Genomic DNA, 71,185 nt, shown 5'->3' on the forward strand with positions numbered 1-71,185 from the left:
CAAAGAATAGTAAGACTAAGCAAGGTGGCGTGTCTAAGGACAGCTGTACAAATTTGAGCTCAAAAGCCCTCAACCTTATGGAGTATGTTTTAAATGTATATGCCTGTCATTTGAATATCAGCTATGAAAATAATACTACATTACTCATTTACCTGCAATTCTACGTTTCAGAGGGATCCTATCATCCACAAAGTCCTTCTTATATCCATCCACAGGAGAGCTGCACTCCGAGGTGGGGTACAGCGAAGCATGCCACTTCTCAGGGTCCCACACACCATCACTGGACACCCCCCACCCCAAAAAAACACAACAGTTAAACCAGAGGGAACAACTCAAGAGTTGGCATAGAACTACAAGTGTTTGTCACACTTTGGACTAACTTGACCCAATCTAAAAAAACTCACCTGTCAAATTTTTCCAAAAGACAGTCTGGCCTTTCATTAGAGATTGGGAAATATTTTATCTCCAAAAGCTCCTCCTGTAAGAAGACAAATTTTGTTAACCCACAAAGTTGTGCTGCTAGGTGCGCAGCCATCTATTTATATTAGCCATGCATCGCCAAAATACCTTGGTATATCTGTAAGGGGATGGTCCAGTTGATTCCTTGACCACCTCGATGTCACCATTCTCCTGCACCTCTACACAAACATCCCTTTCCATGACTCCGTCAGGGGGCCAAACCAATATATAACTTCTGTTTTAAGATCTTAGTAGTATACCTGTTAAAGAATGACATATTGTTATGAAATAACCCATACAGGCCTACTATATCTACCAAAAGTAAAAAATTCATAACCCTGAAAGTGAATTCTATATTGGTGAGAAAGACACAAATGTCTGAATAAATACTGGATATGCAAACATCCTTCTGGCATTATTTTAAAAGTAGGTTGCGTAGTAATTACAAGAAAATAGTAAATATCAACACGCAAAGATCAAGCCTATATCACTACTAGCTACATTCGAGAAATACATCGCCTTTCTTAGCACATTAACGCGAGGTCTGCGACGTGGCCTGGAGTTAAAAGCAGACAAGACGAAATTGAAAAACTAAACTGGTCTGGCAACAAGTCAGCCATCCATACCTGAGCGGCATAGCGAAGTGGCGATTAACGTTATCAAGTTAGCTAATGATGGCAATTAGGTAGCCAACTAACGTTCGCATGCAAGGAAATTGGCGATCATTAGTTAGCAAGCTAAATAATTTAAAGCTGACACGCAGTCAATCAACTGGAAGTATCCATCTAAATTACTAAGGGTCAAGCTGACTCACTAAAATGTGTAACTACCGTTAGTTAACTAATTGAAAGAAGGTGTACTGGCAGATGACATGAATACGCTGATACTAAGACAACCGGCGTCAAATATTCAATGAATGGCTAACAATTAGCTAGCTACCTATCTAGTTTGAAGTTATGACCATTGGCGTCGTGTTTGGTTTACTTGGTAGCTAACTAACGTTATGTAGTTGGCCAACTAGTTAGCATACTTAGAGGCCAAAACAAAAGCAAAAAAGCGAGCCTGAATGCCGACTTGTTGTGGGATAATTTGATAGCCAAGTTACCCAACTAACGCGTTAGCCACAAATTCAATTAATAAATGCCTCGCAGTCAAGTAACGTTAACAAACCCACCAACATAATTCACTCTTAAAGTTGCAGATACTTATATGTAAAAAGGTACCCATTCACTTACAATTAAGTTCAGAAAACGTATGAAGCCAAAATGTTAGCTAGCTAACCTAGCTCTACGGCTAGTTAGCCAGCTAGCTAGCTGGGGATAAAGCCTTCCAATAAGTGCACGTTTTTCTTACAATTAACTAGGGTCGTTTTTTCAACAAAGAGCCAACGCCCGTTATATTTCTACGAACACAAATCCAAAAGTATACTGGCGTGTTATATTGTCGAAGGAGACTTGTCTTCGGTATATGTTTCGTCGCAGCAGCGAATTTGCGTTCATCACCACTTAGTTCGGAACGAGTTATTCGTAGGCTTGATTATATAGTGCCCATCACTAATGCCTTGCTGAACTATTTCGAAATATAATCAATAATTTCTTAAAACCATTACTGTATTTGACAATGTCTCTTTTGGCTATGAAAATAATGTATATGTATTTAGATAAAATATAAACGGCTGCTTGTCTTTTATGAGTGAGTCATTTCATATCAGGCATTCTGTATGGTCAGCTAATTGTTATCATTCCATAGCAGAGCGATAAATGCTGATAATTTTCATACTTTCAATGCTTTTAAAAAAAACAACTAGCCCTTTCCTTGATTGCTAATTTGACATGTAGGCCTGGCCAACCAAAGGGTACTCAACACATCCACATTTGTATTTCTTAGTAAATTATACAAATGTCCTGTCATGTTAGGGCAAGATTATCTGTGCTTTAAAGCACCCTTAACTGAATGTAAGTGTTTTGTGTATGTGGTCTGTTGGTTTGCACAGAGTAAGTTTGTAAAACAGCACGCGGTCACTTAATAACAAGGGTGCCACCATAAAGATCAGCATCTTTATTTATTTTAAAGGGTATGACAGAAGCACCAAACGTTTTGTTAAAAATAAATTAACTTGATTGCACAAAGCTGGCCTACTTCAACATGATGTCTGTAAAACTCGCTCAACCCGCTGGTTTCAACTTCACCTCTAAGGAAGAAGAAACTTCATGATTGGACGGACAATGAGCCTCTCAACTGATCAAATAGTGTGCGTGGTGCAATTGCAAGATATACACCTTTGAGAAAACCGTAAGAATAAGCAAGAACAAAGGCCCTGACCTCGGCGAGTTCCCTTCAAAACAAAAGTCTCGCAATGAATATGGTAAAAAATGATAATAGAAATGGTCAAATGTTATTAGGAAATGTTAGCAGACTTTGAATTTTAACAAAATCAAAAAAGGGTAAATTAGCTTGAATGCAGTATGTTCTTTCAATTGGACAGACATAATTGCCTGAACGTCGTGTCGCAGTAAAGGGGGGCGGGGCGTCCATTCCACTCAGGAGCATTTCGAGTTTCCAAATCCACAGTTTACACCCCAATGAGTGTCGCTTCTCATTTTGCGGCACTTAAATTCAATAGTGTTTTTCATATTGGTTATACAGTGCATTCAGAGTTCTTCACTTTTTCCACAATTTGTTACGTTACAGCCTTACTCTAAATTGATTAAATTGTTTCCCCCCATCAATCTACACACAATAACCCATAATGACAAAGCAAAAACGCATGTAAAAAAAACATTTTTGCAAATGCATAAAAAAATGTAAAACTGAAATATCACATTTACATAAGTATGTCGACCCTTTATTCAGTACTTTGTTGAAGCACATTTGACAGTGATTACAGCCTCTAGTATTCTTGGGTATGACGCTACAAGCTTGGCACCCCTGTATTTGGGGATTTTCTTCCATTCTTCTCTGCAGATCCTCTCAAACTCTGTCAGGTTGGATGGGGAGCGTCGCTGTACATTTTTTCAAGTCTCTCCAGAGATGTTTGATAGGGTTCAAGTCCGGGCTCTGGCTGGGCCACTGCGGGACATTCAGAGACTTGTCCCGAAGCCACTCTTGCCTTGTCTTGGCTATGTGCGTAGGGTCATTGTCCTGTTGGAAGGTGAACCTTCACCCCAGTCTGAGGTCCTGGGTGCTCTGGAGCAGGTCTTCATCAAGGATCTCTCTGTACTTTGATCCGTTCATCTTTCCCTCAACCCTAACTAGTCTCTCAGTCCCTGAGAAAACATCCCCAAAGCATGATGTGCACGATTCACCATCGGGTTCTTGGTCCCCTCCCTGACCAAGGCCCTTCTCCCTCGAGAAGGGCCTTGGTTCCAAACCTCTTCAATATAAGAATTATGGAGACTACTGTGTTCTTGGGGACCTTCAATGCTGCAGACAATTTTTGGTACCCTTTCCCAGATATGCGCTTTGACACAATCCTGTCTCGGAGCTCTAAGGACAATTCCTTGGACCTCATGACATGGTTTTTGCTCTGACATGCACTGTCAACTGTAGGACCATATATAGACAGGTGTGTGTGGTTCAAAATCATGTCGTATTAATTTAATTTACCACAGGTGGACTTTAATCAAGTTGTAGAAACATCTCAAGGACGATTATTGGAAACAAGATGCACCTGAGCTCAATTTCGAGTCTCGTAGCAAAGGGTCTGAATACTTATATAAATAAGGTATATCTGTTTATATTTTTAATACATTTGCAAAAAATTATAAAAACACAAATACAAAAAGTTTGCATGGTGACCCCGGGTCCTATATCCCTGGAGACTATATGGTACAATATAGCACTGTGCAGGAAAAATATTGATTGTGTCCATAAAACTAGAGTCCAGTCTGAACTTTTGTATTGTAACTTTAACTCTCTGCTGACTGACTAATTCAGGACTATATCTTAATTACAAAGGAATAAATGAACTATTTTGAGCCTACTCTGTTAATTTCCAGTGTAAAATAAAACACCATTCCATACCATACTTGCACTCTTGGCTTGCCTTAGAATGGAATGCCACATTTCTACTATTAGCAGGTGATTAGGTGAGAAGCTAACTTCTATGGGGTGTAACATGGGCAGTGACGCAAAAAGCTGTTAGAATAATGAGTGTATGTATGTCAGGTTAAGGTCATTGTGTAATGTGATATTGTACCCACTATCCCAATTGTCCATTTTATATTATTTATATATACTTGTGTTCCCACATGTACTTCCTGTATTGATTTGTTGTTAATAAAAAAAATAATAATAAAAAGTGCTCCTAAGTAGAATAGGCCTGCCTTTCACCGCGATACAACATACAGAAAATTGTGTACGGTGCAATAAATGATAGGACTACGCACACAATAAACATAGTTTACCATTAAAAAACAACATCATGTCTTATAGAAATACTTTTCATTATTCTTTGTATGATAACTATAATTTTGCAAAAGTTCAATAATTTTCGACCTAATTATTAATTTACTAAGTATAGAAGACGCGACTGCAATTCTGCACGATTTCAACAGATCCGTTACCCGGAAGTACTTAGTTATTTTCTTCCTCTTCACAGCGGTAAAATGTATGCGCGACAGTTGGATTTAACAAACAAAACTGTTCATATACCTCACTGAACAAAACACTGTTTGCGTTTTCTATGGCGGTTGTAACGGTTCAATTTACGTTGTCGACTTGAAACTGTTTAGGGAATGAAGAAAATGTCATGCATGGTACGTTATTCATAATGAAGAGAATGCTAGGAGGATTTTTGTTTGGCAATGCCAGTGTGTTCAGCTAACGAAGTTGAAGAAGTTTCCAATCTTCTGATTGGCGGTCAGTGGTAGTGGCTAGCTTTCTTAGGTGGTTAACTCAACAACTGTTGTGGCAATGACTTCTAGAGGTAGAGGAACTCAGAAGTCAAATATAACTGGTACAAAAATTACTTCACGCAATGTTATATCTTGTTATAAAGTCGGATACACCTGGAACCGAGGTGGAAGACTCAAGGAGTTGAGAATAAGGTGAGAAGTAGCCCCTCAAATAAACCAACTGGCCAGATTCAATCGACCATGACTTGAACTTGAAGGCTGTAACGTTAGTCTGTGTTGACTTTTGTTTAATCCCAGCACTAACACACCTGATTATACTATACTGAACAAAAATATAAACGCAAAATGTAAAGGGTTGGCCCCATGTTTCATGAGCTGAAATAAAAGTTTCCAGAAATTTTTCATACACACAAAAAGCTTATTTCTCAAAAATGTTGTGCACAAGTTTGTTTACATCCCTGTTAGTGAATATTTTTCCTTATAATAATAATATAATAATAATAATCCATCCACCTCACAGGAAGCTGTTAAAATGGCATGGTCATTACACACCTTGTGTTGAAGACAATAAAAGGCCACTCCAAAATGTGCTGTTTTGTTACACAACACAATGCCACAGATGTTTTGAGGGAGCGTGCAATTGGCATGTTGACTGCAGGAACAACCGGCCTCACAATCGCAGACCATGTGTAACCACACCAGCTCAGGACCTCCACATCCTGTGTCTTCACCTGCAGGATTGTCTGAGACCAGTTACCTGGGCAGCTGATAAAACTGAGGAGTATTTCTGTCTGACTGGGCCTGGCCTTCCAGTGGATGGGCCTAGCGCCCAAGTGTGTGGGCCTATGCCCGCCCAGGCCCATCAATGGTTGCGCCCCTGCCCGTAAATGTGAAATCCATAAATTAGGGCCTAATGAATTAATTTAAATTGACTGATTTTCTTATATGAACTGTAACTCACTAAAATCGTTGGGATTTTTGCACCGTAAGTTTATATTTTTGTAAAGTATATTTAAGGTATGTTTAGTGCTGGGCTGGAATAAAAGCCTGCACACACAACGTCCTTCCATGACTCGAGTTGTCCATCCCTGAGATTAAACTCTTGTCTTCTAGGCACCTTGCACGGAAGTTTCTCAAACTATGGATGCAGAAGACCTTTGGACGTGTTCATCCTTACAAAGCCAGGTGCACTTTCTCAGTCCTGTGTAGGAATAGCCAGATTACATCACTGCTTGAATTTAATGGATTACAATGTCAGATAGTGGGAAAATAACATTGGTAAAGCTCTTGATGCTATTCAGTACTTGACTTGGACTGAAATAGTTGTTGTTACTCATTTTGGGTGGATGTACTGTTTACAATTAGGTGCAGGAGCGCCAAAATACTTTTAAGCTAATATTCTATAAGAGGAAGAGGATCTTAAGCAGTAGAACATTTAAGGTGTTGGTACTCCGCTCTGGTGAGCCCCTGCCCAAGTCAAGCACTGATGCTGTGAATATATCCACTGTGTGTAGCCTGAGTTCTCTAACTGGAAGATTATTACCTTCTCCAATCTCTAGGTCTCACCATCGCAGAGTGGTGCTACAGCGGGCTCAGGGGGGCTGGAAGGATGAGTGGTGGACAGCCAGGAGGGAGTGGAGCCTCACAGTGAGGGCAGAGTGCCATTACAGGTCAGTGTCTGTTTCTAACCGCTGCTGCTCAGTTGTGTGGGGTGACGATACATGCCCATCAGTACTTATGGACTTAATGACGTCATTGCAACCAGCTTTGCCTGCTGGGATGTACCGTGTGTTCGGAAAGTATTCATACCCCTTGAGTTATTCCACATTTTGTTGTGCTAGACAGAATTCAAAATAGATATGCTTTTTGATTTTTTTTTTAAATTAAATACTGAACTCATTTACATAAATATTCACACCACGAGTCAATACTGTGTAGAAGCACCTTTGGCAGTGATTACAGCTTTGAGTCGTCTTGGGTATGTGTCAGCTTTGCACATCTGGATTTGGGGATTTTATCCCAGTCTTCCTTGCATATTCTCAAGTTCTGTTAAGTTAGATGGAGTGCGGCGGTGAACAGCAATCGTCATGACTTTCCACAGATTTTCAATGCAATTCAATTCTGGGCCACTCAAGGACTTTTAACATTCTGGTTGTGAAGCCATTCCAGCGTTGCTTTGGATGCATGCTTGGGGTCATTGTCCTGTTGAAATGTAAATCTTTACCCCAGTCTAAGGTCATTTATACTCTTCAGCAGTTTCTCATCAAGGATGTGCCTGTATTTGGAATTCATTGTTTCCTCTATCTTTAGTCTCACAGTCCCTGCCACTGAAAAGTATCCCAATAGTATGATGCTGCCACCACCATGCTTAACAGTAGGAATGATGTTAGACAGGTGATGGGCTGTGCCTGGTTTTCTCCAGACATAGCACTTTGCATTCAGGCCAAATAGTTCAATTTCATCTCATCAGACCACAGAATATTTTGCCTTATGATCTGAGTCTTTCACATGCCTTTTTGCAAACTACAGGCGTGCAAGCCCTTTTCCTCAGGAGTGGCTCCCGTCTGGCCACGCTCCCATAAAGCCCAGATTGGTGAACTGCTGTAGAGGCTGTTGTCCTTCTAGCAGGTTCTCCCATCTCAGCCAAGGAACTCTGAAGTTATGTCATTGGGTTCTTAGTCACCTCCCTGTCCAAGGTCCTTCTTGCCCAGTTGCTCAGTTTGGTTTTACAGCAAGCTCTAGGCAGAGTCTAGGTAGTTCCATATTTTTAAAATTCCCTAACGATGGAAACCACTGTGCGATTGTAAACTTTCAACACTCAAAATGTTTTATACCCGTCACCAAATATGCCTCATCACAATTCTTTCTCGGAGATCTGTGGACAGTTCCTTGGACTAAGTTTCTGTTCTGACAACTGTGGTACCTTATATAGTACATGTGTGTTTCTTTCTAAATCATGTCCAAACAATTGAATTGGCCACAGGTTGACTCCTTCACCCGTATATCTCAAGGATGATCAAAGGAAATTGGATGCACTGAGCTCAATTTGGCATGTCATAGAAAAGGGTTGTGAATACTTATGTAAATGAGACATTTCTGTATTTAATTTTCAATAAATTAGCAAACATTTCTATAAACATGTTTTCACTTGGTCATTATGGGGAATTGTGTGTGTATGGGTGAGTTTTTTTTATCCATTTGAATTCAGGCTGTAACATGACTCAATGTGGAAAAGGGTAGGGCTGTGGCAGTCATGAAATTTGTTCTGATTTAGAATTGCCCATTATCAAAGGGGCAGGGGAAAAAAATACATATAATTTGAATGCACTCGAATAGCGAATGGAAGCCGCGCGCTTTCCCACCTGTCCGTTTTGTAGGCTACTTCGGTTTAATAGCGGGAGCATGTGCTTAATATGAGCAGCTGAGAAATATAAGAACACTTATTTCACTCCATGTATCAACCACTGTTTGAGAAGCATGCTCTCGCTGCCTGACAGGTGATACTCCGCCCAAACTCTGTTTGCCATGGGCTCTTCAACCTTGTTCCTGCAGCTACTCAGTGCTTAATTTGGGAAACCAAGTGAAATCTGTTTGGGAACATCATTAGTAACATGTTTTTGCAACTAAACATATTTCACTAAACTGTTGACATCCTGTCTGTACGCTCGAGAAAGGAATAAAGGAGAGAGGATTCTATATTCTGTATAGCTAAAGGTAATGTGTCACCCAATGAATTATGAAAATATAATAAAATCCCTGTTACTAGGCTACTCAAAATACAAATTCACTAATTATAGGCTAACTGTAAGTCGCCCTGCACAATCAATGACCCAACAGCATCGCCTAGGGCTATACGTTCTCTCCCAGACTCATGGATAGAAATGTTGGAGCGTAGCATAAGGTAACCAGTCCATCCAGTATGCATAATTATATAGTCCACACTCAAAGGCGAGACCAATTATGTACCAACGACATCTTAAATCAGTTTTGTTTTATGTTTTTCTGACATGTGTAATATGTGGTAGGCTATGTATTGTATAATGGAACAATCATAATTTTTATTCCGTTTTTTTTCGGGCACATAAGCCTATGCATGTGCAAAAGCTCTGATATGCCTATGGGTGTTTTGAATTAATCATTACCTTAGAAAGCGCTGTCAATTTCTTTTTGTTAGGCTTAAACGATTAAAACATTCCCAAACCAGAAACCGTGGATTGATGGCAGCATTCGCGTGAAACTGAAAGCGCAAACCACTGCTTTTAATCAGGGCAAGGTGACTGGAAACATGACCGAATACAAACAGTGCAGCTATTCCCTCCGCAAGGCTATCAAACAAGCTAAGCGTCAGTATAGAGACAAAGTAGAATCTCAATTCAACGGCTCAGACACAAGAGGTATGTGGCAGGGTCTACAGTCAATCACGGACTACAAAAAGAAAACCAGCCCAGTCATGGACCAGGATGTCTTGCTCCCAGGCAGACTAAATAACTTTTTTGCCCGCTTTGAGGACAATACAGTGCCACTGACACGGCCTGCAACGAAAACATGCGGACTCTCCTTCACTGCAGCCGAGGTGAGTAAAATATTTAAACGTGTTAACCCTCGCAAGGCTGCAGGCCCAGACGGCATCCCCAGCCGCGCCCTCAGAGCATGCGCAGACCAGCTGGCTGGTGTGTTTATAGGACATATTCAATCAATCCCTATCTCAGTCTGCTGTTCCCACATGCTTCAAGAGGGCCACCATTGTTCCTGTTCCCAAGAAAGCTAAGGTAACTGAGCTAAACGACTACCGCCCCATAGCACTCACTTCCGTCATCATGAAGTGCTTTGAGAGACTAGTCAAGGACCATATCACCTCCACCCTACCTGACACCCTAGACCCACTCCAATTTGCTTACCGCCCAAATAGGTCCACAGACGATGCAATCTCAACCACACTGCAAACTGCCCTAACCCATCTGGACAAGAGGAATACCTATGTGAGAATGCTGTTCATCGACTACAGCTCGGCATTTAACACCATAGTACCCTCCAAGCTCGTCATCAAGCTCGAGACCCTGGGTCTCGACCCCGCCCTGTGCAACTGGGTACTGGACTTCTTGACGGGCCGCCCCCAGGTGGTGGGCGTCTACAGGGAGGAGGTGAGGGCCCTCGGAGTGTGGTGTCAGGAAAATAACCTCACACTCAACGTCAACAAAACTAAGGAGATGATTGTGGATTTCAGGAAACAGCAGAGGGAACACCCCCCTATCCACATTGATGGAACAGTAGTGGAGAGGGTAGTAAGTTTTAAGTTCCTCGGCATACACATCAGAGACAAACTGAATTGGTCCACCCACACAGACAGCATAGTGAAGAAGGCGCAGCAGTGCCTCTTCAACCTCAGGAGGCTGAAGAAATTCGGCTTGTCACCAAAAGCACTCACAAACTTCTACAGATGCACAATCGAGAGCATCCTGGCGGGCTGTATCACCGCCTGGTACGGCAACTGCTCCGCCCTCAACCGTAAGGCTCTCCAGAGGGTCTGCACAACGCATCCCCGGGGGCAAACTACCTGCCCTCCAGGACACCTACACCACCCGATGTTACAGGAAGGCCATAAAGATCATCAAGGACAACAACCACCCGAGCAACTGCCTGTTCAACCCGCTATCATCCAGAAGGCGAGGTCAGTACAGGTGCATCAAACCTGGGACCGAGAGACTGAAAAACAGCTTCTATCTCAAGTCCATCAGACTGTTAAACAGCAACCACTAACATTGAGTGGCTGCTGCCAACACACTGACTCAACTCCAGCCACTTTAATAATGGGAATTGATGGGAAATGATGTAAAATATATCACTAGCCACTTTAAACAATGCTACCTAATATAATGTTTACATACCCTACATTATTCATCTCATATGTATACGTATATACTGTACTCTATATCATCCACTGCATCTTTATGTAATACATGTATCACTAGCCACTTTAACTATGCCACTTTGTTTACATACTCATCTCATATGTATATACTGTACTCGATACCATCTACTGTATCTTGCCTATGCTGCTCTGTACCATCACTCATTCATATATCTTTATGTACATATTCTTTATCCCCTTACACTTGTGTATAAGACAGTAGTTTTGGAATTGTTAGTTAGATTACTTGTTGGTTATTACTGCATTGTCGGAACTAGAAGCACAAGCATTTCGCTACACTCACATTAACATCTGCTAACCATGTGTATGTGACAAATAAAATTTGAGATTTGAAACAACATCCAAAACAACCATGTTTTACACTGTTTCAACCTGTTGAATTTCTTTCTTCAAATTTATCATCATAGTGAGGTGAGTTTTAAAAGTATGATAGGTTTACTGTTTTGATGAGAAGTGTTTGATGTGATTTTTGATTTCATTTGCATCAATGTTAAGAGGGACAATAGAGCCCTGAGTACCAGGCCAATAGTACCTGATGGTCGTTAGCAAGTTGGGTAGTACCTTGACTCAATAGTCACATGGAATTTTACTGAGGTCATGACTGCCTGTGTGGGACTGCAACCTCCCTAGTCAAGGGGTATGACTACTTTCCAAAGGCGCTGTATGGCAGCCAACAATAGTTTGGCCAATGTGGAAACTGATGATGCTGTCTTTCCTGTGTTGTAGGTATTATCTGTATAACCAGGTGTTCCATGGCTGGCAGAGGTTTGTGTCTTTACAGAAGGAGGAGAGGAGGATATTCCAAAAAGCAACATGTTTTGGTATGAACTGGCTTGTGTGGTTTCGGTATTAATCTAGGTGTATGTCTCCCTCTGGAAAATGATGGACCCCAGCAGTAGTGGCTGGCAGGGCATGTTAGGAGTCACAGCAGTAATTAGAGTTTCTCCTGTATGCCAGCTGAGAGGTGGTGTCAACGTGTGGCCTGGGACAGCTGGGAAGTGTACATCGAGATGAGGAGGATGAAACACAGGATGCAAGAATCTGCTCTTCAGTTCCGGAAACTCACAGCTCTACGGTGAGGCATTATGACTGATAAATGCTGTTTTGTTTATTTATTTTGGATTACTTTGAATCAGGAACAATACACTGACTAAGTCACTCGGAGGTTAGTGAACTTCCGGCATACACAGTCATTGCGTGACTGATTTATATATGATTGACCATTTCATTAAATGTAAGTGAAAGGGGAGAGGGCAACCTGTGTTAATGCTTATGTGTATTTCCCCCAATACAGTTGGATGTGGACTGTGTGGCAGACTGGGCTGCAGAGGAGATATGATGCCTGTGTTATGGAGGACCAAGCACTGCAGCACTGGGCTCTGACGCTACAGGGCAGAGTGAGTAGAGCACATCTTGTACATCCCACACATATCCGTACCATTCCCTAGGTGTTGGTGAATTAAAATGTTACATTTTATTGGACTAACATCTCAGCCGGGGGTGGGGGGGGATTGTTTTAAGATGGTCATACCATAGATCATTTAGCTATTTAATTTGGAATTTTAGGACCCCTTTAGGTGTCAAAAGAACATGTTAAATTATTTGATAAAATATCAAATTTGGCCTTTAGAACTATAGCCCATAGAAACGCATTGAATAACACATTCATAAATGGCAAAGACAGTCAAAAATTAAATAATAAGAAACAAGGTTTTGAAGTGTCCATCCTATATCTAGGTGATATAAGAAAGCTAAAGCAATATTTTTTTTTTGACACATATTTAACCCTTTATTTTTGTTGGCATAAAACTCAAATCTCCATACTTCCATTCATTTGTTTGGGTTACCTTTAGACAAGTCACGTGGAGGTCGTAGAGGAAAATGGAGAACGCCATCGTTAGTCTCTGCTTTCCATAGAGTGGTCCAATTAGTTTCTTGGCCAAACTATTTTCGTGAGAAGACAGATTTTCAGGATGTCTCATGGTCTGACAAACACCGCTGTAGATCGGCCACCTTCCAACACAGATGCGGAAGGCCGACAGAGGCCTTGAGGATTGAGATGCAGCCCATGCAAAAAAACGTACATCTCTAGTTTAAAATGACGTATTTTGACGGGGATTTTTTCAATTAAATTACTTAGATTGACGCATGAGTGCGTCAACAGACTTAAGGATTTGAACATGTACGTTTGTTGTGTCTTAGGCATGGCTTCAGTGGAGAGAAGTGTACATGCTCGCCTGTAGTTGGAGAGAGGGGGAGTCCAAGGCTTCACTGCACTACATACATGGGATGCAAAGAAAGGCGCTCTGTGGCTGGATCAGCTATGTTCACCTCCGCCAAACTAAGAGGAAACCACAAGGTCCCATCTTCTGTTAATCTGTTTATCATATGTACTGTTGGTCTTCTGTCACAATCATTGGACATTTTGGTCTAGGATTAAACTCACATTTTTTCAGAAACATACTGTATATTGACAAATTTTGATCATTTTAGATGGTCTCAAAAACAAACACCAAACTCTCAAATCCTCTAGAACTTCCAGTGAAAAACACTACTTCTGTTGTCATTATCCTTCTTATATAATTGTTGACCTCCTGTGTTTCAGATGTTGCGGTGCGAGCCTGGCAACTCCAGTTGGTCAGGAGGTATTGGTTTGTGTGGAAAAGTGGACTACAGGGCAGACAGAGAGAGGTGGACAGAGGGCAAGCTTCTTATAGACTGGCACAACGCAGCACACAGCGCAGGGCACTGGAGCACTGGAGACACTGTATCCTACTACACACACACTCATTGTAAAACACTAGGGCCTGGTGTGGAGTCACACACTACTGCAAGAACAGCATAAGGCAATTCTCGACTTTTCTCATCTACTGCAACATCATACTTCTCTGAATTTACTTGAACATTTCCTGAGCTCCTGTGCAGACAGGAGGATGTGCATGCAGGAGTCTGAAAGAGACCAGGCTGCAAGTCAACACCAACACCGCCATCTACTGGTAAGATGGAGGAGCACTGATCTGATGAATGTTTATGGACATCCATAGAGACTGGTTACTGTACCATAAAGCAGTGTTTCCCAACCCTGGTCCTCCAGTACTCTCAACAGTACAGTTTCATTGAAGCCCTGAACAAACACACCTCATTCAACTCATTGAGGGCTTGATGATTAGTTGACAAGTTGAATCAGATGTGCATGTCCAGGGCTACAATAAAAATATGTACTGTTGGGGGTACTTGAGAACTGGAGTTGGGAACCACTGCCATAGAGTATTCCTTAATTCTCTCACTTCAACTTGTTCTGTCTACTACAGGACACTGGATTGAGAAGTCTGACCCTCAATGTCACTCGGAGCAAAACTTATCGTCTCAACAAGAACATCGCTGTCCAACATCATCATCACACTGTAACTGTTATTATACTGTAGCTAATATCCATGAAGCCACCCAGCATTAGTATCATTACAATTGTTCTAACAGTACAGAGTAAGTATGACACGCAATTCATGTTTTTCAAACAACATTTCTGCGTGTGTTTTCTGTAGGTAACATGCAGATATTGGAGACTCTGGCAGCAACGTCTTGAGGAAGCTGAAGATCAGGGACTTCAGATGCAGATGCAGATGGCACTGACCCACCACAGGTACACACACACACACACACACACACACACACAGACATGCATATACACACATTTATGAATTGATGATACACTTTCTCATATTAGTAATGCTATTTCTATGATACATGTTTTTCTGATCTCATTAATACCATCTTTTGACAGCACTTCACTGCAGAGCAATTGCTTGTGCCACTGGAGAGAGCAGCTTGTTGAACACAGACACATGCAGGTACACCCACCCGTACACATGTGCACACACACACACTCTTACATTCCACTCATTGGCATTGTGTGGACTGTGTGTGGTTTTAGGGGCTGGAGCGTCGTGCTGAGGCCTGGTTTGCTGACCACATCATTCCACAGTGTCTTGACTCATGGGTTGAGTTTACCTGCCAGAGGAGACAGCATAGGGAGAGGACAGAGATTGCACAACTCCATAATAAGTGAGTTCCATCCTGTTTCTGACCTAGTGGTGATCTAGGATAAGGTGTCACTTGTCTGATCCTAGATCAGCACTACTACTATAAGATGCTTTGTGGACAATTTAGACTTAGGAAATGTATGCCTTTTTACGCATTTTGGTATTCATACTTATGCACATGTGTAACAAGGTTTGTGGGTGTTGCTCTCTTGCATGCATTGAATACATTTAAATCAACCCTAGAAAACTCACACTGGGTGGCATACCAATTGATTAGGGAGTGTTTCTTCAATTGTTTTTTCTGTTCATTTCTCTAAAGCAATCCCTTTTTATACTGGTAACTTTCATTTGAATTTGATTGGCACAACATTAGGATGCGTTTAGATTGGAGATCAATGAAAGATAGTTATAAGAACATGTGCATATTTATCTCAGTTTTAGAACACAATATGTATGATTAAGGAGGTTTTTATGGACCCTAGGCTACTTAATGGAGAAATAGGGTTTGGAGAGCCTTCAGGCACGAAAGAAAAAAATGCCACATTCAGTTCTTCAACCCATGGTAATGTTGGAAGATGAATGTACATAGAATTATAATAGGGAGAACAGTGTACAGTAGTAGTATACCCTGGTCTGTTGCCCGCGCTGACCATGGAACTGTGTGATGACACGGCCAAGCATTGCACAATGCGTCAGGTTAAAACTGTTATGGCTTGGTCTGTGCTCCATAATGATTTAATTAGCCAACATTTTTTTTACTTTAAATATGATCAACTATTATTAGTGTTCGTCAGCAACAACCACACGGACGTGGCAGTGTTTACAGAGGAAGCAAATAAGGTAAATGAAACAATGTAATGAAATGTAATGATACCAACTGTACCAACTGAAGGGAAGTAACAGTAAATCGGCAGTTGAATATGTGTGGCCAACTGACGGTCGATACTGATAGTGGCTAATATTTAACATGATAGAACAGTAGGAAATAGAAAGTTGGGGCATATAATTAAAACATTAGAGAGTGCGACTGTCATTGTGCAATGCTTAGGCCATACTATTGAAATTGTGCATAAAGTCACAGCATTTTATACTTCACTGTGGGAAAGGGGCGGAAATGCCTGTCATGTTATTATACTTCTCAGTTTGCTTCCATGATTGGTTTCACATTAGTCTCCAGCTATCAGAAGGGAAAATCCTCAAACAATTGCTATTTGTATGTACAATCCCCTTCCCAAACATATTACTCATTTACCTAGCTCTTATCAATAGTGATGGGGGAAAACATTTAAACAGTTATATATCTTGATATATATTCATTTTTATGTTGGTGGTTGCTGTAGCTAGCGCCGATCAGCTGTACCAGCTCTAAAACTCAGGTATTTTCCATCCTATAGCTTGTTCTCCATCTTCTTTTTAAATATTGAGCCAAAGTGTTTTCAGCACCTTTATTCCCATGACTGATGATAACTCATTTTTTTATGTTCTCTCTTGTGCCTCTGCAGAAACATACAGAGCAATATGTTTGGAGCATCAACTCGCAATAAAATCGCAGTATCAAATCACAATACATATAGAATTGTGAAAATAGGCATACATATTCTATGGGCACCTACGTATCAATAGCTTTTATTAATTCATAAATTACAATGCATATTTCTATCTGACAAAGGAATGTAGGCCTAGATGTTTTTCCACTTGGAACCGACAGGTTCGCTCGACCTAGGGCTGTTGCGGTGACCATATTACCACCACACAGGCAGTCTTGAGTCATGGCCGCAGTAAAATTGCATGTGACCACTGTGTCACGGTAATCTCCTTTAATGCACTCTGAACATGCTTTGGTAGTACCCAACTTGCTAACTACCACGAGGTCCTAATTGCCTGGTACTCAGGGCTCTATTGTCCCGTCATCAGGTCCTAATGGCCTGGTACTCAGGGCTCTATTGTCCCTCCATCAGGTCCTAATGGCCTGGTACTCAGGGCTCTATTGTCCCGTCATCAGGTCCTAATGGCCTGGTACTCAGGGCTCTATTGTCCCTCCATCAGGTCCTAATGGCCTGGTACTCAGGGCTCTATTCTCCCTCCATCAGGTCCTAATGGCCTGGTACTCAGGGCTCTATTGTCCCTCCATCAGGTCCTAATGGCTTGGTACTCAGGGTTCTATTATCGCTCCATCAGGTCCTAATGGCCTGATACTCAGGGCTCTATTGTCCCTCCATCAGGTCCTAATGGACTGGTACTCAGGGCTCTATTGTCCCTCCATCAGGTCCTAATGGCCTGGTACTCAGGGTTCTATTATCGCTCCATCAGGTCCTAATGGCCTGATACTCAGGGCTCTATTGTCCCTCCATCAGGTCCTAATGGCCTGGTACTCAGGGCTCTATTGTCCCTCCATCAGGTCCTAATGGCCTGGTACTCAGGGCTCTATTCTCCCTCCATCAGGTCCTAATGGCCTGGTACTCAGGGCTCTATTGTCCCTCCATCAGGTCCTAATGGCTTGGTACTCAGGGTTCTATTATCGCTCCATCAGGTCCTAATGGCCTGATACTCAGGGCTCTATTGTCCCTCCATCAGGTCCTAATGGACTGGTACTCAGGGCTCTATTGTCCCTCCATCAGGTCCTAATGGCCTGGTACTCAGGGTTCTATTATCGCTCCATCAGGTCCTAATGGCCTGATACTCAGGGCTCTATTGTCCCTCCATCAGAATCCTAATGGACTGGTACTCTGGGCTCTATTGTCCCTCCATCAGGTCCTAATGGCCTGGTACTCAGGGTTCTATTATCGCTCCATCAGGTCCTAATGGCCTGATACTCAGGGCTCTATTGTCCCTCCATCAGGTCCTAATGGCCTGATACTCAGGGCTCTAATGTCCCTCCATCAGGTCCTAATGGACTGGTACTCATGGTTCTATTGTCCCTCTAATCACTCTGACATCAATGCCTTTGGAAATCACATCAAACACATCAGAACAGTAGGCCTATAGTACTTTTAAAACTCACCTCACTGTGATGATCAAATTGAAGAAAGAAGTTTATTTTTTGTAAAACATGTTTGTGGGGGATGTTGTTTCAAAGCCTAACAAATAGAAATGAACAGCGCTTTCTAAGGTCAGAATACTTGTAGAGAGAATTAAGTTTAACTCAGGTCTGAATTCCCCCAATGTGACTAAGGTCCCTGGGCTACACTTAAGCAATAAGGCCCGAGGGGGTGTGGTATATGGCCAATATACCACGGGTAAGGGCTGTCCTAATGCACGATGCAAAGCGGAGTGCCTGGAGTACCACATCCCCAAGGTGCCTTATAGCTATTATAAACTGGTTACCAATGTAATTAGAGCAGTAAAAATAAATGTTTTGTCATACCCATGGTATACGGTCTGTCAGCCAATCAGCGTTCAGGGCTCGAACCACCTAGTTTATAATTATGAACAACATACAGTTAGCCTTGTGAGGATGACGTTTGTGTTAGTGTGTGACCCACTCTAACCCTCTGTAGGCAGCATCAGTACACTTGGGCCTTCTATACCTGGTGGGGACGTTCAGAGGAGAGGAAGGAGCAGAGACTGGCTGAGAGGATGGTAAAATACACAGTCACAATACACGCACACAAAAATACCACTCAAAGGTATACATACAACACACCGTCATGGTACAGACAAATAACCGAAGAGGGCCCACCTGTCTTGCCCTTTAGGCCTTGCTGCATGAGGAGAGGTCATGTTTGATGAGAGCCTGGGACCACTGGCAGCGGAGGGCGAGGCAACAACAGGAGGAGAGGGAGAAGCAGAGAGCTTCTGACACACTGTACCGCCGTACTCTAGTCCACAACACACTCAGCCAGTGGAAGGACAATGTCACGGTGATCCGGGACAGGTACTATACCACTGGCAGTTCACTGAAATATCAGTGAGGATCACAATGATATCTTACAACTTTTATTGTATTTTACTTTAATGACCTGATGCTGACTGTTTGGGACCAACATGTTCAGAAAGAAGTAGACAAGTGTGAGGTTATTCTTCTTTTTTCTTTTATTTGTGGGCCCATCCCCCACCCCCCTCTCCGGAGGACAAAGGTCTTTTTTTTATATGTACATTATTCATATATTTTACATGCATGGTACTTTCATACACATAATTACATTACAGAAATATTGTTTAATATACACAATTAAAGGTACTCCGACATATACGGTATACATGATATAGGATGTTTTCAGTCCTAACTATTACAGAATCTTAACAGGAGATTATTCTTAACTGGATTTGATTGACAATTGAATACCCTTTGAGGTTTTGCCTTAATCCTTCATGTATATGTGTGTTTGGTTTGTATATTTGTGTTTTTTCATATGCATCTCATAAGGCGAAAACGAGAGGAGCAGGCAGGTCGACATGGTGATGTGCGTTGTGTGAGACGCGCCCTGAGTGGCTGGAGTGAGGTACAGTATTTTGCCATACATAATCTACCATTAGCCATGCTGTAATGTTTGGTTTGTCCAGAGTAATTATCCCACATTGTGTCTGTCTGTCTCTGTCTGTCTGATGTGTCAGTATGTCCAGCACAGAACAGAGAAGAACAGCAGGCTGGATCAGATGGACAGTTACTATGAACACAGACTTCTCAAACACACTTTACAGGCCTGGAAGGTACAACAGACCTCACATTAACTGTAATAAATGACACAAGTCTACACTTATATTGGTGTGCTTTGTAAACTGGCACAGCAACATTTAATTTGGTCATCATGCATCTTCTGACCTGCTTGGTGCACACGGAATGGGCTCCGCTTTGTTGGTTTGTGTGTGTCCTGTGGTACGTGCTGTAATCTCTTTGCCTATCACCCGTAGGAGCATCACCTCCGAAGACAGCAGGTCTATGAGCATGTAGAGGAGCGCTACAGCCAACATCAGAAACACTTCCTCAGGTATCAACCTAAATAGAGTCACAGTCTCTATCTATACCTCTTTATCCTCAATCTCTTACTTGTAATTTTGATTTTGCAATATTTCTAACTGACACTTGTATTATGCGTTCCCAGGAGGATTCTGCATGTGTGGAAGGAGAATGTAGCCCTGTTGGCAGCAGCCAGCAGCAGAGAGAAGAGAGCAGAGAACCACTACCAGCACTGCGTTCAGGTTAAGGTATTGGAGCTGCTGTAAGACCTATCTACTGCTTCATATGTTACCAAGACTGATTCCGTGGCTATAACTACTGCTCACCCACAAATGTGCCTAATTTATTTTCCTACAGATGCTGTTGGGATGGAGGAAAGCCACATCTTGTGCAGTGTCAAACCGTCACCAGCAGAGAGAGGCAGTGAGCAAGGCTCAGACTCACATGGATAAAGGTAGAAAAATACTTTGCTATGGCTCCAATTCTTAGTGAAGCAGATGGAGACCAATTGTTCCTTATTTAATGCTATTTTCTGTTAGATCACTCTCCCGGCACATTGAATAAAGCCTCCGTTGACATGTGAAGTCTATTGCCATCATTTTTTATGTCTCAGTGAGGCAGGGGGCGACTTTCAGGAGATGGAGGGAGCGAAGCAGAGAGGTTGTGGAGGACAGTATAGGCATGGAGAAAGCCATAAGGTTCCACCACCACTTTCTTCTCTGCAGAACATTCAGATCATGGACTATGTACCAGCAGCATCAGCAGAGCTACAAGGTAGATGGATACTGCATTTGGTCTTGTGTTTGAGTCTGCAGTGTGCTATTTGATACATTTTGATCCTAGGTAGGTTTGTGTTAGTATTGTGTTGTTTATGTGGTCCTTCTCTAGGTGATGAAAGGGAGAGGCCACTTGCTGCTGAGACAGAAGACATGCCAGCTCTTCTTTGCACACTGGAAAATTGTGGTGAACTTATTGCTGTTTTAACATGAATTCCTGTTTTAACATGCTTATTTCAAATATTAAAGGCCTCCTTGACGAGATTTGCATGAACTTTTGTTCAAGTCACTTTTTTAAATACATTGATGGAATTGAAAAAAATATTTTCTGATGTCTACTGTCTTAAAGAAAGGCCAGATTATTATATATAAACATTCAATGGTAGGTCTGTAAGCCTCTGGTTGTCTTGGTGAACTCCTGGCTGTTATCTAAGTGTGCTGTTCTCCTCTTGTCCTGGCCTGCACAGCTGCAGCACAGAAGGACAGAGGCTGAGCAGACAGAACTGGCCCTCTGGCATTGGTCCCTCAGTCTGCAGGCCAAGGTAATACCTGGACATACATACTTCACTGGCAGCTGGCCTTCAGCCCAACTTAAAACACAGGAGATATTATCCCTCTCTCTCTCTGTTTGTCTGTAGTGGAGGAATTCTGTCTCCTGCATGACTACTGTTGAACCTGTGGATGTATAGCCTGGGTCCCAATCTTTTTGTTCGGTCTTGCCAATGACCATTGGAGTTAGCAAGACCGCACAATCAGATCTGTGACCGGCTGGCGCGTGTAAAGTCCTCATTGATGATATCCAGGCCACAGCTAGAATAAAGGAAATTGAAGTGAAAACATACAGTAGACTCTATAGACATAATGAATGAGACACCCCCCGGTGAATAGTGGAAACATATAGAAGAGTGAAGACTCATCAGACATACTGAATGAGACATCTGATCCCTTGGTGTGTTCTGATCTAGGTGCTGGAGGCCTGGAGGCTGTGGGTCACAGAGCAGGACAGAAAGCAGGAAAGGCTGGCCCACGCTGCCCAGTTCTATAGAGATCAGCTGCTGAGGGAAGGAGTGGCCCACGTCCTCACACACGCCGCTCACATGGGCAGCTTCAGCACCAACATAGCACTGCACAGCCAGGAGCAGGTGTGTGAGCACTTGCTGTGTTTGATTATCTGATAGTATGTCTGCCTGCCTGAATGACTGTGTGGCACTGGATCAAGCCGTCTTGTCTGTGATCTACAGAGCTTGCGGCGTCTCCAGAGGGTGGTGCTGCGTTGTGCCATGCAGTGGAAACAGAGGGCCCTGAGTGGACCACACAGGGCGAGACCGCCTAGAGCGATAGCAGTGCCCCCCAAGAGTGTGACCTTCTGTTTACCCAGCCCTGACCCAGAGTGCCGCACCCACAGCCGTACACAGACCCAGAGTGGCATAGTGGAGCAGAGAGCAGGAGACGGCATCCTCAACCACCTGTAAGTGGGCACAGTTACTATGCAAACATCAGGCCCTAAACTTTATGGGAGAGTTTTCCAGATACCAATTAAGAGTCCTGGACTAAAAAGAATGCTCAATGGAGAATCCCCATACAAATCACTTTTTTGTCCAGAACAAGGCTTAATGTGTGCCTGGGAAACTATGTCTCTAAGTCTTATGCTCGGTCTTACAGCAGCTCTATAACTGTGTGCAGGGTGGCGGTGCGTGCTTCTAGACTGCAGCCACGGCGGCCTAGAGATCTGCTTGACTCCCCGGTCAAAGAGCTGCTCCCACCTACAGCTCCTCTACATAAAAAACCCAGTCCTCTTCCACATCAAACCAAGGTCCCAGTGACAGCGAACCTTTACCCTACTACAGCCTCCCTCCCCATCTCTCCCATAGACGCACACCCAGCTCCCCATCTCAGTTTCCCAATGGCCCCACATCATGGATCACTAGGCCAGGACTTACTCCTGCCCCCTTCCTCATTCATGGCCACCCACACTCAAACTAAGGTAAGTTACTGTATTCCAAAAACACATGTAAAGTTATTTTACTGTGTGTTTTCAATGAGATTTCTTTATAGAATATCTGTTTTTTAGGTGAGGCAGCCTAGTGGCTCATGGGAAAGTGACTCCTCACTACTGCCCCCCAATGAGTTCTCCACCCTCCATCAACAGCCAGAGTCTGATAGAGAAGATGTGTTAACTGAGGAGGAGAATGTGGATCCCACTTTAGCCTGGACCAGAGAGCTGCTCAACATTCGTCTGGACATGCAGCGCTTCCAACAGGACCGCAAGCTACTTCAGTAAGGACTCCCAGCTCTGTGATTTAACATTTCTGATAGATCTCATTTATACATTCTGATGGATTTATGTGTGTAGGGCGTGGCGAAGACTTGAAGAAGTGTTGAGAAGCTGGCTGCAGACGAGTGGAAGTGAGGGAGAAACTGAGGAGAGTAACACTATCCGCAAAGAGTTGGAGCAGGTAAGACTTGAAGGGAAGACGCTGCGGTCATTGGTACAGTATGTGCAAGGGCCACAAGGTTTCCACTAGTTACCACAGCCCCAATATCAAAATTGGCTATATTGTAAAAATTAATTTAAAAAAATATAGCTTTTTGGTCTTAAGTCAAATGGTTAGTAGTGGTATTAAGGTTAGGTTTAAAATCACATTTTAGAAATAGGCTGGATTCATTACTTTGTGACTGTGGTAACTAGTGATGACCAGGCCACAATGGCAGAGCAAATAAGGATTTATAAACACAAATAATTGTTGTTTTACTGGCTGTTCACCAGTCCTTGAAGAAAACAAGAAGCAATATTTTATTAACATGTTTCCTATCCACTTTTTGATGAATAACTAAATGGATGGCTTTGATTTAGCACGCATTCCTCTGGAGGTATCATTTCATTTGAGCCATAAATCTTCAGCTATGAAAACAAGAACATTCAAAAGTTACAACAGGTCACGCACATAAAAACCATGCTATATCATGCAACAATTTTTCCTGTTATTTTGTAGTCTTTCCAGATTAATTTCATGCTCTTTGTGTTGTCATTTACAGCTGGAGGAGCGTATTGGCAGACTGTCAGCTGAGCTAGTAGAGCAGAAGCCTGTGATGATCCTCCACGCTGCCAGGATCCACAGGATAGAGAGTGTTCTCCTCCAAAGCAGCACGGCCACAGGACAGGGTCTGGAACAGGCCATTCTCAGTAGGCCTCCAGAGCTACTGCTCATCACTCCACACTAGGTGACAGGACCAGGGCCATCCCAGTGCCATGGGTCAGGAGGAGGAGAACCATAGACCTATATAAAGGAGCACAAGGACTTCTGATGAGACTATTCCTGTCCATATTTTTGACATGTCATTCTCTACTGGTTGTTTTTATAGTATAAAACCATAAGAACAGAATTATTCTAAACAGATTTAAGATTTATGGAAATTCTTCAATTGTAGCTTTCAAATTTATTATCCTAATCTTGGTGAAAATCGGTTTGACTAAAACAGAAAGAATGGCATGGCAAGACAGCTGTGTAAGATTTATGTTAGACTTGACTATGTTGTAATGGCCTTTATTTTACTGTATACTGTAAATTACATCATATGTTAGTGTTTTTACATGATTTAATAAAATACTGCCTTCAGAAAGTATTCACACCCCTTGACTTTTTCCACATTTTGTTGCGTTACAAAGTGGGATTTTTGCAGCGATTACAGCTGTGAGTCTTTCTGGGTACGTCTCTAAGAGCTTTCCACACCTGGATTGGGCAACATCTTCCCATGATTTTTTAACATTTTCTTTCACCTTTATTTAACCAGGTAAGCTAGTTGAGAACAAGTTCTCATTTACAACTGCAACCTGGCCAAGATAAAGCAAAGCAGTGCGACACATACAACAACAGAGTTGCACGTGAAATGAACAAGTGTACAGTCAATAACACAATAGAAACAAAAAGTCTATACACAGTGTGTGCAAATGGCATGTGGTAAGGCAATAAATAGGCCATAGTAGCGAAGTAATTACAATTTGCTTTTTTGCACACCAATATCTCTACCTGTACATGACCATCTGATCATTTATCACTCTAGTGTTAATCTGTAAAATTGTAATTATTTGCCTACCTCCTCATGCCTTTTGCACACAATGTTTATAGACTTTTTTTTCCTACTGTGTTATTGACTTGTTAATTGTTTACTCCATGTGTAACTGTGTTGTCTGTTCACACTGCTATGCGTTTATCTTGGCCAGGTCGCAGTTGCAAATGAGAACTTGTTCTCAACTAGCCTACCTGGTTAAATAAAGGTGAAATAAAAAATAAAATAAAAACTGTGTGTCTGATTGACAGGAACAACAGGTGGGGCTGTTGATCTGAGCAGACAGTCAAAACAAATGTGCGTGTGCTTGAGCATTTAGGCCTATATTATTATTATTTTTTTGTTCTTTGAATGAGTTAATTCTATTAATTTCAATATTTTGATTTTTCATATCTCAATTTTTGAGCCGACTCGTTCGCGAACGACCCTTCACTAGGGGGAGAATTCTGGCAGGGGGAAGCATTTCGGCACAACACTGGCACTGCTATCATCTTCTTTTACCACTTCACCGAATCTTTCCCAAACATTATTTTTCTGGCCCTCCATTCTCTTTATTTTAAACTCTCCATTTCACAGCTTTTCTCTTATTGAATTAAACTCCGACATTGTCCTTTTTGCCTCCATGGATCAACATTAGTGGGAGATATGTATACTGTAGAAAATAATACTAAGTGTATGTTGTGTAGTAAGCTGTTAGCAGCCCATGTGCCTCACCCTAATAATTTGGTTCCTTTCCCCCTCATAACTTAGCCTACTGTCCTGATTTGGTAGTGCACATGTAACCAATAGCCTAATATTGTAAGAGATTTCATTGTCTGCTTATATGCCCCCTTTATTTATCCTACGGTTCTGACTTGGTGTACAGGGAGTACACTGTAAGAACGGCCCATGTGCTGAAAACTATCGCTGTACATTTCCAAAGTGCAGAACAAATAGGTTATTGATTATGTCTGTCCTAGCTCGTTCATTGTTTTAATCGAAATGACAGATTGCCTCTTATCTGCTCGTTGTCCCCTTATGCCATAGTTTTTACATCTCAATTGTCAGTAGAAATTAAGCAAGTCAGCCATATCTTTGTTAAAGGCATAAATGTGGCCGAATTAACTGTTTCGCTGCCATTCAAGGCTTCGATGATAGCCAAGTGTAGCGGCGGTAAGGATTCACTCCATGGTACTGAAACGAAAGCTATGCTGTACCTCGTGTCATTATAAGGTACGTTACATGACACTGAATTGTATTATCTCCTTTCAATGTGTACTTTATGCCTGTTGCGGTTGTATGCTTCTTATCAGTTTCCCTCCAATTAACCTTGTAAAAAAATCTCATCAAATTGAAGGGGTTCCCAGCTGATGACGAGTTCAATGATAAGCCAGATTTCGTAAACAAAACAGTCTTGACTAAAGCGTTTTGTATGTTTACAGTCGAATACTGTAATAGACAAAGTGAACAATTACTGAGTCAGATAACTCCTAAATTCCTAACTTGCCTTTATAATTATTGCTTGGTGACCCTAATAATATTGTATTTAGAATGAGAGATGTAACAAACTTGTGATGGGGTATCATTACGCCCGTCATGTGTTCCTTAATTGACAATCTCATCTGGTCTGAGTGACATTTGCTCTTTAGACATTCCCACTGAAACACTTTGATCCCAACAGGTTCCTTTTTTTGAAAGGTGTATCCGAAAACAACAACACTCAAAACCATAAATCTTACTATGTACTCAATGCAGATGCAGTTGCTGAGGAGACCCCGGACACTGAGTGACACTGAGTGGTGCGGCCCCTGGTGGGCGGGCAACATCATCTGTTCCCGCGGGTATCCAGAGCTTCGTGCCCGCCAGCAGCACCATCAATGCCCATGCCCTGGAGCGGCTAGAGGCCTTCTTTTTTCGTGCATCACTGGAGCTGTGCCTTCTCTTTTCGTGCATCTTCGTCATCACTGGAGCTGCGCTCTCCAGTCTGGCATCCCAGACTACCGCTCAGATGGGGTGGGTCTCTATGCTCGCACAGGCAGGCGACCTATGCAGCACGCAGAGTATATACGCAGTGCCTAGTCTCATCAGCTCTACTAGGCACAAATCCTGTTTTTTTTCTAGGTGTATTCCGGGTACAGATTCCTACTGGCAGCAGCTGACCAGAAGATCCCAATGGCCAGCTTGAACAACGGGCCTACCAGGGCCGACCACCTGGCAGAGTTCCGTGCTCATTGTTGGGAGGTACTGTCAGTCATTCAGCCCCACTGACCAGAGACAGGCAGATGGCCTTACTAGGACTCCGGTCACTAATCCATAGACACTGACAACTGAACTACTCAATGGGCTCTACCTCTTGGTCATCCAGGCAGCAACGCAATCAGCCTCAGGACGTTGGGCTGGAGAGATGGAAGCTTGTTTCTATGACGTCTATGGGAAACCCTACTAGTAATGGAGGATATGCTTTATGGCTGACAGGGCACTATTCTGAAGTTAGCACCCGCCATATTGATGGAAGTAACATTCATCCATAGAAATGAATGGTTATTATTCTACTTTCCACTTAAGTTGTCAGCATACTTCAGTTCGGCTGGCGCCTAGCCAGACTTGGCTACCCGAACGAGTGCGCTCACATACTTCCTTAAGACTGCTTGAAAAAGAGAAATAAAAGCGGCAAAAGTACTCATTGTTCATTTTGAGACGTAGCCAGTATACACTTCTTCAAAAGTCAGAATTAACCTATAAGTCAAGAAATCTTTCATTCATTTTTACCAAAGAGATTAGTCACACAATTTTACATCTAACTAATTACATGTCAGGTGCAGTATTATTCAATGTGCATGAAAACGAGTTGCATTGTTTTGAATGACAACAAAGAGTGAAGAATCCTTACTGTTGACCAATCACCGATGAAGGGGCGTAGACTTCAGCACAGAACTTCGGCTTGCTTCCAGAAAAAAAGTTGTGCCCCCAAACAAGTAAAAAGTAAAAAAAAAAACACCGAAGTCCAAAACAAACAAAAACCGTCACAAAATGTCAATCCAGACGCGAACTCTACCGAACTGTTTAGGCTGAGAAGCATACGCCTTTAGCCTGTACACCATTTTAGCTAACTAGTATAAAACACTCTCTGTTTTTGGCTCTTTTCTCCAGCATTTTGGATTTGAGGTCAAATGTTTCATATGAGCTGACAGTATAGAATTTCGCTTTTAATTTGAGGGTATTTTCATAAATATGTTTTATTGTTTAGAAAGGAAGGCATTTTTTGCATCTAGTCCACCCATTTGAAAAAGTAATAAGTACTTGGTCCCATATTCCTAGCACACAATGACTACATCAAGCTTGTGACTCTACAAACTTGTTGGATGCATATGCAGTTTGTTTTGGTTGTGTGTCAGATTGTTTTGCCCAAAAGGAAGTGAATGGTGAATAATGTATAGTCACTTATGGTAAAAAAGAATAGAATGTTTCTGAACACTAATGTGGATTCTACCATGATTACAGATAATCATGAATAATGATGATCATATTATACTATTTTGGGCTCCTGAGTGGCACAGTGGTCCAAGGCACTGCATCTCAGTGCTAGAGGTGTCACTACAGACCCTGGTTTGATTCCAGGCTGTATCACAACCGGCCATGATTGGGAGTCCCATAGGGCAGTGCACAATTTGCCCAGTGTCGTCCGGGTTAGGGTTTGGCCGGGGTAGGCCATCATTGTAAATAAGAATTTGTTCTTAACTGACTTGCCTAGTTAAATAAAAAATGAAATACCCCCAAAAATCAGGAATAAAGATCATGATCTTTGTGCCTCTTAATTTCTCACTCATCATTTACAATTTATTCATGATTACTCCTAATCATGGTAGCATACACATTCATGTAGGAGTGTTCTGAAACATATATTCTTATTTACAATAAGTGACCCCAAAATGAAACAATATTAATTATTCACCATTCAGTTCCTATTGGGCAAAACAATCTGAAACACAACCAAAGCAAAATGCAAAGCATCCAACAAGTTTGTAGCCACAAGCTTGATGTAGTCATTGGTGTAAACTTCCCTCACAAATGCATTTATATTTTAAATAAATTGGGTTTCCAAATTGATTATGTAAATCAGTTTGGAAACAGGAACAACTGCTTCAATGTTTGCTTATCAATTGTTTTACAGACAATATCCAAAATACAAATACCGTCACATTTTTCATACAATATCCATCCACAAAGTGCCATTATAATCATAGAGCCACAGAAGGTAAGGTGACAGTTGATCTTGTTACACTGAGGTCAGAGAAGATTGTCTGTTGCTGAAATCGTTCCTGAAGCTGTGTAGTCCAGCTAGCCATCACTGACAGAATCTCTGCCTGCAACATCTCTGGGGTGCTGAAGGAATACAGGCAACACCTGTGACCCTCAACTCCAGAACCACCACCCTGCCAGGATGCCACAGCCTTGGTCACCACCAGCGGAGACATAGCTAGGCAGTTCTCAAAGCTCCTGCTCTGGTCAAACCAGTATGTGGAGGGGTAGCCCAATAGAATCCCAAATAGAGTACACAGATTCCATGCCTCACAATGTCTCTTTTCAATTCGGTGAGGAACATTTCTCATCGCAGAATGTTGCCCAAACTGTCTAATATGAGCAAGTAAAGCATGAATCATGTCCCTGATAGCTCCCCACTGTAGCTCAGTGATGGCAGGTTGTTCCAATGAGTGACATACATCCACCACAGTCACAGTCCTCCTCAAGAGAAGTGCCTCCAAGTTTGCTATAGTTAGGGATGGGTTCACAATCAAGGAATTCTCACTGATAACCACTGTCTGGAGAGATTTAGACACAAGTTGTGCAGCCTGCAGAGAGTTTAAATACTGTTGGACCTGCTCTGCAGATGCTGTATTACTGTCATATAGCAGAGCGGGCTTCAGGCCCAAGTCCACAGCCAGGACCTGAGTAGCCAGGTTCAGACTCACAGTGGCAGAGAAGCGTTTCTTTCCAACTCGTAGACATTTGCGAGCAGCGGCAACAAAGACGTCTGAAGAAGCCATGGACTGCTCCTAGGGGAATTCGAACATGTGGCAAAATTACATGTTGATGAATGAAACTCCATGCTGACCAAAACTATCAGAATAGTGTGCGTTAGTACGAGTTTTGCACCTAAAACAAGCATGCCAGAGGAACTACAGTAGCAAGCTAGCATGATAGTTAGCCTAGAAATGCATGGCTGAACTGGAACCACGCTCATGCCTTCCAGTTACTTCCACATATAATTTACTTTGACAAATTCATTAGTAGTCTACAGCTCATTGATCCTAAAGTGAATCTATTCATCGATCTACCGGCACCTTTAAAGCATAACGTTAATTACTTCTGGTCGTTGCACTATTCTTATTCTTCTGCTTCGGGATTGGGTTGGCGGATCGCATCCAACTTTTAAGGTGCATACCCCGCCACCTACTGTACTGGAGTGTAAGGCCAGTCATGGCTTACCGACATTAAATTATTTTAATTATTCATGTTCCAGTAAGAAAGTGAAAGAGCCCTCACCACTTCCCTTCCCTCACTACACCACCCAAACACCAACCAGCCTCTCTAATCATTTGACACAATCTCTCCCTATCTGCATCATACTGTCCACAAAATATCCACACACTCCGCTGTTTCCTCCACTAAAACACTCATTACACAGACCTATCATCCACAACGTGACATTCTAACCTGTGTGCCTAAACCGTCGTCTACTCTACACAACTTCCTCTAACCTACATCCCATACTCCCCACCTCTTCCTTTACTGACTGGTGCATGCGATAAAAATTGCCTCCCCTTACAACTAACTAGCCAGCTACTTTGAACAGTATTTTGCCACCCCCATTCTCAGATCCCTGGAACCCCCCACCAGTGTTCAAGACGAGGAGATTTTTCCTTCAGGTTAGGTCTGCCCACGGCTGGGCTAGCATCGTGGAAGTACAAGGACATCATGGCCTACACCCACTCCAAGGACACCATCGCGCGCCTAAGAGCCAGCTAAGCCTTGGACCCGCAACAGGTACGGTTAAACCTCAATCACCACAGCATCATGGATGGCTGTTCATGGTTGCCTCCCCACTAGCCAAAAGAGAACCATCGCACTCTCCCAGAAGCTTGGCTGATGCGTAAAACCCGCAAATTCAGACAAACAAAGAGTTGTAATGGGATTGAGATCCGGACTCTTCGCTGGCCATGGCAGAACACTGACATTCCTGTCTTGCAGGAAATCACGCTCAGAACGAGCAGTATGTCAGGTGGCATTGTCATGTCAGGATGAGCCTGCAGGAAGGGTACCACATGAGGGAGGAGTATGCCTTCCCTGTAACGCACAGCGTTGAGATTGCCTGCAATGACAACAAGCAAGCTCAGCCCGATGATGCTGTGACACACCGCCCCAGACCATGATGGACCCTCCACCTCCAAATCGATCCCACTCCATAGTACAGGCCTTGGTGTAACGCTCATTCTTTCGACGATAACCGAGAATCCTACCCACCACCCCTGGTGAGACGAAATCGCGACTCGTCAGTGAAGAGCACTTTTTTCCAGTCCTGTCTGGTGAAGCGACGGTGGGTTTGTGCCCATAGGCGATTTAGTAGTACACAGCGTTGTACGAGATCTTCAGTTTCTTGACAATTTCTTGCATGAAATAGCCTTCATTTCCCAGAACAAGAATAGACTGACGAGTTTCAGAAGAAAGTTTTTTTCGTTTCTGACCATTTTGAGCCTGTAAACAAACCCACAAATGCTGATGCTCCAGATACTCAGCTAGTCTAAAGAAGGCCAGTTGTATTGCTTCTTTAATCCGCACACAAGTTTTCAGCTGTGCTAACATAATCGCCAAAGGGTTTTCTAATGATCAATTAGCCTTTTAAAATGATAAACTTGGATTAGCTAACATAACACAGGAGTGATGGTTGCTGTTAATGGGCCTCTGTAGATATTCAATTTTTAAAAAACCAGCCGTTTCCAGCTACAATAGTCATTTTCAACAATGTCTACACTGTATTTCTGATCAATTTGATGTTATTTTAAAGGACAAGACATGTGTTTTTCTTTCAAAAACAAGGACATTTCTACATGACCCCAAACTTTTAAACAGTAGTGTAAGTGTACAAGCATGTAAAATATGTCATTATCATGTAATTTTGTCCATTACATATCTTATTGAAATACTGTAGAATTCCATTAATTCCTTTGGAGGACTGCTCCTTCTGGGAGTGCCATATGACCAACCGGTGGCTTCGAAGGCTCTCATTGGCCAATACATAGCATCAGCAATCCAGGGTTTATATACATTATTGGTTGATACCAGCAGCTGGAGCATGGCACACACCATTGGCTTGACTGTGGTTGAGTGGGCGTGTCCTGACTGTTTCATTCTTTTAGAATTTCAATATGATTGATTTAATTCATACCTAGCTCAGTTTAAGTTCTCTCTAGCACTTTTAAAGATACAAATAATGTCAAAGCACTTATTTACATGGTTATTTATTGCATTAAGTTAACAATTACATAAAATGTTGAGATACTGAAAGCAATGTCATACAGTTTTAATAATGTATTAAGCAGGCAGGCACACCAGTTTCCAGACTATCACCAACAAACAATGATTTTGTGCCAACACAGTAAATATAAAGTAAATGGCCACGTTCGAGAGGATCAAAACCCTAATGAATAATAGGTCAATTGACCTGACTGACCTACAAATAAAATAACAAGATGTTATTTATGATGCAAAGTCCTTTGCAGATCAGTCAGGCCGGCAGTCACCTGCAATGTCAAACAAGCCCAAGATCTTGTCCCTTATGACTGACATTTTGGTCCGAGACACCTGAAAATAAAATATGAGAAATTGATTCTTCTGTTAAATATTAAACATTTGACAGAAAGAATACAAGTAATTTACACAGTAATACCAATAGCATTCAAACATGAATTCTGATGTGAGGTTAATGGCCTGCCCTGTACCTCTCACGATATCCATCCTGTTCTTGCACTAGATGATTGGTTGAGGGGACATCAGGTCAAAATCTGAGAGATTCCTGGCAACCCAAACTCCAGCTGCAAAGAGTCCCAAGTTGACCAGAAGGTTCCTACAGAAACAGATCGATTAGCAACGAATTCATATCATTATGTACAATTATTGGATCGTTATTGAATAATCCACTGGAGATATTCATTAATTGAGTTACAAGTGGACTCAATGACAGTTCAGTTGTGTGTGTGTGTGTGTGTGGGGGGGGGGTTTAATAACAAAACCCTCCTAATTTCCAGATAATGTTATGCTAGCAACAGACTGCTGAGCAACTAGCTCAGGGCTGTTGATACCGGTATATCCAAGGGCAAAGCATGCGCATGTTTGGCAAAGAAGCTAGCTAGTTGGCTAGCTAGCTAACATGATACGTGAAACACGTTGCATTTGAAATAGGAATGTTTAGCCATCTGGCCCATACCTTCTGAAATCATTTCTATCTGTAGCAAATCGACATGCGGTACTGATCCATTCCACGACACCATAACCCGGTGCCCCGATAGCCTTTTTCCCAGCTGCGCTCATCTTAAATGTTTATTGTGAGCGCTTGCCTTGATGCTAAATTATAGTTTTCCAATTTGGGGAAGAATTGACATGTAACACCATCACCGAAATACACCAGAGTCCATGCTATTCGGGATCGTTGGGACGTCCCTATCCCATTGAAGTCGACATTTCAAATGGTTAAGGGCAAAGGTTAGGGAAGGATAAATTATGTTTAGGGTTGGGGTTAAGAACGACCCAAGGATGTGAGATAGCAACAACAGGCCTAAATAAACTACGGTCTCCGACAGTGACCACACTCAGGTTGCTCATTTGTATCTTTATCTATTCGTGTTGTTTTTAGCGTTGCATAACAGAACATGTCTGTAGCACGGTATCGTCGGTTCTTGAAACTCTGCGAAGAATGGCCACGGGACGAATCTAAGAAAGGCCGTGATTTAGGAACGTTTCTACGGCAGAGAGTAACCCATGCCTTTCGTGAAGGTGAAAACACACAGGTAGAGTTAATCCACTTACAATGTCGCACGAGAACGTCAACCAATGTGGCTAGCTATATTTAGCTAGGATGATGGGGCACCCGTCCATATCGACCTTGCAGTTGCATGCAAAACAAACATGTAATGTAAGCAATGTAAATCAAAGTATAGAGTTATAGTCAAGAGATGTAATTGAGTTGTGGTGAGACACGACAATCATGCAGTTAGGGCAGCACCACAGGGGGGTGGTTCACTTACAAAAACAGAAAATTAATTTGAAAACCATAACCCCCGCTACTGTTTGGTAAATTGACGAATGCGACTGAGGATGAAATGCAGCCTAACCTATGATCAACATGATGGGTTTAGACGTATTTTGAAACCATGCATTACTCCTTTGCAAAAACACTTATTTTGAAATTCCAGGACATTTGACAGATTAAGCCTCTAAATCTTAAAAACAATCCCATATAACAGTACCTGTATGTGGATAGTTTCTAGATTATATTGTATGAACCCCCAATGAACTGATCTGATTTTTCTTGACAGCTCTCTGATCCAGAGAAGTGTGATCAAATATATGAAAGCTTGGCCCGAATCAACACTAATGTATACCGAGAAAGAGTAAGTATTCACTTATACTGCACCCCCCCCCCAAAAAAAAAAAAATTAAAATAAACATTTGCTCGAGCTGAATAAGTCTATATCCGTCCGCTAATACAGGACTAGTAAAGGCCCAGTGCAATTTATTTTTAACTAAATGTATTTGAGTGTTTATCAGAATGTGTAACTTCAGTCTGATAATTCTTTACAAAAACGTTAATCTCAAAGTATTTGTGGAATGTAAAAGTACTTGCTTCATATTTTCTCCAGTTTCTTGAAATATTTAGCAAATTTCTATGTGAACTGAAAGGGTCTATTTCTTCCATTTTAGTAGACACTCTTTTCCAGAGCAATTTACAGTAGTGAGTAGAGGTTGGCCGATTATGATTTTTCGATACCGATTATTGGAGGACCCCAAAAAAAACCCGGTACCGATTAATCGGCCAATTTTTAACTAAAAATAAATGTTTTATTTTTATTTGTTATAATGACAATTACAACAATACTGAATATTTTAACTTAATATGATACATCAATAAAAATCTATTTAGCCTCAAATAAATAATGAAACATGTTACATTTGGTTTAAATAATGCAAAAACAAAGTGTTGGAGAAGAAAGTAAAAGTGAAATATGTGCCATGTAAAAAAGCTATTTAAGTTCCTTGCTCAGAACATATGAAAGCTGGTGGTTCCTTTTAACATGAGACTTCAAAATTCCAAGGTAATATTCGCAGGTTGTAGTTAATATAGTATTTATAGGACTATTTCTCTTTATACCATTTGTATTTCATATACCTTTGACTGTTGGATGTTCTTATAGGCACTTTAGTATTGCCAGTGTAACAGTATAGCTTCCATCCCTCTCCTCGTCCCTAAATGGGCTTGAACCAGCAACACATCGACAACAGCCACCCTCGAAACATCGTTACCCATCGCTCCACAAAATCTGCGGCCCTTGCAGTGCAAGGGGAACAACTACTCCAAGTCTCACATCGGTTACACCAGCCTAATCTCAGGAGTTGATAGGTTTGAAGTCATAAACAGCTCAATGCTTGAAGAGCTGCTGGCAAAACGCACAAAAGTGCTGTTTGAATGAATGCTTACGAGCCTGCTACTGCCTACCATCACTCACTCAGACTGCTCTATCAAATATCAAATCATAGACTTAATTATAACATAACGCACTGAAATACGAGCCTTTGGTCATTAATATGGTTGAATCCGGAAACTATCATTTCGAAAACAAAACGTTTATTTCAGTGAAATACAGAACCGTTTGGTATTTTATCTAATGGGTTGCATCCCTAAGTCTAAATATTGCTGTTACATTGTACAACCTTCAATGTTATGTCATAATTATGTAAAATTCTGGCACATTAGTTCACAACAAGCCAGGTGGCCCAAACTGTTGCATATACCCTGACTCTGCATGCAATGAACGCAAGAGAAGTGACACAATTTCACCTGGTTAATATTGCCTGCTAACCTGGATTTCTTTTAGCTAAATATGCAGGTTTTAAAATATATACTTCTGTGTATTGATTTTAAGAAAGGCATTGATGTTTATGGTTAGGTACACGTTGGAGCAACGACAGTCCTTTTTTTCGAATGCGCACCGCAACAATTATATGCAACGCAGGACATGCTAGATAAACTAGTAATATCATCAACCTTTTGTAGTTAGCTAGTGATTATGATTGATTGTTTTTTATACGATAAGTTTAATGCTAGCTAGCAACTTACCTTCGCTTCTTACTGCATTCGCGTAACAGGCAGGCTCCTCGTGGAGTGCAATGAGAGGCAGGTAGTTAGTGTTGGACTAGTTAACTGTAAAGTTGCAAGATTGAATCCCCGAGCGGACAAGGTAAAAATCTGTCGTTCTGCCCCTGAACAAGGCAGTTAACCCACCGCTCCTAGGGCGTCATTGAAAATAAGAATGTGTTCTTAACTGACTTGCCTAGTTAAATAAAGGTGTAAAAATATAAATAAATCGGCCAAATCAGTGTCCAAAAATACAGATTTCCGGTTATGTAAACTTGAAATCGGCCCTAATTAATCGGCCATTTCGAATAATCGGTCAACCTCTAGTAGTGAGTGCATACATTTTCATATGTTTTCATTCTGGCATACGAACCCACAATCCTAGCATTGTAAGCGCCATGCTCTACCAACTGAGCCACATCACAGACCACTTGACATCTCAATGTACTGAATTACTGTATTGTGCATTGTTTTTCTTCATGGTGATGGCAAGTCTATAGGTACAAACCTAGATGACCAACCTATGTACAATACAGTAATGTACATTTACATTGTGGTTTGTAAGGATGGTAAATTACTGCATAAAAAGTGGTTGTTTTCTTTGTTATTTAATCAAGACAAATATTTAATTTGATGGGTTGATTTGTGTCTTTGCCCATAACACCTTTTGATATAAATGTTTGAGGACAGGGGTTTGTTCTTTGTCATTCTAATGGTATACAGAATCGCAGAGAAAGGGTCAGAGCATCAACACTTACAACACTTACAATTCCAACTATTGAATCCTGCAAGATACTGTTATATACAACTACATTTTCGGCCAAAGTGGAGCTGCGGAAAACATTTTTTGACCTGTGCTACAGACGTATTAGCGGACTGATATAAACTCGTAAAGGCCCAGTGCAGTACTTTTTAATTTTATAAATATATTTTTAAATTCAGATTTTTCAGGGGGTGCTGCAGCACCCTACTATGGGAACATATGTTTCATATAGACAGAGTAAAGACATAGGCTGCCACCTGTGCTAATTAGCTATCTAGTGTGCTCCGAACACCTCTATGTGTAAGCTAACTGGAGAGGAAGTTCATCAACTGGAGGCACAACATGTATGGATCTTTGCAAAACAGCTAAGAGTAAATATATTTTTATTTTATTTGAAAGATTCTTTCTCGCTGACATGTACGATAAGAGGCATATCAGCACTTTTCGAAAACCATTTAGAAAGCGATGATTATTGACGTTTCTAAACGTTAAACAGAATGTCGGAATTGTAGTTTCACAGAGGCAAATGTGGGGGAATGTAATGGCTGAAAACCCTACATATGGAGAAGGGTTTTCAAGAGCTATAGTTCACAGCAATGATCATACACAGAGCGATGTCTGTTCATTACACATGCATTTGCTTGTTGCAGCAGCAATGAAAGATCTGGGAGAAAGCTAATTGATGAAGTTGTGTGTCAATGAGGGTTATCGTTGCCTCTAACTCCTGTAATATCTGTTCACAGTTCCCCCGCACAAGAGATACCAGTTTTACAGGTGTCACAGTGGAAGAATGTAGAATGCTATTAGCAACAGGTATGGACACATAGTCCCAAGTACATCACATTCATTATTTATGCATATAGATACATTAGGGATGGGCAACTGGTGTCCTGCACTTTTGTAGGCCCGCAGATCAATTCACAAGCAGTTTCTCTTATGTCAGTCACTTGCTAGGATTTCATCCAATTGGCGACAGATTTTCATGCGCATATTTTCTTTATTCAGATTTTAGAATATTCACATTTTCCCACCAGTGGTCTTTCCACCAAACCGACCTCTTGCACGTCCAAATCAGTCCCCGATGATGTTATGTACACAAACTACTTTTTCGCTTAAGTTTTCATGTACTGAACAAAAATCTAATGTTCAATGTGTTTCCATCACATTTTCAACTCTACTGACAGTTTTGTCACAAACTGTCTGTAGTAGCAAATGTGCCAACTCTGGTCACAGCACATGTGCTCTAGCCATCAGCTTGCAGATACAGTGCCTGTAGGGTAGTCTACATAATGAGGTTATTATGATTGAGCAAGAATATATACAGTGCCTTGCGAAAGTATTCGGCCCCCTTGAACTTTGCAACCTTTTGCCACATTTCAGGCTTCAAACATAAAGATATAAAACTGTATTTTTTTGTGAAGAATCAACAATAAGTGGGACACAATCATGAAGTGGAACGACATTTATTGGATATTTCAAACTTTTTTAACAAATCAAAAACTGAAAAATTGGGCGTGCAAAATTATTCAGCCCCTTTACTTTCAGTGCCGCAAACTCTCTCCAGAAGTTCAGTGAGGATCTCTGAATGATCCAATGTTGACCTAAATGACTAATGATGATAAATACAATCCACCTGTGTGTAATCAAGTCTCTGTATAAATGCACCTGCACTGTGATAGTCTCAGAGGTCCGTTAAAAGCGCAAAGAGCATCATGAAGAACAAGGAACACACCAGGCAGGTCCGAGATACTGTTGTGAAGAAGTTTAAAGCCGGATTTGGATACAAAAGGATTTCCCAAGCTTTAAACATCCCAAGGAGCACTGTGCAAGCGATAATATTGAAATGGAAGGAGTATCAGACCACTGCAAATCTACCAAGACCTGGCCGTCCCTCTAAACTTTCAGCTCATACAAGGAGAAGACTGATCAGAGATGCAGCCAAGAGGCCCATGATCACTCTGGATGAACTGCAGAGATCTACAGCTGAGGTGGGAGACTCTGTCCATAGGACAACAATCAGTCGTATATTGCACAAATCTGGCCTTTATGGAAGAGTGGCAAGAAGAAAGCCATTTCTTAAAGATATCCATAAAAAGTGTTGTTTAAAGTTTGCCACAAGCCACCTGGGAGACACACCAAACATGTGGAAGAAGGTGCTCTGGTCAGATGAAACCAAAATTGAACTTTTTGGCAACAATGCAAAACATTATGTTTGGCGTAAAAGCAAGACAGCTCATCACCCTGAACTCACCATCCCCACTGTCAAACATGGTGGTGGCAGCATCATGGTTTGGGCCTGCTTTTCTTCAGCAGGGACAGGGAAGATGGTTAAAATTGATGGGAAGATGGATGGAGCCAAATACAGGACCATTCTGGAAGAGAACCTGATGGAGTCTGCAAAAGACCTGAGACTGGGACGGAGATTTGTCTTCCAACAAGACAATGATCCAAAACATAAAGCAAAATCTACAATGGAATGGTTCAAAAATAAACTTATCCAGGTGTTAGAATAGCCAAGTCAAAGTCCAGACCAGAATCCAATCGAGAATCTGTGGAATGAACTGAAAACCGCTGTTCACAAATGCTCTCCATCCAACCTCCCTGAGCTCGAGCTGTTTTGCAAGGAGGAATGGGAAAAAATTTCAGTCTCTCGATGTGCAAAACTGATAGACATACCCCAAGCGACTTACAGCTGTAATCGCAGCAAAAGGTGGCGCGACAAAGTATTAACTTAAGGGGGCTGAATAATTTTGCATGCCCAATTTTTCAGTTTTTGATTTGTTAAAAAAGTTTGAAATATCCAATAAATGTCGTTCCACTTCATGATTGTGTCCCACTTGTTGTTGATTCTTCATTATATCTTTGTTTGAAGCCTGAAATGTGGCAAAAGGTCGCAAAGTTCAAGGGGGCCGAATACTTTCGCAAGGCACTGTATATTTATTTTTCAAATGGCAGTCAAGCATCAATTGTCACCAGAATCAGACCCTCGATATTTGTTGGAAAAAAGCAACAAGATCATCGTGCACTTTCACCACCAAGTGAAGTTCATCATAAGTTATTTAATCTATAGCCTGATAAACTACAAGTCGTAGTGGGATGGGCAACATGTTTACTTCTATATGATGGTTATTACAGTGCTTTGCAAAAGTATTCATCGCCTTGGTGTTTTTCCTATTTTGTTGCATTACAACCTGTAATTTAAATATTTTTTTATTTGGATTTAGTATAATGGACATACACAAAATAGTTTAAATTGGTGAAGTGAAATGGAAAAAATACTTGTTTCAAAAATATTAAAAATGGAAAAGTGTTGTATGCAGATGTATTTTCCCCCCTTTGCTATGAATCCTCTAAGATCTGGAGCAACCAATTGCCTTCAGAAGTCACATAATTAGTTTGATTCCACACAGGTGGACTTTATTTAAGTGTCACATGATCAGTCACGTCATCTCAGTATATATACACCTGTTCTGAAAGGTCCCAGAGTCTGCAACACCACTAAGCAAACAGGCACCACCAAGCAAGCGGCACCACCAAGCAAGCGGCACCAAGGAGCTCTCCAAACAGGTCAGGGACAAAGTTGTGGAGAAGTACAGATCAGGGTTGGGTTATAAAAAAAATACCAGAAACGTTGAATATCCCATGGAGCACCATTAAATCCATTATTAAAAAAAGGAAAGAATATGGCATCACAACAAACCTGCCAGGAGAGGGCCACCCACCAAAACTCACGGACCAGGCAAGGAGGGCATTAATCAGAGAGGCAACAAAGAGACCAAAGATAACCCTGAAGGAGCTGCAAAGCTCCACAGTGGAGTTTGGAATACCTGTCTATAGGACCACTTTAAGCCATACACTCCACAGAGCTAGGCTTTATGGGAGAGTGGCCAGAAAAAAGCTATTACTTGAAGAGAAAAATAAGCAAACACGTTTGGTGTATGTGGGAGAATCATGCTGGAGGGATGTTTTTAATCGGCAGGGACTGGGAAACTGGTCAGAATTGAAGGAATATTGGATGGTGCTAAATACAGGGCAATTCTTGAGGGGAAACCTGTTTCAGTCTTCCAGAGATTTGAGACTGGGACGGAGATTCACCTTCCAGTAGGACAATGACCCTAAGCATACTGCTAAAGCAACACTCGAGTGGTTTAAGGGGAAACATTTAAATGTCTTGGAATGGCCTAGTCAAAGCCCAGACATCAATCCAATTGAGAATCTGTAGTATTGCTTAAAAATTGCTGTACACCAGCAGAACCAATCTGACTAGAAGGAGCTGGAGCAGTTTTGCATTGAAGAATGGGCAAAAATCCCAGTGGCTAGATGTGCCAAGCTTATGGAGACATACCCCAAGAAACTTGCAGCTGTAATTGCTGCAAAAGGTGGCTCTACAAAATATTGACTTTGGGGGAGTGAACTTGAGCATGCATAAATATTATCATTTTTTTTGTCTTATTTCTTGTTTGTTACAAAATATTTTTTTATTGTGAATCTTCAAAGTGGTAGGCATGTTGTGTAAATCAAATGATACAATGCCCCCCAAAATCAATTTTAATTCCAGGTTGTAAGGCAACTAAATAGGAAAAATGCAAATAGGGTGAATACTTTTGCAAGCCACTGTATATAAATATTTCCGCAAGAAGCCGTTTCCTCCGCCATTTCTCACATAATTAATTTTACCTACACAAAAAGATCCCGCCATGTTGAATGAACAAATGATCTATCAGATCGATTCCTGTTTCCATCCCTTCTGTCATTATTTGACTTTATATGGTATGACTTTACTTGCATAAAAACTGTGGATGGAATCGTGGTTTCTGACTCAGTCAATTAGCTAACATTTTTTAAGATTGGTAAGTTAGTTTAGCCAGCAATCTAAAGTTGTATTAGTCATGACCAAAATCCCGACCAGGGCGTTGATTTTGTTAGTCACTCTCACTCAGATATCATATTCAAAACTGCAGACAAATACTCCACCCTATGGCAAAAGTAGTAGAATTGCAGGAAATTAACTATATAAAAAAAATACCCCCACTGTGAAGAGGGGGGGCGCTAAATTGATGCTAGGGCCAGCTGTGACTGCATGTGTGGGTATGGATAATTAGACCCGCAAGCCTCTGCGGCCTCTCATGATGAGTTCAGATTTTGAGGCCCCCGTCACTGCCCATCCCTGAGCTAAATGAATATAACATAATTGGTCTAGTTTTGTTGCAATAAATTAACCAACCCAAATAAATGCTATTACATTTCAGGACATACATACTTCCCTATTTCTCTTCAATAATACCAGATCTTCTACTACATGACAAAGTATGTGGACACATGGTTGTCGAACATCTCATTCAGAAATCATGGGCATTAATATGGAGTTGGTCCCCCTTTGCTGCTATAACAGCCTCCACTTTTCTGGGAAGGCTTTCCACTAGATGTTGGAACATCGCTGCTGGGAATTGCTTCGGTTCAGCCAGAAAAGCATTAGTGAGGTCGGGTGCTGATGTTGGGCGATTAGTTCTGGCTCGCAGTCGGTGTTCATCCCAAAGGTGTTCGATAAGGGTTGAGGTCAGGCCAGTTAAATTCTTCCACACCGATCTCAAAGGGACAGCAGTGGAGAAGGTGGAAGGTTTTAAGTTCCAGGGCATACACATCACAGACAAACTGAAATGGTCCACCCACACAGACAGTGTGTTGATCAACCTCAGGAGGCTGAAGAAATTTGGCTTGTCACCCAAAACCCCGACAAACTTTTACAGATGCACAATCGAGAGCATCCTTTTGGGCTGTATCACAGCCTGGTACTGCCGTCACACTGCACAACAACAAGGCTCTCCAGAGGGTGGAGAGTACATACTGAATTTTATACAATCTACTGCACCTTGCCTATGCCGCTCGGCCATCGCTCATCCATATACTTATATGTACATGTTCTCATTCACCCCTTTAGATTTGTGTGTATTAAATACCTGTTGAAGAATTGTTAGATTACTTGTTAAATATTACTGCACTGTCGGAACTAGAAGCACAAGCATTTTGCTACGCTTGCATTAACATCTGCTAACCATGTGTATGTGGCATATAACATTTTATTTGATAAACCATTTCTTTATGAACCTCGCTTTGTGCATGGGGGCATTATCATGCTGAAACAGGAAAGGGCATTCTCCAAACTGTTGCCACAAAGTTGGAAGCACAGAGTTGTCTAGAATGTGATTGTATGCTGTAGCATTAAGATTTCCCTTCACTGGAACTAAGGGGCTTAGCCCGAAACATGAAATACAGCCCCAGACCATTGTTCCTCCTCCACCAAAGTTTACAGTTGGCACTATGCATTGGGGCATGTAGTGCTCTCCTGGCATCCGCCAAACCCAGATTAGTCTGTCGGACTGCCAGATGGTGAAGCGTTTTCACCTCTCCAGAGTTCAATGGCGGTGAGCTTTATACCACTCCAATCGACGCTTGCGCATGGTGATCTTAGGCTTGTATGCTGCAGTTCGGCCATGGAAACCCATTTCATGAAGCTCCAGACGAACAGTTCTTGTGCTGATGTTGCTTGCAGGGGCAGTTTGCAACTCGGTAGTGAGTGCTGCAACCAGGGACTACACTCTTCACTACATGCTTCAGCACTCTGCTGTCCCGATCGGTGAGCTTGTGTGGCCTACCACTTTGTGGCTGACCGTTGTTGCTCCTAGACGTTTCTACTTCACAATAACCGCACTTACAGTTGACCAGGGCAGCTCTAGCAGGGCAGAAATGTTACATACTGACTTGTTTGAAAGGTGGCATCCTATGACGGTGCCACGTTGAATGTCACTAAGCTCTTCAGTAAGGCCATTCTACTGCCAATGTTTGTCTATGGAGATTGTATGGCTTTGTGCTCAATTTTAAACACCTGTCAGCAACGGATGTGGCTCAAATAGCTGAATCCACTAATTTGAATGGGTGTCCACATACTTTTGTGTGTATATAGTGTATTAATGTTTCATGTCTGCTTCTGTCAGTCTTAGACACCTGAAGTGTTAATCTGACTCATACCACCATCTAGTGGACTTTGATGATACCAACATGTTCAGAGAAGCTTTTTTTCTACAAGAGGAGAAACAGACTGGCACTCTAGCCTGGAGGCCCTTTTGCAGTCTAGACACCTGCACTCTTTCAGCAGGAGGCTGGCACCCAGGCTAAAGGAACTCCACAGGGTGTTGTTCTGAACATGCATGGTTGGTTCTGATGTCTCTCTAACCCCTCATCTCTTCCACCTCAGGTAACATGCAGCAGATGGATGAGAAGAAGAAGGGCTTGTGGAAAACTCTCATGGAGCGATTCTCCACCAAACAAGATGTCATCCCTGAGAAGGCTCCTGAGAACAATTAGCACTTCTGTATGTTTTCTTTCCCCTTCAGCCACTTTAGAAATAACCAAATAAATAAGAATAATGCTTTATCTTGTCATTTTAGCAGGGCCAATGTAACATACAGAATAAATGATTGAGCACAGAAAGTCTGACTGAAATGTTTTTAAAGTGTCAATCAGCAGTAGAAAACATCAAGCGGACTCCCCTGTTCCGGTAAAAAGCTGAGGATGGGGCTGGAGAACTGTAACTATTCTCAAATTCATAGACGGAACTATGGATGCAAGGACTGACCATTCATGATATCAAACTTATAGTTAACCTTGTTTTGAGGCTATATAGTGTTTGTTTACAAAAATTGAGTAAGACAAGCTCATATTTTAGGTTCTGATAGGGTACAACAGTTGAACCAAGCTCATGAGACATTTCAAAGTTACATTCTTCAAGATTCAATATCAATTTATAAGTCCAAAAATGGATGTAGCAACTGATCAAATCAGTTTATTTGTCATGTGCGCTGAATACAACAGGTGTAGATCTTACAGTGAAATGCTTACTTACAGGCACTAACCAATAGTGCAAAAAAGGTATTGGGTGAACAATAGGTGGGTAAAGAAATAAAAAAACAGTAGTAAAAAGACAGGCTATATACTGTAGCGAGGCTATAAAAGTAGCAAGGCTACATACAGACACCGGTTAGTAAGGCTGATTTGAGTTAGTATGTACATGTAGATATGGTTAAAGTGACAATGCATATATGATGAACAGAGAGTAGCAGTAGCGTAAAAGGGGTTGGCGGGTGGTGGTTGGGACACAATGCAGATAGCCCGGTTAGCCAATGTGCGGGAGCACTAGTTGGTCGGTCCAATAGAGGTAGTATGTACACGTAGATATGGTTAAAGTGACAATGCATATATGATGAAAAGAGAGTAGCAGCAGCGTAAAAAGAGGGGTGGGGGCACACAATGCCAATAGTCCAGGTAGCCAATTGATTACCTTTTCAAGAGTCTTATGGCTTGGGGGTAAAAACTGTTGAGAATCCTTCTTGTCCTAGACTTCACACTCCGGTACCGCTTGCCATGCGGTAGTAGAGAGAACAGTCTATGACTGGGGTGGCTGGGGTCTTTGACAATTTTTAGGGCCTTCCTCTGACACCACCTGGTGTAGAGGTCCTGGATGGCAGGCAGCTTAGCTCCAGTGATGTACTGGTCCATACACACTACCCTCTGTCGTGTCTTGCGGTCAGTGGCCGAGCAATTGCCGTACCAGGCAGTGATGCAACCAGTCAGGATGCTCTCGATGTTGCAGCTCTAGAACCTTTTGAGGATCTCAGGACCCATGCCAAATATTTTTTGTTTGCTCCTTTAAAAGGTTTAATGCAACAGTTTTTTTATTTCAATATCAAATAATTTCTGGGTGTGATGGTTTTCAATTAAAATGGTGAAAGAACAATTTCTCAAGCAGGATGCTTTTGGTCTCCGAGTGGTCTGAGGGGGGAAAAGGAAAACTGTTCTTGGCAGACCTGTTTGGAACTCTTCTTATTTGCCTCATTTGAACAAATCCACAGTATTATTCCAACCTCTGAGAATATGTATAAATAGACACAGGAAAGTCACTGACTGCTCTGGGCTTTTAAATGCTATTCAAACACAGCCTTTTACATGGAGCAGGCCATCTTCCATATAACAGACGTTGCTCAAATGCCCTAGCATTGGGTAGATGAACGTCTAGGTTGAGTTTAAGGTGATATGAGTTACAAGTAGTGCATATTATAAAATCAGACATGGGTTAATGTAAATATGTTTATTGGAAGAAAGCAAAGTAAACAAACCAGTACAAAGAGAGAATAAGTTCAATCATAGAAATCAGTGTTTGTAAATTCAAGAATCCATCTTCAGGACAAGTAAAAAATATATTTTTAACAACAGGCAATTCTAATTCAAGTCTGATGTACATAAGGCTTTGCTGGCATGTACTGTCCTTGTAATAAGAGTTGGCACAATAAATCAGTTCTCTGCAAAGCCATGGTAAGCTTCGACAGAAATATTGGAATACATTTAAGAGTAAAGATGGGGTTTCTGAAATCTTGCAAAAACTCAGCATCAATTTCTTCAATGGAGATTAGTTTATGGGATAAACATTTATGTAAAAAAACAAAACGCAGTAGTTTACGAATGGCTTAATTGTTTAGACCTTGGAGCTGTCAATACAAAGGCTATGCAATATAAGGAGTTTTTGATAATTATGGTAGATGTTTCTGGGGTAATATGGCAATTTCTAAACAATTGTTTTATTATTAATAACATTCTGCAATGTAATTAATTAAGATCATATCACTGATGATGAGCATTGTTGCCTCATACAATTGTAGGCACAACACATAGTATAGCCATTTTTTGAAAATGTGGTTTAGTGCAAAAAATCTTTTAATATAAATGCAACCACATTTTGGTGCCAATATCAACTGACACAGTTATTTCAACAGGAATAAAGATCTTTCAGAACCTGGGAGAAACCAAGTACGGCACAGTGTTGCATACTCCTCCTTTCCATCCTCATCCGGGTTCTCTCTCCAGATGCAGTAGTTGAGGGAGGTGGCCAAGCACAGCCATGCCAGGTAGGGTGTCAGGAGCAGGCTGGTAGTGCGATTGACCGGATACCAGGGTGCCATGGTGGCTCCAACAGCACCAGTCAGCATCACTATCTTGATGAGGGCCTGGGGAAGAGACAACACAAAATGGCACATATGTCATGTCACACTCACTGTAGCAGAATGGAGGTGGTTTTTACAATGGACTGTGTCTATGGATCACCTATTGGAAAAATTATATTCAGAGAAAATTCTCATTGAGTGTACTGCTCTTTTTTTGTTTTCATTCATCAACTCCCCATTACCCCAAAACCTGAAGCCATGAGCCCACAACCTTTGCATTATCTTATCACCATTTTCAACTTGTGTGCACCAAAGAAGATGGGAGTTCAGGCACAGTTGAGAGCCAGCTGCAACGCGTAGAGTCCCAAAGGTGCCACAGCATCCTCAGTGAACACCCCACACTCCTTCCACACCAGGTAGGAGCCAAACCTATCAGGGTGATCATCAACAATAAGATGCAAGTCAGTTCCATATTTCATGATCCGTTTAATAAAACAAGTGGGAACATGTTTTTCTGAATGAAGTGTGGGAGCAGATTTTCAACAGATTCAGTTGGGAAACAAAATATATTTTCTAGAATCTATACTGAACAAAAATAAACGCAACAAGTAAAGTATTGGTCCCATGTTTCATGAGCTGAAATTAAAGAATCCAGAAATGTTCCATATGAACAAAAATCTTGTTTCTCATTTTGTGCACAAATTTGTTTACATCCCTATTAGTGAGCATTTCTTCTTTGTCAATATAATCCATCCACCTGAGAAGTGTGGCATATCAAGAAACTGATTAAACAGCATAATCATTACACAGGTGCAACTTGTACTGGGGACAATAAAAGGCCACTCTAAAATGTGCAGTTTTGTCAAAACACAATCCCACAGATGTCTCAAGTTTTGAGGGAGTGTGCAATTGGCATGCTGACTGCAGGAATGTCCACCAGAGCTGTTGCCAGAGAATTTAATGTTAATTTCTCTACCATATCGTTTTAGAGAATTTGGCATTAAGTCCAACCAGCCTCACAACCGCAGACCAGATGTTACCATGCCAGCCTAGGACCTCCACATCCGGCTTCTTTACCTGCGGGATCGTCTGTGACCAGGCACCCGGACAGCTGATGAAACTCGGGAGTATTTCTGTCTGTAATTTAAAAAAATGTGGGGAAAAACTCATTCTGATTGGTTGGGCCTGGATCCCCAGTGGGTGTGCCCCTGCCTAATCGTGAAATCCATAGATTAGAGCCTAATGAATTTATTTCAATTGACTGATTTCCTGATTTGAACTGTAACTCAGTAAAGTTGTTGAAATTGTTGCGTTTATATTTTTGTTCAGTATAGATCGGTGTAGATTTACAGAACCATATTGTTTGACTTACAGTAATTACTATGTGATAACACAGAAGGGGCTTAGGTGATTGTTTTCAACCTAGCTGAGTATGTTGTCTGACACCCACTCCATGCCTGTGTAGAGGGTAGTCCACACTATAGGGAACGCAGAATTGGTTGGACGCCATGGCGGCTTGTTGAGAGTGGGGTACCAAGTCTTCACCTGCTTGCGTGTGATGTAACCTCCATAGAGCCCTCTTAGATGAGGCAGGGCAGTCAGGCAAAGCATTGGCAGCCACAACATGTCTGGAGAAGCGAGGGAGCTGTTAATGATTAGTTCATTTTAAACTGGGTGGTTCTAACCCTGAATTTTGATTGGCTGACAGCCATGGTATATCAGACCGTACACCGCGGGTACGACAAAACATATTTTTACTTCTGTAATTACATTGGTAACCAGTTTATAATAGCAATAAGGCACCTCAGGGGTTTGTGGTATATGGCCAATATATTACGGCTAAGGGCTGTATCCAGGCAGTCCGCGTTGCGTCATGTTATGAACAGCCACACCCCTCGGGCCTTATTGCTTAATTATATACTGGTTAAACCTGTTAATTATTATTCTGTAAAATGTATTAGACTTGCAAAATTAGGCTATAATTTGATGTCTATTATTGCAACTTCAAGGGAAACTTCTATATTGTTAAACTTCAGAATTGGTTTGATGCCATTTCACATACTCTACATGGTGAAAAGTATGTGGACACCTGCTTGTCTAACATCTCATTCCAAAATCATGGGCATTAGTGTGGAGTTGGTCCCCCCTTTGTTGCTATAACAGCCTATACTCTTCTCGGAAGGCTTTCCACTAGATGTTAGAACATTGCTGTGGGGACTTGCTTACTACTCTGTAAACTGGTAATCTCTGTATACCCGTCGCAAGACCCACTGGTTGATGCTTAGGGATCACTCTCCCCCCATCTGAGATATCTACTGCAACCCTCATCCTCCACATACAACACCCGTTCTGCCAGTCACATTCTGTTAAAGGTCCCCAAAGGACACACATCTCTGGGTCGCTTGTCTTTTCAGTTTGCTGCAGCTAGTGACTGGAACGAGCTGCAACAAACAAACTGGACAGTTTTATCTCAATTTCTTCATTCAAAGACTCAATCATGGACACTCTTACTGACAGTTGTGACTGCTTTGCCTGATGTATTGTTGTCTACCTTCTTGCCCTTTGTGCTGTTGTCTGTGCCCAATAATGTTTGTACCATGTTTTGTAATGCTACCATGTTGTGCTGCTGCCATGTTGTGTTGCTACCATGTTGTGGTCATGTGTTGCTACCATGCTGTGATGTCATGTGTTGCTGCCTTGCTACTGTCTTAGGTCTATCTTTATGTAGTGTTGTGATGTCTCTCTTGTCAAGATGTGCGTTTTGTCCTATATTTTTATTTTATTCTTTTTAATCCCAGCCCCCGTTCCCGCAGGAGGCCTTTTGGTGGACCATTATTGTAACTAAGAATTTGTTCTTAACTGACTTGCCTAGTTTTAAAAAAATAATTGAAAATTAGTGAGGTCGGGCACTGATGTTGGGTGATTAGGCCTGGCTTGCAATTGGCGTTCTAATTCATCCCAAAGGTGTTTGATGGGGTTGAGGTCAGGGCTTTGTGCAGGCCAGTCAAATTCTTCCACACCGATCTCGACAAACCATTTCTGTATGGATCTTGCTTTGTGCATTGTCATTGTCATGCTGAAACAGGAAAAGGCCTTCCCTAAACTGTTGCCACAAAGTTGGAAGCACAGAATCACCTAGAATGTTGTTTTATGCTGTAGCATTAAGATTTCCCTTCACTGGAACTAAGGGGCCTAACCCGAACCATGAAAAACAGCCCCAGACCATTATTCCTCATCCACCAAACTTTACAGTTGACACTATGCTTTCGGGCAGGCAGGTAGCGTTCTCTTGGCATCAGTCAAACCCAGATTCGTCCGTCGAACTGCCAGATGGTGAAGCGTGATTCATCACTCTAGAGAATGCGTTTTCAGAGTTCAATGGCGGCAAGCTTAACACCACTCCAGCCAACGCTTGACATTTCCCATGGTGATCTTAGGCTTGTGTGTGGCTGCTTGGCCATGGAAACCATGAACGTTTCCATTTTAATATAACAGCACTTACAGTTGTCGAGGGCAGCTCTAGCAGGGCAAAAACTGACTTGTTGTAAAGGTGGCATCCTATAACGGTGCCACATTGAAAGTCTCTTCAGTACGGGCCATTCTAATGCCTAATGTTTGTCTATGGAGATTGCATGGCTGTATGCTCGATTTTGTACACTTGTCAGCAACGGGTGTGGTTGAAAATGCCGAATCTTATTTGAAGGGTTGTCCACATACTTTTAGTGTATGTTGATGTTGGGGTAGTGCTGAAGATCATGAAAGTGTGTCGCGATACGAAACCTTCAGCCCCGCCCCTTGGCCGGCAGCGGGGTTGCTAGAGGTGGTTAGCGTCCCGTTCCCTGGATTGGACAGGGCACTATAGGTACTTCAGGTTATCTCGGTATAACCAGGACCGCTCGCGTAGCCCTGCCTCTCTTTCTATATCGAAGCGTTGTCCGCGTAGAGAGGTCTTTTGCCTTGTCACTCTCAACGGTCTAGCTCTAGCTGGGATGTGTGAACCCCACCTTTATCCTCTAGACTCTTTGTTTCACCACTAATTGATCCTTGAGTTATTATTAAGCACTAGTCCTACCAGTCTCTATATGATTTCCCTGTGGTTGAGTGTTTCCCCTCTGTGATGTATCTAGTTTAAAGTGTGAAGACCTTTAGTCAACTTAGTCTCACTACTCTGCCCGTCGGCTATGTATCGCTTGGAAAATAAAACTTAGATAGATCGATAAGACAATTAAATGAATCACTACTGGACACACCTTCCTCCTTGTCTTTTAATGGTAACTCATTCTGTCATCGAACATTGATCTCCGTTTCCAGTGTCCCGGTAGCGGGGAGTGTCAGAGTTGTTATCTCCCGTGCCGTTAACTGTCTTTGAGAGAACCGTTTACTCGAGACAAAATAAGACTACCGTTTATTTTTGAAAACACTCTGTTTTTTGTCTTTTACATTTACATTTAAATTTAAGTCATTTGGCAGACGCACTTATCCAGAGCGACTTACAAATTGGTGAATTCACCTTATGACATCCAGTGGAACAGCCACTTTACAATAGTGCATCTAAATCATTTAAGGGGGGGTGAGAAGGATTACTTTATCCTATCCTAGGTATTCCTTAAAGAGGTGGGGTTTCAGGTGTCTCCGGAAGGTGGTGATTGACTCCGCTGTCCTGGCGTCGTGAGGGAGTTTGTTCCACCATTGGGGGGCCAGAGCAGTGAACAGTTTTGACTGGACTGAGCGGGAACTGTACTTCCTCAGTGGTAGGGAGGCGAGCAGGCCAGAGGTGGATGAACGCAGTGCCCTTGTTTGGGTGTAGGGCCTGATCAGAGCCTGGAGGGACTGCGGTGCCGTTCCCCTCACAGCTCCGTAGGCAAGCACCATGGTCTTGTAGCGGATGCGAGCTTCAACTGGAAGCCAGTGGAGAGAGCGGAGGAGTGGGGTGACGTGAGAGAACTTGGGAAGGTTGAACACCAGACGGGCTGCGGCGTTCTGGATGAGTTGTAGGGGTTTAATGGCACAGGCAGGGAGCCCAGCCAACAGCGAGTTGCAGTAATCCAGACGGGAGATGACAAGTGCCTGGATTAGGACCTGCGCCGCTTCCTGTGTGAGGCAGGGTCGTACTCTGCGGATGTTGTAGAGCATGAACCTACCTTACAATCAAACACACTCCAAAATACACAATTGTTACTCGGTCACACACAGCGTTAATCAAAAACATGCAATTTCCTTAATGCTCTATAAAATGCCTGGTACAATGATAACACTTATCTCTACATTAAATGCTTATAATAGTTATTTAATTACCTTTGAGAGATGACGAGGAGACCCACGAGATCAGGAGCGGAGTTTCAATCGGTCAGAGTTCTGAGAATTTAGTTTATGTATTGATCTCTCCCATGAGGAATCGTTGGTTCAACTAAATTTCGAGATTCAAGTTAGCCTGAGTACTCTAACCTGCCCTCAGGCTGGATAGTATTGTCAAATAACCTGCAACCGCGATTCCAAGGCAAGGCACTGTGCTACAACAGTACACGTGTCACTGGGTCAGTCGGAGACAGAGTCAATTCGAACAACTTTCCAACCGTTCTCAGCAGGTGGTAATTCTGCCGTTGATCTACCGCCGTGTCTGGGGCAAGCAACCCGGCCGGTGCTACAGTGTTCCTGGTCAATTAAGACGTTGGCACAACGGTACACTCGGTCCAACGGTATGCTGCACACAGGGTCAACTGGTCGATAGGTAAACGGACTCTTACCCTGGTATCCAGCAAGTTAGCATCTTTAAGTAATTTGAGTCAGGTGGCAATTACCCGAAGTCAAATGGTTGTCTAAATGAATTCAGAATTCAAGAAGTCAGCGCCAAAGTAATGGCAAATGTCTCTTTATATACCTTTTGATTCTCTGCACCCGATCTGCTGCTCCTCCCATTCCCTCAGAGCAGAGAGGGTGATGACATATCTTACAACAGGAAATACTTTTCTTACAGTGCATATATGGGCCTCTGGTCATGACAGAGCCTATTACTCTAGCAACAATGAGGAAATGCTTTTTTTTTTACAGTGCGCATATGGGCCTCTGTTTATGACAGTGCCCTTACTCTATCAGCAATGAGTCTATCAGCTGTTCCCATTCAGAGGTGTCACTTGAGGCAGAGGGTGATTCTTCCTGACACCAGTCAGGTTCAATAGTTGGTTGGCTTGAGTCGTCTTCTGGTGGCTTTGCCCAATCCGGTGATTCAGTAGGCGAGGTCATCTCTGTCTCTACCCTTGGTGGGTAAGACAGGGGAAGAGGACCAGGAGGTAGATCCATTTGGCGTTTTACTACAAGTGACATTGAAAAATTGTGAAATTTCCCATTCAAAATTAGCCTACAATACTTCTAACCTGCCAAACAGCTGAACTTTAAATGGTATTATAAAATAACAAGATGAAATAATTACTTGTAGCCTATAGGCCTGCATTTATAATTTATAAACTACTTGTTAAACTACTTGGTGAGGGTAGGTAACAACATCTCCTCCCCGCTGATCCTCAACACTGGGGCCCCACAAGGGTGCGTTCTGAGCCCTCTCCTGTACTCCCTGTTCACCCACGACTGCGTGGCCACGCACGCCTCCAACTCAATCATCAAGTTTGCAGACGACACAACAGTGGTAGGCTTGATTACCAACAATGACGAGACGGCCTACAGGGACGAAGTGAGGGCCCTCGGAGTGTGGTGTCAGGAAAATAACCTCACACTCAACGTCAACAAAACTAAGGAGATGATTGTGGACTTCAGGAAACAGCAGAGGGAACACCCCCCTATCCACATCGATGGAACAGTAGTGGAGAGAGTAGCAAGTTTTAAGTTCCTCGGCATACACATCACAGACAAACTGAATTGGTCCACTCACACAGACAGCATCGTGAAGAAGGCGCAGCAGCGCCTCTTCAACCTCAGGAGGCTGAAGAAATTCGGCTTGTCACCAAAAGCACTCACAAACTTCTACAGATGCACAATCGAGAGCATCCTGGCGGGCTGTATCACCGCCTGGTACGGCAACTGCTCCGCCCACAACCGTGAGGTTCTCCAGAGGGTAGTGAGGTCTGCACAACGCATCACCGGGGGCAAACTACCTGCCCTCCAGGACACCTACACCACCCGATGTTACAGGAAGGCCATAAAGATCATCAAGGACATCAACCACCCGAGCCACTGCCTGTTCACCCCGCTATCATCCAGAAGGCGAGGTCAGTACAGGTGCATCAAACCTGGGACCGAGAGACTGAAAAACAGCTTCTATCTCAAGGCCATCAGACTGTTAAACAGCCACCACTAACATTGAGTGGCTGCTGCCAACACACTGACACTGACTCAACTCCAGCCACTTTAATAATGGGAATTGATGGGAAATGATGTAAATATATCACTAGCCACTTTAAACAATGCTACCTTATATAATGTTACTTACACCTACATTATTCATCTCATATGCATACGTATATACTGTACTCTATATCACCGACTGCATCCTTATGTAATACATGTATCACTATCCACTTTAACTATGCCACTTTGTTTACATACTCATCTCATATGTATATACTGTACTCGATACCATCTACTGTATCTTGCCTATGCTGCTCTGTACCATCACTCATTCATATATCCTTATGTACATATTCTTTATCCCCTTACACTGTGTATAAGACAGTAGTTTAGGAATTGTTAGTTAGATTACTTGTTGGTTATTACTGCATTGTCGGAACTAGAAGCACAAGCATTTCGCTACACTCGCATTAACATCTGCTAAACATGTGTATGTGACAAATAAAATTTGATTTGATTTGATTTGTTAATGTAGGGCCAGGTGTTTTAGTAGTTTTTTTTCTACCCCGCATTTCGATCCTCCGACCTAGAGAGGCCGAAAAAGCACCTTCTCATACCACGTGAATTACTTGTCACGAGTGCATACCATGATCATCTAACTCAGTGGTTCCCAAACTGTGGGGCGTGTGGTCAGCAGGTCCCCAGCTCCCACAAGGTTCAATTTCGTAATTGGGTAGTGCATCATTTCCTCTTGTCATGTTAGTCATTGCATACCATAAAGAGTGATTTATAACTTGTCTGAGATGTCCAGATCAGCTAGCCCATATTAGAAGAAAAAATGTTGTTACGCAAAAATCACATGAACACACATTAGAAAATGTGCTTTAAAACTGTAAAATGTTCTTTGTACCCCCATGACAAAATGTACAGAATTGCTGGAAATAAGCTTTAAACCTCAAAATTCTCTCCACCAACAAGAGGTGGTGTGATTTTCTGGATTTTTGTTTTAGATTCCGTCTCTCACAGTTGAAGTGTACCTATGATAAAAATTACAGACCTCTACATGCTTTGTAAGTAGGAAAACCTGCAAAATCGTCAGTGTATCAAATACTTGTTCTCCCCACTGTATCTAGCTATATAAACCACAGCCCTCTGCAAACACGCCTTCTCCAATGTTAATTACAAGGAGGTACATATTTCAATTAGGCAAGAGAATATAATGTTACCATTGGTGTATTCAATTGAGAGTTGGGGTGATGTCACCCTATCCCCTTAACAATCCCACCTTCTGAATCCAAGTGTTTGACATGGGGGAGGGGACCAGTAATGTTATGATCAAACTTTATCAATGTAGAAGCAATAGTCATTTTTCATACTTTGTATCATCATAATTTGATCTGGTTTCATCCAAATATCATCCGAATTTCATGAAAAACATGGTTTTTGACTGTTCATGACCTTGGAGAAGTTGTTGGATTGTTATTTCTATAGTAATGAAAATAGGCTAGCCATTTATGTTCTGAAAATATTTTTTACTCTACATTTTCTGATATATAAATGCCTATCATACCGATATGTTTAGAACAGACAAGGAATACATAACATATTTTTGTTGATGTCTTATGTACGGATTATACTTTCACTATATCCTGCACCAGTGGGCGACCCATCATTCCACCTGCATTGAGACCCACATATTTAGCAAAACATATTTTTTTTATGTGTGACATATCAGTTTGTAAAAAATGCATATATCATTGAGTTAATAAAGCCACATACAAACATGGTCTCGTTTTTGTTTTCTTGAGTAAGGCAGCTCTGAAATGCAGGTGTTTCAGCCTAGCTCAGTGCTTTCTGTGGTGGTGGGGCAAGCCAGCAGAAAATATGGAATGTTGCGCCGTAATTGGCTCAGTGTTCTGTCACTCATGGGGACACTACATCATCGCCAAGCATCTAAGGGTAGAGCTATAAAATTCAAGCCCTTTGGGTGCTGCCATAGAGTTACATTAGAAGTACCCATCCAAGACGGATCATGTCAACACCATACTTTCAAAATCTTAGCTAACAGTCATCATCATCTACAATCTACTGGCAAATCCTTTTGAATCCTTGTCATATGAAGAGAAATAATGAAGAGAAATTATAAATGAAACATATCGGTGCTCATTGGCCATTGGACATACATTCAGCAATGAGTGGTTTGGAAGGAATCAGTGGCTAACTGTAAGCATTGCAAAGCAATTATTAGCCTACTATTCAGTGGAATAGCTGTGTGGGCCCAAGTCTAAAATTAAGGGTCTATTTCCCTAATTTAAAATGATAAACATTCAACATTGGCAGTATCTGCTGTAAAAACAGTTATCTTTGTGTAGAGGCCAAGGTCTGGCCCTGGGGTCATCTCTCCCTGGTACCTTATAGAACAGAAACATTAACTCATCCTCTGGAATGCTGTATCACCCAAAGACATTGTAAATCTTCCAGAGGCCCATCCTCAGTAGAACAAACACAGATGAGCGTTCTAACAACCCTTTATTCTGTTGCCTTAAATAACCATTTGATGCTGTCAGGATTTGGCCAGGGTTGTTCCGGGTTTTTGTCAGTAGATGTCCCCATTGTGCTTTTTGTCCCTGTGTTTTTCCCTTGATCCCCATTATTGTTTGCACCTGTGTCTCGTTTCCCCTGATTGTATTTAAACCCTTTGTTTCCCTCAGTTCTGTGCTCTGTGTTTGTATGTTAGCACCCTGCCCTAGTGTTCTGTGTGCTCTTGTCGATTCCGGGTGACGTTCTTGTGGTATTCTGTTTTTTGTTTTTGTTTATTTTTGGTGAGTTTCTTTTGAGTTCTTTTGTGTTTTACCTACCACCTTTTGGATTTGCCATTTTTGTATTTTAGGATTTTTTCTTTATTAAATACACCGTCTTAAGTACTGCTGTGTCTGCCTCATCTTCTGGGTTCTGCTGTCTATTCGTGGCTCAGTTGGTTAAGTGACTGTTTCTCACTCCGGAGACCCAGGTTCGAAACCGGGTCCTGACAGAAACACAGAGCCAAAAATGAACCCAGAGGCAGCCAGTTCCCAGGACCTTTTTGCCACGCTGTCCCACCACCAGGAGACTGTCCAACGCCACGAAGCCGCCCTGGTTCAGCAAGAGGCCTTAATGGCTAGACATTCTCATCTTCTGTCGGAGATGCTGACTTCCATTAAGCAAATATCTGATCGACTTACCCGGCAACAGTTCCCGTCCCAGTACCTCAAGTTCACGTACCCATGGCAGTTAACCCCCTGGCTGAACCTCGTCTTCCACCTCCCCAACGGTTCTCAGGTGATCCAAGTGCTTGTAAAGGGTTTCTCACTCAATGTTCTCTCTCCTTTGAGCTGCAACCCTCGTCGTTTCCCACCGACCGGTCTAAGATCGCATATATCATCACCCTACTGTCGGAAAAAGCCCTGGCCTGGGCTACTGCTGTGTGGGATGCCCATAGTTCCTGCTGTGCCAGCTACTCTGCCTTTGCTGAGGAATTCAAACGAGTGTTTCAAGGCCCAAGCAGTGGTTCTGACTCAGCCAAACAGCTCCTGACTCTCCATCAAGGTTGGCGCAGCGTGACGGACTATGCCATCCAGTTCCGCACGGTGGCAGCAGCGAGTGGCTGGAACAACGAGGCGCTCACGGTGTGCTTTCTGAAAGGCCTTTCCGACACTATCCAAGATGAACTGGCCACTCGGGAACACCGGACAATCTCGAGTCCCTGATCAAGTTGGCCTCACGCATTGACCAGCGTCTGAGAGAGAGAGAACTCAACCGTAGACCTCTAGCTCCTATCAGTCCCAGCTCCGAGTTCCCACCTTTATCATCACTGGCTCCACCGGAACCCATGCAGATTGGACGCATCTCCCAGGCTGAGAGAGACCGCCGGATGAGGGAGCGACGCTGTCTATATTGCGGCAACCGGGCCATTTCCGTTCCAAGGGAAACGCTCTGTCCCGTACAGACCGGGGGAACTGTAAAAACATAACCTCCTCCCATCCGTCCAACTCCCGTCTGCTCATTCCAGTCACCCTCTCCTGGGACAACCACAAGCTTCACCTTCAAGCCTTGGTAGACTCTGGAGCCGCAGGTAACTTCATGGATGGTGTCTGGGCGAAGGAGAATGGCGTTCCCTCTGAACTTCTAAGTGACCCCATGAGGGTTACTACATTGGATGGAAGCCCTTTGGGATCTGGACTTGTCACTCATGTCACTACCTCCTTGAGACTTTCAGTTTCACAACACCAGGAATTGATGAACTTTCATTTGATCTCCTGTTCCGAGTTCCCTCTCGTCCTTGGATACCCCTGGCTTCACAGCCATAACCCTCACATCGACTGGTCTGTGGGCACTATCAAGCAGTGGGGTCCTACGTGCCAAGCTACTTGTATTTTCCAGAATTCCCCGAGTTCTACTCCCGAGTCTTTAGAATCCATCGACCTGACCCGAGTTCCCGATGACCTCAAACTGGTGTTTAGCAAACAGAGGGCCACCATGCTACCACCCCATAGATCTTACGAATCGACCTGTTTCCGGGCACTTGCCCCCAGGGGTCGGATCTTTTCCCTATCTCCACCCGAACGAGCTGCTATGGATACCTACATCAAGGACTCTCTGGAAGCAGGCCTCATGCGTCCATCAACCTCCCCGGCGGGAGCAGGGTTTCTTTGTGGCCAAGAAAGATGGTGGGTTACGTCCTTGCATCGACTACCGGGGACTCAATGACATAACCGTCCGTAACCGTTACCCGCTACCCCTTATGGCCAAGCCTTCGAGCTGCTCCAGGAAGCAGTTGTTTTCACTGCTTGACCTGCGGAACGCATACCATCTTGTGCGGATCAGACCTGGTGACGAGTGGAAGACCGCTTTCAACACGCCTACTGGTCACTATGAATACTTGGTGATGCCCTTCGGCCTGACCAACGCCCCAGCGGTGTTCCAAAAACGATGTGCTTAGGGATATGCTTAACATATTTGTGTTCGTTTACTTGGATGACATCCTCATCTTTTCGAGCTCCCTTCAAGAACACACTAAGCATGTCAGACAAGTACTCAAACGCCTCCTGGACAGCCATCTGTACGTTAAGCCGGAAAAATGTGAATTCCATTCATCCCGAGTACAATTCCTGGGATTTGTAGTGGAACCCGTCGAATCCAAATGGACCCTAGGAAGGTAGGGGCGGTAGCGGATTGGCCCACCCCCAAATCCGTTAAGGATGTTCAGCCCTGGGCTTCACAAACTTTTACCGCAAGTTCATCAAGAACTTCAGTTTGGTGGCAGCTCCTCTCTCAGCTTTAACCAAAGGTGGCAATGCAAGGTTTTTTTGGGGAAGAGAAGCTGAGACGGCCTTCCAAGGACTCAAGCAGCGCATCCTCTCTGCTCCCATCCTGATACTACCGACTAATGAACCATTTGTGGTGGAAGACGCATCAGAGGTTGGTGTTGGAGCTGTCCTGTCTCAGAGGGTGAAGACAAGAAGCTTCATCCGTGCGCTTTCTTCTCACACCGGCTTACCCCGACTGAGAGGAACTACGATGTGGGGGATCGTGAACTCCTAGCGGTTAAGATGGCATTGAAGGAATGGAGACACTGGCTCGAGGGGGCTTCTCACCCGTTTCAAGTGCTTACGGACCACAAAAATCTGGAGTATATCCAGCAGGCGAAGCGATTGAACTCTAGACAAGCTAGATGGTCTCTTTTCTTCAATCGATTCCAGTTTATCCTCACCTATCGGCCCGGGTCGAAGAATCTCAAACCGGATGCCCTGTCCCGAGTCTACGCTCCTGCCATTCGAGATGACACGGACATACCTGTCCTTCCTGCTGCTAAGATTGTGGCTCCGATCTCGTGGCAAGTTGAGGATACCGTGAGACGTGCTCAAGCTAGCGAACCGGACCCTAAAGGAGGCCCTCAGTGAGGACTCAGGTCCTTCTGTGGGGGCACTCCTCTCGCCTCACCTGTCATCCGGGCGTAGGTCGCACCTTGGAGTTCATCCAGCGTAAGTTCTGGTGGCCTACCATAAGAGAAGACGTTGCCACTTTCGTCAATGCCTGCCCCGTGTGCTGCCAGGGCAAATCTTCTCACCTCCGCCCTCAAGGACTCCTTCATCCTTTACCTGTTCCCCACAGACCCTGGTCCCATATCTCATTGGACTTTATTACTGGACTTCCTCCATCCCATGGCAATACTACTATCCTAGTCATAATCGACAGGTTTTCAAAGGCGGCCAGGTTCGTCCCTCTGACTAAGTTACCTTCTGCCAAGGAAACGGCTGAGTTGGTAATTAATCATGTGTTCCGAGTCTTCGGCATTCCTCAAGATGTGGTTTCTGACAGAGGTCCCCAGTTCGCCTCAAGGTTTTGGAAGGCCTTCTGCCAACTCATGGGGGCTTCTGCCAGTCTATCTTCAGGGTATCATCCGGAGTCCAACGTTGAATCAAGAGCTGGAAACCACCCTCCGATGTATGACTCGTGACAACCCGTCCACATGGTCATCCTTTATTGTTTGGGCCGAATACGCGCACAACACCTTGCGCTCCTCCTCCACTGGTATGTCCCCGCACGAGTGTCAGTTTGGCTATGCTCCTCCATTGTTCCCGGACCAGGAGGCAGAAGTCAGAGTGCCTTCAGCCTTGAGGTTCGTCAGACGCTGTCGGCTTATGTGGAGGAAGACCCGTCTTAATTACGTTCCTCACAGAGGTATCAACAACAAGCCAACAGACGTCGCCGTCCCGGGCCTACCCTGCGCCCCGGCCAGAGAGTCTGGCTTTCCACAAGAGACTTACCTCTACGGGTGGAGTCTCGCAAGCTGTCCCAAAAATACATCGGTCTCTTCAAGGTTGCCAGGAGAGTTAACCCAGTTTCTTATCGCCTACACTTACCCAGATCCCTTAAGATTAATCCCACATTTCATGTGTCATTGTTAAAACCTGTTGTTTTTTCTCCCCTTGTCCCGGCAGACAGACCTCCGCCTCGTGTCATTGGAGGCCAGCCGGCTTATACCGTCCACCGGATACTGGATTCCCGCCGGGTGCAGCGGTCCTGGCAGTATCTGGTGGACTGGGAAGGCTACGGTCCTGAGGAGCGCTCCTGGGTTCCTGCCAAAGACATCCTGGACCCTGACCTCATTCGTCAGTTTAGGGTCCTCCACCCTGAGAGAGCTGGTAGGAACGTCAGGAGCCGTTCCTAGGGGGGGGGATTCTGTCAGGATTTGGCCAGGGTTGTTCGGGGTTTTTGTCAGTAGATGTCCCCATTGTGCTTTTTGTCCCTGTGTTTTTCCCTTGATCCCCATTATTGTTTGCACCTGTGTCTCGTTTCCCCTGATTGTATTTAAACCCTTTGTTTCCCTCAGTTCTGTGCTCTGTGTTTGTATGTTAGCACCCTGCCCTAGTGTTCTGTGTGCTCTTGTCGATTCCGGGTGACGTTCTTGTGGTATTCTGTTTTTTGTTTTTGTTTATTTTTGGTGAGTTTCTTTTTGAGTTCTTTTGTGTTTTACCTACCACCTTTTGGATTTGCCATTTTTGTATTTTAGGATTTTTTCTTTATTAAATACACCGTCTTAAGTACTGCTGTGTCTGCCTCATCTTCTGGGTTCTGCTGTCTATTCGTGGCTCAGTTGGTTAAGTGACTGTTTCTCACTCCGGAGACCCAGGTTCGAAACCGGGTCCTGACAGATGCAATATCAGCATTATAACATAATCTTGTTGTTTATGTTCTGACATTCCCCCATTTTGAGAGTTTAAGATTAAAGATTAAAAAACATTAATTCACATGTAGAAAATGCATACATTCTTCATCAACCAAGAATAAAAGCAATAACTCATTGTAACTCATTGTGCATGTGTTCCTGCACGTGATCGACATTGGCTCAGCCTCCTCCCAATAAACTTAGCACTGTCTCCCATTTCAACCTCCAACACATATTCTAACCATTCTACCAATTTGTCCAGGTTACAAAGTGGCTCAGTGACTCATGTTTGCATCTCAATGTGAAGAAAATAGTCTGCATGTTCCTCACAGAGAGGGCAACTGATGCCGCTGAGCCAGATGTCTATGTGCTAGGGGAAAAGCTCCAGGGGGTATCTGATTTTAAGTACCTTGGCATCATACTTGATTCAAACTTCTCTTTTAAAAGGCAGGTGAAAAAGGTAAATCAAACAACAATTCAATCTTGCTATTTTCCGATATATATGAAATTGTCATGTCTTGATTTGGCTCCCCCTCCACTCAGTACTTTTGTTAAACAGAAAACCCAAACCTATGGCAGCAGATCCACAAAGTCTGCCATGAGAGGTATAGTTCCCTTAAGGAAAAGTATCTTTTGTCAATCTGCTTTCTCTGTGAGAGCTTCCCATGTCTGGAATACACTGCCACCAGACACACACAATTGTACCACCTATCACACCTTCAAAAATAACATGAAGACATGGCTAAAGGCCAATCAGACTAGTGAAAAGAATCCCTAGCTGTGTATTGCCGCTTTCCATGTTGTCTGTAGCTGGTGAGACGTGGAAACACTATTTATTTTGTTTTGTTGCTTTTTGCGTGCTATGTGTTGCTTGTTCTATGTCGCTCTGCGTGTGCTCACTGTTCCTTGATTGTCTGTATTGTAATTGTTTTAAATAACCTGCCCAGGGACTGCGGTTGAAAAATAGCCGGCTGGCTAAAACCGGCACTTTTACTGAAACTTTGATTAATGTGCACTGTCCCTGTAAAAATAAAAATAAACTCAAACTGCAATCCACTTTCATGACTGGAGATTGTTCCACGTAATGGAAACAGATTATAATGTTAGAATACATTAACTTCCTGCTCAAATTCACTGGTGTTACCTAAACTATAAAACCCAGCAACAGTAATCAGAAATTATCACAGAACATTTCCAATTCAACTATTCAGACCTCTACTGCAATTGTCCCACTTCATCCCTTACAGCCCGATATAGCCCAGCGAGCACGACTAACTCTTATTTTCTTACCAGTAGGAAAAAAATATAACCCATTCTCTAACAACGTTCTGCGCTTACCTCTATTGTAAGGTTAAAAACAAACTTGACAACTTTCTCTTCTCTTTTGGCTCCACACTTATGAAATGTTCAGTCAATCCATGAAAGAAAAAAACCCATTTCAGAATACCAGAGCCTTTTCCTAACCACAACTTCAGTTCATTGCAGTTGTATCCTGCAATAAGTAATACCCATGTTTAGATATAAATTATGATCAAGTGCATAGCTCTATTGCAATTACCTATCCGCTATTATTAGAATTCATTCGATTTAGGTAACTGTCTCTTCTTTGATTCAGTTATTTCAATACGACTCCATTCTCAGTATGTTATTCCAGCAGACCATTTATGCAACAGACAACGTATTACATCAAAATCGCCTCGGTATTTATGCTGAATAAATTAGCCTTTCAATTTGAGCTAAGCAAGCTGTTAAAAGGTTCAGTTCATATCTTAAACAAACCCTGGTGGTCGTATCTGTCCAGGCAAAACATACCAATAGTTGAATTACAATCAGAAACACAGATTTTAGTCAACACCATAGACCCAATGCTATTGAAATGACGAAGAAATCCTGCAAATAACCCAATTGTGATGGTTTGTAATCTTAACATCTGGCACATAATAACGACACAATTCCCAGAAAATAGCCTTAAAGGTCCAAGCATTTCTCCGCAGAGATTCTCACATGCGCAAAAGGAACAGATTAGCAGTCAACAAGTTAAATCGACATTCATTGATTAGGAAACAGATCTAATAAAATCAGATTATGTTTTCTCATGCAACATATTTCAAATACTTTACTACATCATATTAATCCCGCAATGATAATTAGTTTGATGGATATCCTAGGCTTTGTACAACATTATAAGTTACGTCGAGATTCCATCTTAAATCGCTCTAACTTTATGGAAAAAGGTTCATTCAATAAATATAGCAACTCCTCTCATACTGGGAAGAAGAAAAAAAAGATTTTTCAGGCCTTAAAACCTCTAGTGACTCCCCATCCCGCGTGTGGGAGCGTAATCATCGACTGACACTAATTAGCTTAACGCAACGGACATAAATATTCCTAGAAAATATTCCTATTCATGAAAATCACAAGTGAACTATATTGAGACACAGTTTAGCCTTTTGTTAATCACCCTGTCATCTCAGATTTTCAAAATATGCTTTACAGCCAAAGCTAGACAAGCATTTGTGTAAGTTTATCGATAGCCTAGCATATCATTTTGTCCAGCTAGCAGCAGGTAACTTGGTCATGGAAATCAGAAAAGCAATCAAATTAAATCGTTTACCTTTGATGAGCTTTGGATGTTTTCACTCACGGGATTCCCAGTTAGATAGTCAATGTTCCTTTTTTCCCAAAATATTATTTTTATAGGCGAAATAGCTCCGTTTGTTCTTCACATTTGGCTGAGAAATCGCCCGGGAATTGCAGTCACGAAAATGCCGAAAAATATTCCAAATTAGCTCCATAATATCGACAGAAACATGGCAAACGTTGTTTATAATCAATCCTCAAGGTGTTTTTCAAATATCTATTCGATAATATATCCACCAGGACAATTGGTTTTTCAGTAGGGTCGATTGGAATAATGGCTACCTCTGTATTTTACGCGAGAATCACTCTGGTAGCCATCAGGTGACCAGTTGCGTAATGTAGCCACTTACGGTTATTCTTCAACATAAATGCGTAAAACTACGTCACAATGCTGTAGACAACTTGGGTAATACGGAGAAAAAGTAATCTGTTTGATAGCCCATTCACTGCTCAATAGGGACGCATTGGAACGCAGAGCTTTCAAAAGATGAGTCACTTCCGGATTGGATTTTTCTCAGGCTTTCGCCTGCAATATCAGTTCTATTATACACAGACAATATTTTTACAGTTTTGGAACCTTTAGAGTGTTTTCTATCCTAAGCTGTCAATTATATGCATATTCTAGCATCGTTAAGGTAAATTATAGTTACATCGTTAAGGTGTGGTGAGTGATTCTGTCACGGCTTTCGTCTGTAGAAGGAGGAGCGGACCAAAATGCAGCGTGGTTGTTATTCATTTTATTTTAATAAAGAAACTATACACTGAATAAACTAACAAAATAACAAACGTGTGAAAACCTAAAACAGCCCTATCTGGTGCAAAACACAAAGACAGGAACAATCACCCACAAACACACAGTGAAACCCAGGCTACCTAAATATGGTTCCCAATCAGAGACAATGACTAACACCTGCCCCTGATTGAGAACCATATCAGGCCAAACACAGAAATAGACAAACAAGACATCCAACATAGAATGCCCACTCAGATCACACCCTGACTAACCAAAACATAGAAACATACAAAGTAAACTATGGCCAGGGCGTGACATTGCATCTCATTATATTCCTCGTATGACTTTATCAAATCTCTAGTAAATGATTATTCACACATACATAGAATTCATCACATTTTCATATCTTCACAGAATCCATATAAAATATAGGAAATTCTTAGGTACTCACATCAACCATTCCATTTGCGTTTTCAAGGACTCTCCACTCCAAACATACTCCCAGTGTACCCAAGAAAATTTACTTTTGTTTCCCGGACAATGACCAGCCCGTCATGGTATCCTCAACGGTTCTCTAACCTCCCAGAAACCACGGCAAAATCAAGCCTCTCAGGAACTATAGACTATAGACCTATAGACGCTGCTTTCTAAAATATCATCCCGCTCTCAATATCACCCTGTGATATTCAATGATGGGCAGTGAAGGAACGGAACCCCAAGATAACATTATATCAATGCTTATTATTCAAATTTCAATCATCTGATTAAGACTCATTTCCACATTCACACAACTCTCATATCACAGTCACACAATGATATTCCCAAACATACCTCATCAATTATTTTTTTTCGACCTGCAGGAATATTTTCTAATGGTTAGTTCCTAGGATAATGCAACTCATACATTTACATCTTTCAATACTTCTAAAATGGGGTACAGGTTTAAAACAATTACAAGTGCACCTTACTATCTTATACTATATCATAAATTACTTTAACTAGTTCACACAGATTCTAGTTTTCATTTAGTTCACACAGATTCTAGATGTTTAACCCTAAATGACCATACCCAGGGCATACATGGCTAGCACATTTAAAATAATAAAAACTTCACTTTGCGTGTTTCGCTCACCTCTTTCTTTTTTTAAACTAAGTTCGGATGTGGTATTCACTTGGCTCTATGCCTCTCAGATCAAAGGTGGGTCCATCTGCTCCATTCCCGAAGTGTGGTCTCCCTGAGATCCCAAGTTTGGGGGATTCCTAGTGCACGATTTACCCAGGTCGTCAGGAGCGGTCACCAAGTGAAGATTCACATCCCATCCTCATCGCCGAATGTGGTGGGTAATTTCTTTACTATCAAATGAGGAGAGACAAACTTATCACACAAGTCAGAGTTATTCTTAAACTAAATATTTATTCACAAATTAATAAGGGAGCAGATCAATACAACACACACATTTAAAGTGAATCAATTGAGTGGTCTATGTTAATGATAGCTGGTCGACGAATCACCCTCAGATGATTTGTTGAGAGCCTCGAGACAAAAGTACAAAGGTCTTTTATAGCCAAGATACACCCCCTTCAGTCTACATGACAAACAACATAGGTATGGAATGGGTCACAAGGTTAAGACTAGTATGAAAGATACTTATAATTCACAGCAGACAGTATCTGCTGTAAAAACAGTTATCTTTTTGTATCAGTGGCTAACTGTAAGCATTTCAAAGCAATCATTAGCCTGCTATTCAGTGGAATAGCTGTGTGGTCCCAAGTCTAAGATTAAGGGTCTATTTTCCTAGTTTAAAATGATAAACATTCCACATTGGCAGTATCTGCTGTAAAAACAGTTATCTTTGTGTAGCGACCAAGGTCTGGCCCTGGGGTCATCTCTTTCTGGTCCCTTATAGAGCAGAAGCATTAACTCATTCTCTGGAATGCGGTATCGCCCAAAGACATCGTAAATCTTCCAGAGGTCCATCCTCAGTAGAACAAACACAGATGAACGTTCTAACAACCCTTATTCTGTTGCATAAAACAACCATTTGATGCAATATCAGCATTATTACATAATCTTGTAATTTATGTTCTGACACTATGTAAACACATTGCACTCCTGATAAAGTTGGGTAACTGATTTTCAGAGCTTAAATTGATTAGTCACAGGAATCAGGACTAATAAAGCCAGTGCATCATGTCTTTAACATTTACATTTACATTTAAGTCATTTAGCAGACGCTCTTATCCAGAGCGACTTACAAATTGGTGAATTCACCTTCTGACATCCAGTGGAACAGCCACTTTACAATAGTGCATCTAAATCATTAAGGGGGGGGGGTGAGAAGGATTACTTATCCTAGGTATTCCTTGAAGAGGTGGGGTTTCAGGTGTCTCCGGAAGGTGGTGATTGACTCCGCTGTCCTGGCGTCGTGAGGGAGTTTGTTCCACCATTGGGGGGCCAGAGCAGCGAACAGTTTTGACTGGGCTGAGCGGGAACTGTACTTCCTCAATGGTAGGGAGGCGAGCAGGCCAGAGGTGGATGAACGCAGTGCCCTTGCTTGGGTGTAGGGCCTGATCAGAGCCTGGAGGTACTGCGGTGCCGTTCCCCTCACAGCTCCGTAGGCAAGCACCATGGTCTTGTAGCGGATGCGATTCAACTGGAAGCCAGTGGAGAGAGCGGAGGAGCGGGGTGACGTGAGAGAACTTGGGAAGGTTGAACACCAGACGGGCTGCGGCGTTCTGGATGAGTTGTAGGGGTTTAATGGCACAGGCAGGGAGCCCAGCCAACAGCGAGTTGCAGTAATCCAGACGGGAGATGACAAGTGCCTGGATTAGGACCTGCGCCGCTTCCTGTGTGAGGCAGGGTCGTACTCTGCGGATGTTGTAGAGCATGAACCTACAGGAACGGGCCACCGCCATGATGTTGGTTGAGAACGACAGGGTGTTGTCCAGGATCACGCCAAGGTTCTTAGCGCTCTGGGAGGAGGACACAATGGAGTTGTCAACCGTGATGGCGAGATCATGGAACGGGCAGTCCTTCCCCGGGAGGAAGAGCAGCTCCGTCTTGCCGAGGTTCAGCTTGAGGTGGTGATCCGTCATCCACACTGATATGTCTGCCAGACATGCAGAGATGCGATCGCCACCTGGTCATCAGAAGGGGGAAAGGAGAAGATTAATTGTGTGTCGTCTGCATAGCAATGATAGGAGAGACCATGTGAGGTTATGACAGAGCCAAGTGACTTGGTGTATAGCGAGAATAGGAGAGGGCCTAGAACAGAGCCCTGGGGGACACCAGTGGTGAGAGCGCGTGGCGAGGAGACAGATTCTCGCCACGCCACCTGGTAGGAGCGACCTGTCAGGTAGGACGCAATCCAAGCGTGGGCCGCGCCGGAGATGCCCAACTCGGAGAGGGTGGAGAGGAGGATCTGATGGTTCACAGTATCGAAGGCAGCCGATAGGTCTAGAAGGATGAGAGCAGAGGAGAGAGAGTTAGCTTTAGCAGTGCGGAGCGCCTCCGTGATGCAGAGAAGAGCAGTCTCAGTTGAATGACTAGTCTTGAAACCTGACTGATTTGGATCAAGAAGGTCATTCTGAGAGAGATAGCGGGAGAGCTGGCCAAGGACGGCACGTTCAAGAGTTTTGGAGAGAAAAGAAAGAAGGGATACTGGTCTGTAGTTGTTGACATCGGAGGGATCGAGTGTAGGTTTTTTCAGAAGGGGTGCAACTCTCGCTCTCTTGAAGACGGAAGGGACGTAGCCAGCGGTCAGGGATGAGTTGATGAGCGAGGTGAGGTAAGGGAGAAGGTCCCCGGAAATGGTCTGGAGAAGAGAGGAGGGGATAGGGTCGAGCGGGCAGGTTGTTGGGCGGCCGGCCGTCACAAGAAGCGAGATTTCATCTGGAGAGAGAGGGGAGAAAGAGGTCAGAGCACAGGGTAGGGCAGTGTGAGCAGAACCAGCGGTGTCGTTTGACTTAGCAAACGAGGATCGGATGTCGTCGACCTTCTTTTCAAAATGGTTGACGAAGTCATCTGCAGAGAGGGAGGAGGGGGGGAGGGGGAGGAGGATTCAGGAGGGAGGAGAAGGTGGCAAAGAGCTTCCTAGGGTTAGAGGCAGATGCTTGGAATTTAGAGTGGTAGAAAGTGGCTTTAGCAGCAGAGACAGAGGAGGAAAATGTAGAGAGGAGGGAGTGAAAGGATGCCAGGTCCGCAGGGAGGCGAGTTTTCCTCCATTTCCGCTCGGCTGCCCGGAGCTCTGTTCTGTGAGCTCGCAATGAGTCATCGAGCCACGGAGCGGGAGGGGAGGACCGAGCCGGCCTGGAGGATAGGGGACATAGAGAGTCAAAGGATGCAGAAAGGGAAGAGAGGAGGGTTGAGGAGGCAGAATCAGGAGAAAGGTTGGAGAAGGTATGAGCAGAGGGAAGAGATGATAGGATGGAAGAGGAAAGAGTAGCGGGGGAGAGAGAGCGAAGGTTGGGACGGCGCGATACCATCCGAGTAGGGGCAGTGTGGGAAGTGTTGGATGAGAGCGAGAGGGAAAAGGATACAAGGTAGTGGTCGGAGACTTGGAGGGGAGTTGCAGTGAGGTTAGTGGAAGAACAGCATCTAGTAAAGATGAGGTCGAGCGTATTGCCTGCCTTGTGAGTAGGGGGGGAAGGTGAGAGGGTGAGGTCAAAAGAGGAGAGGAGTGGAAAGAAGGAGGCAGAGAGGAATGAGTCAAAGGTAGACGTGGGGAGGTTAAAGTCGCCCAGGACTGTGAGAGGTGAGCCGTCCTCTGGAAAGGAGCTTATCAAGGCATCAAGCTCATTGATGAACTCTCCGAGGGAACCTGGAGGGCGATAAATGATAAGGATGTTAAGCTTGAAAGGGCTGGTAACTGTGACAGCATGGAATTCAAAGGAGGCAATAGATAGATGGGTAAGGGGAGAGAGAGAGAATGACCACTTGGGAGAGATGAGGATCCCGGTGCCACCACCCCGCTGACCAGAAGCTCTCGGGGTGTGCGAGAACACGTGGGCGGACGAAGAGAGAGCAGTAGGAGTAGCAGTGTTATCTGTGGTGATCCATGTTTCCGTCAGTGCCAGGAAGTCGAGGGACTGGAGGGAGGCATAGGCTGAGATGAACTCTGCCTTGTTGGCCGCAGATCGGCAGTTCCAGAGGCTACCGGAGACCAGGAACTCCACGTGGGTCGTGCGCGCTGGGACCACCAGATTAGGGTGGCGCGGCCACGCGGTGTGGAGCGTTTGTATGGTCTGTGCAGAGAGGAGAGAACAGGGATAGATAGACACATAGTTAACAGGGTACAGAAGAGGCTACGCTAATGCAAAGGAGATTGGAATGACAAGTGGACTACACGTCTCGAATGTTCAGAAAGTTAAGCTTACGTAGCAAGAATCTTATTGACTAAAATGATTGAAATGATACAGTACTGCTGGAGTAGGCTAGCTGGTAGTGGCTGCGATGTTGACACTACACTAATCAAGTCGTTCCGTCGAGTGTAATAGTTTCTACAGTGCTGCTATTCGGGGGGCTAGCTGGCTAGCTAGCAGGTTAATTGCGTTACGTTACTTTAAAAGAACGACAATAGCTGGCTAGCTAACCTAGAAAATCGCTCTAGGCTACACAATTGTCTTAGATACAAAGACGG

General features: G+C 42.9%; 5 protein-coding genes and 1 pseudogene across 8 annotated transcripts in view; 2 read left to right on the plus strand and 4 right to left on the minus strand.

Moving 5' to 3' along the window:
* The window catches only part of eif4enif1 (eukaryotic translation initiation factor 4E nuclear import factor 1), a 21,469-nt gene extending 19,488 nt beyond the window's left edge, over positions 1-1,981 (minus strand). Inside the window, 4 exon segments of the mRNA XM_064968077.1 lie at positions 153-280; positions 405-478; positions 568-719; positions 1,695-1,981. Of these exon segments, the coding sequence (XP_064824149.1) occupies positions 153-280; positions 405-478; positions 568-660 (295 nt within the window). The 5' untranslated portion in view covers positions 661-719; positions 1,695-1,981.
* Positions 1,982-5,035: 3,054 nt separating this feature from the next.
* On the plus strand, positions 5,036-24,583 carry sfi1 (SFI1 centrin binding protein). 4 transcript variants are annotated; one of them, XM_064968078.1, is made up of 29 exons: positions 5,036-5,507; positions 6,429-6,500; positions 6,875-6,985; positions 11,971-12,065; positions 12,202-12,319; positions 12,539-12,641; positions 13,447-13,603; positions 13,850-14,011; positions 14,170-14,240; positions 14,556-14,648; positions 14,787-14,884; positions 15,026-15,092; positions 15,176-15,306; positions 18,782-18,863; positions 18,980-19,158; positions 19,651-19,726; positions 19,839-19,934; positions 20,136-20,212; positions 20,327-20,429; positions 20,539-20,635; positions 20,795-20,955; positions 21,070-21,144; positions 21,425-21,499; positions 21,923-22,099; positions 22,199-22,425; positions 22,641-22,941; positions 23,029-23,234; positions 23,311-23,413; positions 23,994-24,583. In XM_064968078.1, the coding sequence occupies exons 1-29, from the start codon at positions 5,374-5,376 to the stop codon at positions 24,177-24,179; spliced, it is 3,633 nt and encodes a 1,210-aa protein (XP_064824150.1). In that variant the 5' UTR covers positions 5,036-5,373; the 3' UTR covers positions 24,180-24,583. The 4 variants fall into 4 exon arrangements, with proteins under 4 accessions (XP_064824150.1, XP_064824151.1, XP_064824152.1 ...); XM_064968079.1 differs by having other exon boundaries at positions 23,107-23,234; XM_064968080.1 differs by having other exon boundaries at positions 5,036-5,216.
* Positions 24,584-28,224: 3,641 nt separating this feature from the next.
* On the minus strand, positions 28,225-30,535 carry c6h1orf74 (chromosome 6 C1orf74 homolog). The gene is made up of 2 exons (XM_064968082.1): positions 30,370-30,535; positions 28,225-30,058 (listed from the first exon to the last, which is right to left on the minus strand). Exon 2 carries the CDS (start codon positions 30,047-30,049, stop codon positions 29,243-29,245), a length of 807 nt encoding a protein of 268 aa, XP_064824154.1. The 5' UTR covers positions 30,050-30,058; positions 30,370-30,535; the 3' UTR covers positions 28,225-29,242.
* A 1,970-nt stretch (positions 30,536-32,505) lies between these two features.
* LOC135541749 (mitochondrial import receptor subunit TOM6 homolog) lies at positions 32,506-33,730 on the minus strand. Its single transcript, XM_064968085.1, has 3 exons — positions 33,487-33,730; positions 33,002-33,126; positions 32,506-32,864 (listed from the first exon to the last, which is right to left on the minus strand). Exons 1-2 carry the CDS (start codon positions 33,588-33,590, stop codon positions 33,030-33,032), a joined length of 201 nt encoding a protein of 66 aa, XP_064824157.1. The 5' UTR covers positions 33,591-33,730; the 3' UTR covers positions 32,506-32,864; positions 33,002-33,029.
* Positions 33,731-33,734: 4 nt separating this feature from the next.
* On the plus strand, positions 33,735-44,662 carry LOC135541748 (ubiquinol-cytochrome-c reductase complex assembly factor 2-like). Its single transcript, XM_064968084.1, has 4 exons — positions 33,735-34,066; positions 34,595-34,669; positions 37,918-37,987; positions 44,427-44,662. Exons 1-4 carry the CDS (start codon positions 33,929-33,931, stop codon positions 44,534-44,536), a joined length of 393 nt encoding a protein of 130 aa, XP_064824156.1. The 5' UTR covers positions 33,735-33,928; the 3' UTR covers positions 44,537-44,662.
* A 1,661-nt stretch (positions 44,663-46,323) lies between these two features.
* LOC135541531 (translocator protein-like) lies at positions 46,324-53,153 on the minus strand (annotated as a pseudogene).
* Positions 53,154-71,185: the final 18,032 nt, after the last annotated feature.

This window comes from Oncorhynchus masou, chromosome 6, assembly GCF_036934945.1.
Source record: "Oncorhynchus masou masou isolate Uvic2021 chromosome 6, UVic_Omas_1.1, whole genome shotgun sequence".
In the NCBI taxonomy this organism is placed as follows: domain Eukaryota; kingdom Metazoa; phylum Chordata; class Actinopteri; order Salmoniformes; family Salmonidae; genus Oncorhynchus; species Oncorhynchus masou.

What these genes read in the sequence shown, in the direction of transcription:
- LOC135541748 (XM_064968084.1), top strand. Translation starts at nt 33,929, where the DNA reads ATGTCTGTAGCACGGTATCGTCGGTTCTTGAAACTCTGCGAAGAATGG. An exon ending in GTGAAGGTGAAAACACACAG is followed by an intron (nt 34,067 to 34,594) that starts GTAGAGTTAATC and finishes TTTTCTTGACAG; the next exon opens with CTCTCTGATCCAGAGAAGTG. An exon ending in TAGAATGCTATTAGCAACAG is followed by an intron (nt 37,988 to 44,426) that starts GTATGGACACAT and finishes CTTCCACCTCAG; the next exon opens with GTAACATGCAGCAGATGGAT.
- c6h1orf74 (XM_064968082.1), bottom strand. Translation starts at nt 30,049, where the DNA reads ATGGCTTCTTCAGACGTCTTTGTTGCCGCTGCTCGCAAATGTCTACGA.
- sfi1 (XM_064968078.1), top strand. Translation starts at nt 5,374, where the DNA reads ATGACTTCTAGAGGTAGAGGAACTCAGAAGTCAAATATAACTGGTACA. An exon ending in AGAGACTGGCTGAGAGGATG is followed by an intron (nt 18,864 to 18,979) that starts GTAAAATACACA and finishes CTTGCCCTTTAG; the next exon opens with GCCTTGCTGCATGAGGAGAG. An exon ending in GACGGCATCCTCAACCACCT is followed by an intron (nt 22,426 to 22,640) that starts GTAAGTGGGCAC and finishes AACTGTGTGCAG; the next exon opens with GGTGGCGGTGCGTGCTTCTA.
- LOC135541749 (XM_064968085.1), bottom strand. Translation starts at nt 33,590, where the DNA reads ATGAGCGCAGCTGGGAAAAAGGCTATCGGGGCACCGGGTTATGGTGTC. An exon ending in GATAGAAATGATTTCAGAAG is followed by an intron (nt 33,127 to 33,486) that starts GTATGGGCCAGA and finishes CTGTTTCTGTAG; the next exon opens with GAACCTTCTGGTCAACTTGG.